The 68,971-nt window shown below is 38.8% G+C and overlaps 10 protein-coding genes across 10 annotated transcripts; all 10 read right to left on the reverse strand.

Annotated features, from left to right (window-relative positions):
* Positions 1-420: 420 nt before the first annotated feature.
* Positions 421-3,154, reverse strand: LOC115821547 (trypsinogen-like protein 3). The gene is made up of 5 exons (XM_030785361.1): positions 3,115-3,154; positions 2,871-2,997; positions 1,750-2,012; positions 1,144-1,265; positions 421-624 (listed from the first exon to the last, which is right to left on the reverse strand). The coding sequence occupies exons 1-5, from the start codon at positions 3,152-3,154 to the stop codon at positions 421-423; spliced, it is 756 nt and encodes a 251-aa protein (XP_030641221.1).
* Positions 3,155-5,041: 1,887 nt separating this feature from the next.
* apoc2 (apolipoprotein C-II) lies at positions 5,042-7,520 on the reverse strand. Its single transcript, XM_030783784.1, has 4 exons — positions 7,476-7,520; positions 6,880-6,942; positions 6,111-6,273; positions 5,042-5,767 (listed from the first exon to the last, which is right to left on the reverse strand). The coding sequence occupies exons 2-4, from the start codon at positions 6,926-6,928 to the stop codon at positions 5,671-5,673; spliced, it is 309 nt and encodes a 102-aa protein (XP_030639644.1). The 5' UTR covers positions 6,929-6,942; positions 7,476-7,520; the 3' UTR covers positions 5,042-5,670.
* Positions 7,521-16,333: 8,813 nt separating this feature from the next.
* apoc1 (apolipoprotein C-I) lies at positions 16,334-18,170 on the reverse strand. Its single transcript, XM_030783785.1, has 4 exons — positions 18,090-18,170; positions 17,188-17,256; positions 16,839-16,977; positions 16,334-16,688 (listed from the first exon to the last, which is right to left on the reverse strand). Exons 2-4 carry the CDS (start codon positions 17,240-17,242, stop codon positions 16,625-16,627), a joined length of 258 nt encoding a protein of 85 aa, XP_030639645.1. The 5' UTR covers positions 17,243-17,256; positions 18,090-18,170; the 3' UTR covers positions 16,334-16,624.
* Positions 18,171-23,028: 4,858 nt separating this feature from the next.
* On the reverse strand, positions 23,029-26,339 carry apoeb (apolipoprotein Eb). Its single transcript, XM_030783469.1, has 5 exons — positions 26,250-26,339; positions 25,620-25,684; positions 25,149-25,299; positions 24,389-24,676; positions 23,029-24,162 (listed from the first exon to the last, which is right to left on the reverse strand). The coding sequence occupies exons 2-5, from the start codon at positions 25,660-25,662 to the stop codon at positions 23,802-23,804; spliced, it is 843 nt and encodes a 280-aa protein (XP_030639329.1). The 5' UTR covers positions 25,663-25,684; positions 26,250-26,339; the 3' UTR covers positions 23,029-23,801.
* Positions 26,340-35,299: 8,960 nt separating this feature from the next.
* LOC115820747 (apolipoprotein A-I-like) lies at positions 35,300-36,363 on the reverse strand. The gene is made up of 3 exons (XM_030784405.1): positions 36,324-36,363; positions 35,988-36,138; positions 35,300-35,876 (listed from the first exon to the last, which is right to left on the reverse strand). The coding sequence occupies exons 1-3, from the start codon at positions 36,361-36,363 to the stop codon at positions 35,300-35,302; spliced, it is 768 nt and encodes a 255-aa protein (XP_030640265.1).
* Positions 36,364-39,467: 3,104 nt separating this feature from the next.
* LOC115820918 (apolipoprotein A-I-like) lies at positions 39,468-40,518 on the reverse strand. Its single transcript, XM_030784629.1, has 3 exons — positions 40,476-40,518; positions 40,122-40,272; positions 39,468-40,041 (listed from the first exon to the last, which is right to left on the reverse strand). Exons 1-3 carry the CDS (start codon positions 40,513-40,515, stop codon positions 39,468-39,470), a joined length of 765 nt encoding a protein of 254 aa, XP_030640489.1. The 5' UTR covers positions 40,516-40,518.
* A 1,842-nt stretch (positions 40,519-42,360) lies between these two features.
* Positions 42,361-44,782, reverse strand: LOC115821103 (apolipoprotein A-IV). The gene is made up of 4 exons (XM_030784864.1): positions 44,715-44,782; positions 44,511-44,564; positions 43,995-44,145; positions 42,361-43,827 (listed from the first exon to the last, which is right to left on the reverse strand). The coding sequence occupies exons 2-4, from the start codon at positions 44,548-44,550 to the stop codon at positions 43,251-43,253; spliced, it is 768 nt and encodes a 255-aa protein (XP_030640724.1). The 5' UTR covers positions 44,551-44,564; positions 44,715-44,782; the 3' UTR covers positions 42,361-43,250.
* A 1,887-nt stretch (positions 44,783-46,669) lies between these two features.
* Positions 46,670-47,658, reverse strand: LOC115821105 (apolipoprotein A-IV-like). The gene is made up of 3 exons (XM_030784865.1): positions 47,619-47,658; positions 47,318-47,468; positions 46,670-47,222 (listed from the first exon to the last, which is right to left on the reverse strand). Exons 1-3 carry the CDS (start codon positions 47,656-47,658, stop codon positions 46,670-46,672), a joined length of 744 nt encoding a protein of 247 aa, XP_030640725.1.
* A 3,618-nt stretch (positions 47,659-51,276) lies between these two features.
* LOC115821102 (apolipoprotein A-IV) lies at positions 51,277-53,136 on the reverse strand. The gene is made up of 4 exons (XM_030784863.1): positions 53,068-53,136; positions 52,903-52,956; positions 52,328-52,478; positions 51,277-52,184 (listed from the first exon to the last, which is right to left on the reverse strand). Exons 2-4 carry the CDS (start codon positions 52,940-52,942, stop codon positions 51,608-51,610), a joined length of 768 nt encoding a protein of 255 aa, XP_030640723.1. The 5' UTR covers positions 52,943-52,956; positions 53,068-53,136; the 3' UTR covers positions 51,277-51,607.
* A 4,482-nt stretch (positions 53,137-57,618) lies between these two features.
* LOC115821851 (HLA class I histocompatibility antigen, alpha chain G-like) lies at positions 57,619-58,966 on the reverse strand. Its single transcript, XM_030785637.1, has 3 exons — positions 58,922-58,966; positions 57,927-58,211; positions 57,619-57,823 (listed from the first exon to the last, which is right to left on the reverse strand). The coding sequence occupies exons 2-3, from the start codon at positions 58,195-58,197 to the stop codon at positions 57,645-57,647; spliced, it is 450 nt and encodes a 149-aa protein (XP_030641497.1). The 5' UTR covers positions 58,198-58,211; positions 58,922-58,966; the 3' UTR covers positions 57,619-57,644.
* Positions 58,967-68,971: the final 10,005 nt, after the last annotated feature.

The raw sequence follows: 68,971 nt of genomic DNA on the forward strand, positions 1-68,971 counted from the left end.
ACACAAAGTCTCATCATAGCTCTTTTATTAACAGGAAGATAAAGATGACATTTTACTGGCATTTAGAAACTGATCCCGCAAGATGAAACATAGGACGGAGCTTTAGCTGGCAAAGAATGAGGATGTTGCAAAAATGAATAAAAGTCTCTAATTCTATTTCTCTATTTCTTCTACTCTCTTTCACGTTAGTATGTACTTGGTGTATTAAAATAGCTTGCAGTAACCAGTACAGCAAAGAAAAGAAAAGAAAACAAAGCAGAAAAACATATTTTAGTACTTCATACTTCATTTACGAAAATTCATCAGTGAAATGAAGAATGTGTTTTCCTTTTCTAAATTTATTTTGTGGTGTTTATTCTCCTTTGTTTGAATCTACTTGGAAAATGCATTGTGTGTGTGTGTGTGTGTGTGTGTGTGTGTTCACACAGCGACAAATCGAGTGGTGTCCGTCCGGGGGGCGGCAGTTGTGGTCGACACGTGGCTTCTCATGACTTTGTCTATCCAGTCATGGTAGTGACAGACACAAGAATAGCTCTTTTCAACTTCATAAGTTTCAAGACACCACTGTCCCCACGACACCAAGCCTTGCAAGTACCCCCCACAGGTCATCGGACTCCCCTCAGCCTTCAGAAGAAAAAAGAGAAGGGGAGAAAGAGAGGATTTGATGGAGAGAAGCAAAAAGGAGGAGGAATCTGATCTGATACAAAACCCAAAAGAAACTTTCATAGCATATTTTTCAGCACTGAAACGTCTCTAAAGCAAATATTTACCTGAGACTACACGCTGGAAGTTACAAGTTATGACATATAACAGATTATTGCCTTGAACTGCTTGTATATAATACTTAAGAAGAAGAAGTACTTTATTGTCCCCATGGTGAAATTTGTCCTCTGCATTTAACTAATCCTATATGTACACTAGGAGTAGTGGGCAGCTGCGTGCAGAGCCCGGGGAATATAATACTTATTACGTTTTAAATACACAAATCATTTAAAAGAAATTACACTGTAATGTACTCTTAAGTATTACCATGTCTGTTGTGTTACATGTTACATGGTACTTGGAGGCAATAGAAAGGATGAGTCATGGTGCTGGAAGTTTCTCTGGTGGAAACCTTTTAACAAAAGCAGGCACATCACTCACCAGATGGGAGCCAGTTATATTGTGCACATACTCAGTGCAGAACTCATCTGGAGGACCAAACATCTCAAATTGGCAAGCCCTTTTGTCTGGGATTGGCTGAACTACACACTGCATTGAAGACTCTATTGACAGAGAGAGAAAGAGAGCAGAGAGAGGTAGTTGAGTTAATCTGCAGAAACACTCAAACACACACACACACACACACACACACACACACACACACACACACACAGGCACAATCAAACAACAGGCAGAACAGACAAATACTCTTATATCAACTTGTTGGTATGTCTTAACTGTCTAATATGTTGGCTATATCCACAACTGCATGAAATTGCATTGCTTGCTGTCAGTGGTCACATGCAATTTTTTTCTGTTGTTTTCAAAATCAGATTTAGGAGACCAACAGTGTGATTCGTTTGTAAAATAGAGTTTGCTGACATTGCCACATTTTGTAAACAAGGTCAAATGTTTATACAAGACAAAGACTGTAAACTAGGTATTTTATTATTTATGTTTCTGAAGTATTAGAATGTTACTTGTTTTCACTGAGAACCCAGATTCTCATTTGCTCTGTAACACACACAAACGTCTCCGGTTCCTTACGTTGGCGTGTTTCCCAGCCAGACACGACGCAGTCATCCTCAGGGAGTGGACATCTTGTGGACAGAGACACAGGTTGAACGTAACTGTTGAGTTTGGCTGGCGTGGCTAGCCTAACCATCTGGATATTGTGAAGGGGGCTCCTGCGACGTCTCTTCCTCATGTAGGGGTCGTGAACGATCCCTACGTCCACAAAAATTCGTTGTTCGGAGTTTTCTTCGACGTTTAAGTTGTTCTTCCCCAAGTAGGCCACTGTTACCTGCGGGCTAGCACAGCAAGACACGCAATTGTAAGGGACAAGAAACTGTGTGTCTAAGTGTATTAGAGTTGTGCATCTCTCCTTTATAAGACGATCCGAAATGTATCTAGATGCAAGGGCTACGATACGATTCAGGGACGATGCATTTTAATACTGAACGATTCGGTGCGATGCGTTACGATGCAATCTGACATAGCCTAGTTCTTAACATATTCTATTAAAGCGGCATATATTGCTTACCCTCAAATAAATATATTTCATAAAAGACCAATCCAAAGTATGTTTGTTACTTTCTGGCACGGGAAAAAATGGATGACAAATGTATCATTTCAGAATTACATGTGTATTACTTTTCTAATAGACACAGACAAAAAAGACGTTATGAACAAACAGACCTTACAAATGACCAGACTTCTGTCTAATTTTCCTTCCTTCTTGTAAAATCCGTATGTTTCTGAAACTTTAGATTTTAGATTTGATGGTGCACTGTAAACCGTGTCGGCGTTGTTGGACATGTTGCTTTTGTTTGTACCTCGCAAGCCACCCTAGTTACTCTTGTAAAAGCTCAGCACGAGACGCTGTTTAGATTTATTTGCAAATGAGAGGCGGTCATTATTATTTTGAAAATAACATGACTTGTAACGTAAGATCAGTAAGTTCCGCGGCAGTTTAGTTAATACTGAAGTAGAATTAGCAGCAAAGCTTCAGTCAACCGATTCACAACTTTAGAATCGGGCCATCGACTGGTTTCATTTAAATCGATTCATATCGATGTAGTCGCATCTTTGAAGTTAAAACCCATGCACCGCGGTGAATCTCACCATCCCTAGTGTGTATATGTGTGTGTGTGTGTGTAATTACGTACGTGACATAGCAGTCCATGACGGTCAGCACCCACTGCTCATTGATTAGAGCTCCACTGCATCCTGATGAGAAATGGACAACCCAGGGTCTAGACTGGGGCTCGCATTCTGTGCCAGCCCAGATAGTCACTGAGGGAGAAAAAAATAGAGAAAGTTGGAGAGAAAATAACAAAACGTTCTCTGATGTCTCTCTAATATTAATAATGGATTCGCTGGATTGAGACTGCTCAATTCTTCATGTCTTACCTGCACACTCCAGTAAGAAAGCCAACAGTACAAGCTTCATGTCTGCGTCTGTTATTTTGTCCGCCTTGAGGTGTTCATTTTATATACAAGTCCTGTTACGCACCTGTTTACAGCTTGTATCCTGGATCTGCCACTGTGACGGGAATTCTAACCCTTATCTTTATGGCTTCCTGTGTTTCTTTATGCATTTGATCGTTTTATTGGTATTGGAAGCGATCTTAGTATTTCAAAATGAATTGACCTACTGTGCCCATTTGTCAGGTTTTTTCTGTTAACCAGATGTTGAGTTAGTTAATTAGTATTGTAATTGCAGTGTGTTATGAATGATGGATTATTCTGTCATTCCACCACTGATAATCTTTTTTCCAGCTTCCTTCAAATAGACTGATGGAAAAATACTTATTTATGTATTTGTAATGTCTTTGGTTCTTTGATGTTTGAACTATTTGTGGTTAAACCTCTTATGTGTAGCTTGTAAAATATGAAAGAAATTATGCTATTTACATACACGAATGCCTTGCAGATGCCAGTATCTCCTTAATCCTTGTAAAAATCTTAGGCATTTGGTGAAATGAATGCATTTTGTGGTCTAAAGTCAATAGGCAGACATTGATGGGTCCTATAGTCTTATACTGGAAACATTGTTAAGCATGAATTGATGATTATAAAAATTACACACACACACACACACACACACACACACACACACACACACACACACACATATATATATGACCAAAAGCTTTCTTCTTTTCTGTCTTGGAGAAGTGGAGTCCTCCTTGGTCGGCATCCATGGAGACCACCAGCCTTGTACAGTGTCCGCTGGAGTGTCTGCCTTGAGATGTTGGTACCAGAATTGCTCAGATTCATCAGGATGGCCTTGGTGGTGATCCTTGGATTCTGCTTGCCCTCTTGCACTGCCATTCTTACCAGCGCAGGGGTCACTTTTGCTTCCCTACCCCGCGCTTTGAGATTTTTTCACAGTGTAGAACACAGTGTAGCACTGTGGCCACTGGCACTTGAAAACACTTGGACATGGCCTTATAGCCTTTCCCTGTCTTGTAAGCAGCCACAGTGTGCAACTGGAGGTCCCCACTAAGCTCTTTGGTTTTAGCCATGACTTGCAATTGACTAGTAACTGCCTAGAGAACTATTACATGAACTGTTCTCAATTTGAAGTTGATCAGAATACTCTAGAACACAGTAAAAATGACCAGGGCCATTTGGAATAGAAGCTTGCATTTTCTCAAAAATATGCGACAATTTGAAGGGGTATCAACATGAATTTTGGATATGGCATTTTTAGTAAAAATGTAAAAAACATAGAAATAGTTAAAATTTATCATTAACATCTCTGTCACATGGTCTTACTGTCTTTTGTCACTTGTTTATGTCATTTCCATTAAGATGAAACCTATTGGTCAAATAAAAATTCACTATAAATGCAAATTTGGCATTGGTATGAGTAAGTTTGGGCTTAACTGTACACACATATATATATATATATATATATATGTGTGTGTGTGTGTGTGTGTACCCACATACACACACACACACGTATATACATATATATATATATATTTTTTAAACCGTTCACTTGATTCTGTGTAAAGAACTTCAACCTAAACCTCTGGTTTTCAAAATGATCTTAGAAGCATTTATCTCATTTTTGTAAAAGAGACCTAATATTAAAAAAAGCTGGGACTCTTTTCTCTGTCAGGATCCTGATTTGAACAGTTGTCCTTATAAATTTGGTTCTTTGGTGTTTATTGATTGATTGCTAGATAGTCAAATCTTTTGAATTTGCATTGGTACAATTCTGTTTCTAATGCTGTTAATCTGATTTAAAACAGCTGTACATCATATTTATGTTTATTTCACGTTTAACTCATATGACAGGACAACATCACAAGAAGTGCACAAAACATTTTGTATAAATTACTGATTTTATTGCAAGATATTAGTGCATTGTTTTTTGTTTTTTTTTTTGTTTGTTTGAAGTAACCAAATGCTGACATAAAATAAGTTTTTTTTAACAACGTTTTAAACATTCTAGTATGATTTTTGGCAGCGGTACCAAAAGACATTGGAGCTACTGTCATACATTGAACAACATGTTTCATACCATTTGCATTGAAAGACTTGCTTATGTGGTTAAACAGCTGAGGGGCCAATCGCAGTTGTTCAGCAAATGGACCACAAATCTTTATTCCCTAAACCGAGGTATTTTCCCGGTTCACCATCTCAAATTCTAGTTCAACAGCTCAATATCCGTCTCTCTTTGAAGTCAGCTGAAGAGCGTTGGGCTACTGTAGTATGTTGTCAGTTGTACGTAAAGAAGATTGAGAATAAAGCGTGCTCAACATGTGTTGATAGGTCTTTGGTGCCCTAACAGAGGTGTTGTTTTGATCCCAGATTGCCTGATCTTCCTTTGAATGTGAAGCACTGAGTGTAGTGCTTGGAAAGAATGAGAGAGAGAGAGAGAGAGAGAGAGAGAACAGACAGACATAGAGAGGGACAGATATAAGGTCTTCCTGTTGAGGGATGATTCCAGACTTAAGCACTTTCCTGGGGGTAGAAGGTGTGATAGAGTTGATCATGCAGAATTCCAGCATAGGTTTTCACAGCAGAAGTGGTCTCATGGTAAAGGTTCCTTTGGGAGAGAGAGAGAAAGAAAGAAAGAAAGAGAAAGAAAGAAAGAAAGAAAGAAAGAAAGAGATTAGACTGATTACAGTCTCTATGGAGCAACACTTGGCATGTTTCCATGGTGATAAAACATAATTCATTAGTTCCGGAATTTACGAATGATGTCATAATAGTTATAGTTGGCCAAAAATTGAAGTTCCAAACCTTGCAAGGTCTTGTGCTGTAAATACTACACAAGTCTATGGAAGCTTCAAAGACTACACAGTCTCTTATAGAATTATATGCTCTGTGTTAATACTCTGGGTGGCATCAGGAGATCAGATTATGTTAACAATGAGGTGAAGTCTTACGCTGCTTTCTCCTCAAGTTTGTAGCCCTTGAGGGTCTCCAGGTATTCATTGGCCATGTTAACAGTCTTGTCATAATAAGACCTTAGTCCGTCCATCATTGTGGAAGCAGTGCCTGTCTCCTCCCCTTCTTCAGCCTGCCTGGGCATGCGGAAACTCTCCGCTCCTGTAGTGGGTGACAGAGTGTTACAGCGGTTAGGGCGAAGACAGGTTATAACAAAACATGTAAATTACTGTTGATTCATTTTGCTCTTCAATGGTAATTAGGTAACTTTCAATGTGCCTAAGATGTTTCAAAATGTTTCAAACAATTTTCACCTTGTGCTTTGAGAAATGACATATAGATGGATGTTATTGTAGGCATGGATGTCATTTTATTTGGTCAGTATTCTTCTCCACATTATACAGCACACTTGTCAGTGTTAAACTAATACAGAGTGTATTCCCAGCTTGGGTCCGGAATGAGATAACACAAACACCGGCCATTTAACTTAATTAAACATTGGTAAGTTTGCAGTGTATGAACATACATGATTGTTCACATTAAATAGTGAATCACTGTAACACTAATACAGGCTGGCTGCTAAGTGATATAAACCTGTTCCTATCCAAACCAATCATGAGTCATCCCCAAAACTGACAGGTGGTATGAAATGGAGAGAAATCTGTGAATTTAATACTGAATTAAGTCAAACTGCTTGAATCTAAAGGGTTAGCAAATTAAAGTCGGTGACATGCCTGAGTATTTCCTGGGTGAGTGGACCTAACTTACCAAGAGCAAGGGCAGCAATGAGGACAGTGACAACGAGCAGCTTGTTCATGGTGACTGTGTCTTCTGAGCAGAGAGAGAGAGAGAGAGAGAGAGAGAGAGAGAGAGTTGCATTCTCATACAATTATACCAAGGACCCTCAGTTCACCTAGCTGTAACTTTGGTTTTGTGTGCTTTTTCAGACAAAACCGAACAAGACAGTTTCCATAACAACCCAGACGATGAGATGCGCTACACATACCTCGCAAGTAGATAAATGCTTACATATGTCATTCTTTCCTTTTAAACACGATTGTGCATCTGCCCTCAGCTTAAAATAACTCAGTGTGTGCTGACAGTTACAATAAGAACTTGAAATAAAACATATTGTGATCTAGGTCATTGTACAAACATTTCATGTGGATTATATAAATCCTAAAAATATTCATTTCAATAGACCCAAACAGCCTGGAAGTAAGTCGGAAGAGGAAATAAAAGCAGACAACTGAAAATGGAAAAAACCAGTACTGAATGAGCAATACTGAGCGTCTGTTCCGGTAGTTTCCATACATGATTTCTTGGTTTTAGTACAAAATGAAAAGGAGAATGGCAGTACTCACTCTGTTTCCTGAGCAGAAAGTGTGAGATTGGGTTAACAGGTCTAGCCTGGCTTATATATATATGAACAAAAACTTGTTGACCCGACAGATCTCATGCCAAAGGGCAGTGCGCCTAGATAAATCCTAGTGAGAGTACTGTGTGTGTGTTTGTGTGTTTGTGTGCCTGTGTTAAAATAGGATAGTGGGTGAGACTTGAGATAACGTTTCACTTGCCCTCGCTTTTTCTGCCTCAGTTTCAAGAATCTGCGAAACGAATTTACAGTGGAAAAATTAGTGTACATATCAAAAATGAATGCGCACGTGAAAGATCATGATTCCTCTTCCGTGGTTTGATTTCTGATGATGCTTTAAAGCATCTACTTTAAAGTAATAACGGATTTCGGCCAACTGTATTGTTAAAAAATGCACAGATACACTCTAATAACACTTTTGAATCATTCTTGACCCCCCCTCCCCCCCCCCCCCCCCCCCCCCGCCCCCGCAGACCCCTCCCCTCCAGATTAGTACGCAAACTTCTCTCTTGCACAACTGGACACATGTACGCCTCCAGAACGTAGAGTCCTAAGTCTATGTTACCACAGACACGTCAGCCGATCCAATCTCAGGTCAATCACACAGTGCAGCAGTGCAAAGGCAATTCATAAGGGCTTCTTTTTTTTTTTTGTTTGTTTTTTTTTTTTTTTCAAAAGTTTTACTGCATTTTTCTTCTTGTGCAGAACTTTGCATAGTTCATTGGTTTGAACCTTCGTTCCAAAAGTGTTCTAACAGATGGCAAATTGTGATGTGTCAACTAATTGGAAGACAAACCTGCATCTGTCACAGAGTGAAAAGCCAGTTTTGACTGATCATTACATGGGTGCTGATTTTTTTTTTTTTTTTTTTTTTTTTACATTTTTTTAATAATGACTTTGATCTATCTCTTTATTTTTTGCAACCAATGACTGAGTTTTAAGCAGAGGAGGTTATTATAAATTGCTTTGTCAAAGCAAAGTTCAAATGTGTCAATGTAATTGGTGACCAGTCACAAAGGCCTTGTTACAGTATCTTAATTAGTCTTAGACTTAGTTCTGACCCATTTCTTGATCCAATCACTTCTCCACAGTGCTCCATAACACACACTGTGGGACTTTAATCAAAGAGTAATTCAGAAAGTTCAAGATCTGTGTAATGTCACAGTTTCACGATAGTAACAGTTTCATGATTGTATCACATGACTATTGTTATCAAAGCAATAAACATGTGTGCGTGTGTGTGTGTGTGTGTGTGTGTGTGTGTGTAGTGTATGAATCATATATAATGGGTGTGTGTGTTTTCATACACAACAGGATGAAAACAGTCCTTTCTCTGTCTGTGTTTGTCTGTGTGTGTGTGTGTGTGTGTGTGTGTGTGTGTGTGGTGTTTGTGGTATCCTGTTCCCTGTTGAGCCTCATAAGATCCAATGAGAAACCTGAGTTTAATATTCATGCCTTCACACACAAATGTTTCTGGTAGCAAATTCATTCTGCCAGCTATGTAGACCTAATGGCTGAATTGTTATTATCATACAGTGTCACTGAGTCGGAATCCAGACAAAGATGAGTGTGCTGTGGATATACTCAGCCTCTATATTTAAACTGAGGGCAACAATAACATATTGCAAATAGTTCCAAGCAGTACATGTTTCAGTTTTTTGTCACTTCATCTGAACGTCATTTTAAGAATCTGTGTTGTTTTTTTTTTCTTTAAGAAATACAGTTCAGTGACTTTCAATGACTGCTGTAAACGTGGAATGATTGGTTTATCTCCAACCTGTGTAAGACAAGACAAAATATGTTGAGAAATGGTATTGCCGTAAAGGTTGGCTCAGACTAACATTACAATCAAATATATGTCATCTTTTTGTATGACACTCTCACCACGTCAGACTTTACAGCCAAATAAAACAGCGGTCATATCAAAACATGTTGGGAGTAAAAAAGGTAATGTTTTACAAGTTTTCCCACATTGAACAGTTTAGCTGCAGGCAAACAGCAATCAAACAGCGGAAACATATTTGGTATTCATACTCTTTATTCATGCAGAACAAACACAGACACATTACCCCTCTTGTTTAAAACAAAACAGAGGGATAAATATTTACATCTAGAAAATTCCGTTTGTGATCTGGAGCGAGGCTATTTCTAGTATTTGGGTCTTACGATTATGACGTTTTTTTTTTTCTTTTCGATTTTCAGATTTGTGTCCGGTCTAGAAGCAGTAACGATGCATTGTGTATTCTGCATCCCAGTCAGATGCTATGGTATCTAATGCCATTTCTCAGCAGGCTGCTTGTGTGCTTAGCGTAGATTAACAATTCCTCCACCAGGGGGAAACCTTTAGAAGGCATGCACTTAAGGATAGATGCTGGAGCTCTCTTAATCCTCAGCAGGGAGGACTCTGTCCAGGACAGGTTTGATTTCGTTGATGCCCTGGTCCAGGTATTCGCCAACGTGAGGGCGCAGGTATTTACCATAAATGCCTAAGAGAGCAGTGCGGGCTCTGTCCACGAGGGGGGTGAGCTCTGAAGCCACACCGCTGTAAGAACCATAACAAACACACACAATGGTATTACTGAACAGCAGCTGTAGATGAATGCAATGATGGATGCACAGATGGATGGATGGATGGATGGATGAATGGATGAATGAATGGATGGGTGGATGGGTGGATGGATGGAAGGCTGGATGGATTACAAACTAACTAAAAAATGAATGGGAAAGGTTGCATATTAAGGTTGCAGTGATACTACTCGTTAAGATTATGTGAACTCTGTTAGACTTTTTCTTTTTTGTTATTTGTAATTGTTTAAAGTGGTTTGACAGATAAAAAAAAAGTGAGGTAGGTAGCAAGAGACAAAAAGAGGAAGATACAAGCTGCCTAAGTAGGAGATAGGGAAACACAGGGAGATGCAGAGAGAGAGAGAGAGAGAGAGAGAGAGAGAGTGAGTGTAGAGTGGGCCAGATCTGAGCTTAAGCGTGGTATGTTATACTTACGTGACGACTTTTATGGCAGCCTGAACTCTAGGATGGGCCTGCAGCTCTTCAGCGTACTCCTTGGCTTTGTCTCCCGTGCTGGAGCCCTCCATTAGTGGGGTGAGAGCAGCCTGGGCTTTGGCGAGAGCATTCACTATCCTCTTAGTGAACACTGCCTTCAGCCCCTCATACTTCTCCACCAGCTCCTTGTCGGGTTCAGGAATGTCGCACAGGCAGACAGACACTGTGTGTGTGTGTGTGTGTGTGTGTGAGAGAGAGAGAGAGAGAGAGAGAGAGAGAAATGGGAGATAAAAGGGAGAGTTGATAAACCTTTGAAGTTTTTGCTTTTCATTTTACACTAAAGTCGCACTCAGTGACTGAGTCTATAAATGAATGCTATGTGTCTAATTAAATGCTTGCATGAATGCTTGAACATGTTTGTGAATTTGAGCATGTTTGTGTGCATTTGGGTGTAGTTGGTGTGTGTGTACATGTCTGTACGTGTGCGTGTGTGACTGGCCAGTTGCAATCATAAAATGTTACGTGTTACGGGTGCAATGTTAAGTTAGAACAAAATTAGCTGAGAAATGACTGACTAAGCATGTGCCTGAATAACCCTCTGAATAACCAGATTCTCCAGGCCTTTAGCATCCCTTAAAAGACTGAGTGAGCAGTCACACAAAGGAATTTAGTGCAGAAGATAAATCAGAATGATTATTCCTGAGCTGCAAATAAATGTGGTTATCTTTAGAAAATCGTCATTTTTTTTTTTCTTGTTCTCTGTGGTCTGTTGTTGCTATTCATTTGTAAATCAGACATTTTGCAGACTTCAGGTCTTACCTTGGAGTGCAACAATTAGGACTAGTGCCAGCTTCATCTGTAAGAAAGAAAACAAAAATGAAGGTTTAGAATATGAATGATAAATTAAAGAGAAAAAAAAAACACTGAATAAGCTTTAATGTCAATGCTCCAAACTGTGCAGTCTTTTTTTCATGTTTTGATTCAAGTCACAACATGCAAGAACAAAATAATTAAAATTCTGAAGCCAGGATGTATACAGTCACAGGTGCAACTAGAAATCACATATGCAGAGTAAAATAAATGCAGTTATTGTTAGTTATATGAAGTGTCATTTATAAAATAAAAGACCTGCATTTAAATGCACTATGTAGTGCTAAAGAGTAAAGTTATAGTTGAGTTGCAGTAAGTTTTAGAAGAATAGTGTTTTACCTTGAGGTCCTCAGGTGTATGCAGCTGTCTAGCGAACTGTAGGACTGCAGATATAGCCCACGCTGACTCTTCAGATATACTGTCTGACCGCGACCCCTATATGCCCCCTGCCATTTGACCAAACAAACGTCATCTAAAACCCACACACATTCTCTCTCTCTCTCTCTCTCTCTCTCTCTCTCACACACACACACACACACACCCACACTCATACACTCTCTCTCACACACACACACACACAGACACACACACACATACATACTTACACCCACGTTGTTGGAACCCTCTGTTCTTGCAAGACAAACACTCAAAATTTCGTTTACTCACACAAAGTCCATTTTAACCCATGCATAAGTGTAATATGACTGCAAGTGTGTATCTAAACATAGAATCCACTGTGAGCATGCATATCTCTGTCAGTGCAATAATATTAATTACACTCTAAGTACACGTACACACACTGTCCAAGTAAACTAGGCCTTTTGGATGTTAGCTGTCTTGAGGTCTCTTCAGTTGTTTCAAAAGCAAAATAGTGAATATGAATTTTCAGTGTTTCTCTGGAGAGCAGAGCATCTAGCATACAGTGCAATGAGTGATTCTTTTCCCTGTTGAAAATTTTCCAGAATCAATATTTTTGGCCTTCATGTGCAGAGAGATCCCACTGACATGTCAAGAGGACTGTCCAAAGGTTGTCTGGATGTTTCCACATAATAGTAACACACACACACACACACACACAAACACAGAGTTATGGACTGAATGAACTTTCCCCCAGGCAACGCAACGTGTCTGGTCAGCGACCTCTGAACCTTCACCTTTTCTCCTATATTCTTCTGGTTTTAGTTCAATCAACAACCCTGGCTTTCTATCACTTTCTCTCTCTCTCTGTCTCTTTCACACCAAACACTCTTATTTTGAGTTTCATAATACATTTGCAATCGAGTGCTTATCATCTTTAACATGTTTTTCATTCATTTAATGCCTTTTTAGATTTTGCCTTTTTTTCTTGTGGTTTCCCGTCACATTTGAAATCAAACACTAATCATTTTAATACATGTATCATTTATTTAGTATTTTTAGTTTTGTTTAAACAAGTAGGACAGAGCTGTGCAAGAAATATTGGGAAATCAGAATCCAAGAAAATCAATATGCAAGCAATGCCGTGAGACTTATTTAATGGTATATGTTGTTTCTGTATTTTCATTTTTTTTTAGACACAATCAGTGTATAGATTTTGCCATGAGCGGTTGTAGAAAATGATGAAATCAACTCAGTTTGAAACATCTGTAAAAGCGCAGGTCATCTCATATTTACGGTTTATGGTATGATGTGCATGGCAAACTTTGGGGTTCTGGGGTTCTTTTATGTTTCAGATGTACCAGAAAGAATGGATTTGAACCTGAGTAAGTATGGGGCTGTTGTTGTTGTTAGCTTCAAGCTTTCACATGTAAAAAGAAGAACACGCTGATTCAACGAGGATCTTCAGGTGGCTTTGTTTGAGTTAGCACGTGTCCAGCGGTGGCCAATTTTTTTTTTTTTTTTTTTCATGAGGACAGCCTATTTTTCACATTCTCCCAGAAACTTCCTGCTGTGTCCCTTAGCCCTCCCGCTTTGTCTTTGGCCCATGTGACGTACGGGTCAGTGACCGGCTTTATGTGGTCTTCGTAGTACATAGCAGCAAAGTCAGACATCATTGCAGTCACATATTTTGCTTTGTCCTTAGCTGCCCTGTGAGGTACACACACACACACACACACACAGACACACACACACATAGGCAGGCAGACAGACAGAGAGAAAGACAGACAGATGCACACATGCACGTGCGCGCACACACACACACACACACACACACACATTAACGTCTGACATAAATATCTACCACCAGTGACATTTGCACTGGTTCAGAAAAGAGCATTCTGTGTTGTTCTTCATGCACTACGTATGTTAATAATCTATATTCCTCTATGGGACAATTATAAAGAGTAATGTTCTCTCTTTTAAATAAAAAAAATGGTTATGGACAAATTTACAGATAAATATTGAAAAACACTGAGAAGGCAGATAGATGTCTAGCTGAGTGTGCAGCGAGAATGGGAAATCATTTAATAGTCTAATGTATGCTTAATGTGTTTAAGCGTACTGGTATGTATCTCGTGCCCGTTCCAGAATCCCCCGTGACTCTTCTTCAGGGCCATCAGTGGGCTGTAAGTCCGCCTTCATCGCACATACTAAAAGAGCAATAGGCAGATGTTTTGATAAAGGAAAAGAAGGAGAGAGATATAAACTTTGGGTGTTCGATTTTTGTCAGATCGTTTTTAAAAATACATTTTATTTCAGCTGATGCTATGCTCAGCATTTGACTGAACTACAGGCGATTGAACAGATGTAGTTATGTAGAATATTCCTTACCTTGCAGCACCACGATTAGCCCAAGAAGTGCCAACTTTGACATCTAGAAAACCCAAGAAATCCCATGTAAGGACTTAATAGCAGATAAACTACACATGAAATAAATACAAAAACTTAACTTGATAATACTAATAAGGAAAAGTTGGATGATACATGCATGCGAATAATTACCTTTATGCTCTCTTGTACTGTATTGTGAGGAATGTAGTCTTTTCTGTATGGATTGATTATCTAACTAGTTGCAAGTAAATAAGGCTTTGAGACTCAAGTTCTTTCGTCCGTTTAACTAGTCGATTTCCTTTTTTTTTATCAAATAAGAGGGTTTTGATTGGGTTCTAACTGTGAGTGATTGGATGATTACGAGAACAGTGGCAGTGCCGAGATCAATTCACATTCTGCGAAATAGGTTACCTATTATTCTGAGTAATGACTGCTTCAGGTGACGCATTTATTCAGTGCTGCTAACTTCATTCAGTAAATGTATTGGAACAAAGTACATAGCGCACATCAAACTTTCATTCAAAATTCTTAGCTTTATTAATGTGTTTTGACATTCTTATTGAACAGACGGTGACAAGCCCCACACGGACAGACGGAAAGGCAGTGAACAATTTTACGAACCGACATAAGCTTGCTTTGGCAGAAATGCCCTGCGCAGGGCACGCGCGTCCGGGGAGTGAAGGTAAGCCAACCAACAGTCAACGGTTCCTTTATTGACAGTTGAAGTCAATGGACAAATATTTCAGTTGAGTTCATCTGCAGATTAAACGAACAAAGTCCGTGACAAATTAGGGCATGTCGACTTATCACTTCGTTTCTTCCTCTGTGTTTAATCAGAGCCTCGACAGCACGAAACTGCTTACGTCTTATCTAGTTATAATTCAACGATACAGTCCTAGAATCACCATGGAAACAATTAAATATTTGACATTTTCCCCGTTGCATTAGAGGAGGTGTCAGAACCCATTTGATGAATATGATGAACATTTGTGCAGCTTGTGTACAGTGATTTTGGCAAGGGACATTTATATTTATACCAACAGATAGTCTTATCCAAAGCAGCTGGCAAAGAGTGCAATGGTAGATTCAGACTAGACCTTTTAAATTTCATAAATTTAAATGTATCCATTCATTCATTTATTTATCTGAATGAAGAGGTTACTCTTAGTGTTATTTGAACCTGCATTTTAAAAAGGCAGCTACCCTAACAGGAGTGAGTTTAAATATTAAGTTATTTGGTCAAAATCAAAATGTACACGAGGACCTAGCATACTTCATGTAGCATACCACTGACCTACTAATAAATAAACACACCTTTTAATTCACAAATGCAATAACAGATGCTTTGGGGTGCTGAAATATCTGAGTGTCTGTTTAACTTTATTTACTGTCTGTTTGGACTTTGCTTCTAACTGGACAGACAGAGGGGATCAATGACTCAACATGTGAGTTAAATTCAAAGAAAACCAGTTGTACGGGTCAGTCTGTTTCGGTCAAACGAGAAAGCTGCTTTGCAGGACAGGACTGTAGCTGAGATTCCATCTTCGGCAGGAGCAAAAAGTGATTATTAACATAGTGTAAACAATGACTTTAGACAGTGTCCTTGTGAAATATATAAATATGTGGCCTGATGTTTTTTTTACCTGTTGACCTCAGTGCTGAAGAGAGTTTGATTCTGATATAATGTGTTTAGTTAGTGGTAGGTTCTTGTTACTCTCAAGTTTATCACAATTTTAAATTTTATAATGATTTATATTTTAAATTCTGTGTTTTCAAATGTCAACATCGCAGCGGATGCTCTCTCTCTTTCTCAATCTCTCTCTCTCTCTTTGTCTCACGCAGACACGGGCGCACACATGCGCGCACACATGTAAAACTGAAGTCTTTCAAAATGGCACAATTATTGGTAAAGACGAAAAGTAATCTACATGTTTGTCACTGAAATGCTTGAACTGAAGAAGAATAAGATGATGATGATGATGATGATGATGATGATGAAATTCCACATTCCACATTCCAACACTTTTTAACGGGGTGATTGTTTTTCTTTTTTATCTTTTTTGCATTTAAATGGTAGTTACCATGTTTCCAATTCAAATTTATTTCAACACTAACTCTGTAAACTACCTCTCTCTTTGAAGAATGTTGATTAGTGCACGTGCTACCAAATTACCTATGACAGAAGGAAAACGCGTAAAGGTTATAAAAGTAAGTCACAGACGAGTCTCAAATAAATTATTGTTTTTATTACCATTTCGTGCTCTGACAATTTCACAGTATTTGTGTCACAATTTCCAGGAATTATATTTCAGTTAGTCCTGACATGGCAGGCAATTGCATGTACAAATTTCATTAACTGTCTACAGACCAACACTGTAGCAGCGGTTGTAACAGTTGCTGCGTCCGCTGGTGCAACAAATTTCAGCAGCGTCATATTAACGATTACTGCGTCAGAATGATGCTGCGTTGGGTAAAATAAAGATTTGTCGATTGGTGTCGAAGCCGGGGATCTCTAAATTACTTGCTGAAGGTCTCCTCCATCTTCTGCTTCACCTTCTCAATCTGCTCTGTGAACCAGTCCCTACACAGGTGCAGAGAAGAAAATCAATAGGAGATAACGTCGCAGGAATAGAATATGACCATTAGGAGGAACTAGAACATCACTGTGTCTTGCTGATCGTATTGCGTCATGTTGTGTGTGTGCGCCCATAGTGACATAGCGTATGGATACCTGGTTTTTGTGGCGAACTCGCTCTGATGAAATTTCTCAAAGGCGTCCTTTGTTTTAGTAGCCAGGTCACCTGTAATCTCCTTCATTTGGTTTCCGAAGCTAGTGAAACGCTCCTCCAGTGTTGGCTCCTCCTCAGCCTCTGAAATACATCATTTAATGTATGATCAACACAGTACAACTCGGTTACATTTGTGGTCATTTGTGAGTGTGTGTTTGTGTCTGGTGGAGGAGATGGTGGTGGTGGTGGTGTTGGTGGGGGGGGGGGGGGGGGGGGGGGGGGGGTTCAGAGGTATCTTTAAGAAATAAAGGATAGAGGAAAAAAAAGAGATGTGACAGAATTTGTTTTTACCTGTGTTTGCGACCAACACCAGCATCAGTACTGCGATGGCAATGGGCAGTTTCATCTTTGCAGTGTACTCTGAAGGACACAGCACAAGTTTTATAGAAATGTCTTTTTTGTGATTTTACGATGCACTAAAACTACTTTGAATCGAAAGAAACTGTCTGGAGCGGTGGTAAGTGGCAGTGCAGAGCCCTCGTGTGTGAGTGCGTGCGTCAGCACCAGTAAACTTGGACAGCTCTGTTTACTTTAAATGTTCGCGTTAGAGAACTCTTATTTTGTTTACAGAATACCACCACAAAAGAAAATATGTTCTCCTTGATTCATGGCTAAACCTGCGTATTTATATATATATATATAAGCCCATTCACTAACTTCTTAAGGCATTCGAGACGAACGACAGACAAGACGGAAAAGTCTCATTAAAAACAACAGCAACCAAAAAACAGAAAAACAAACAAACAAACAAAAAAATTCAAAGTGTCATTTCATATTTTTGCATTTCAGAAGAGCCAACTTCACTGGAAAATAACCAACACTGAACAAATTGTGAAAAAGATGTTTTGCTTTATTTTAGTAGATTTGTAGTTCAGCAAACCAATTTCGCCTTTGGTTTTTCATGGTTTGACAGAGACGTCAAACGCTGACGACTAGATGTCGCCAAAATACCGCTGATTTGACTCTGTAACTCCACGGCTTTATTTATTTTTCTTTTTTATGGTTTTAATCTTACAATGTTTTTTCTTCGTGTCAGAGACAAATACGATCAATTAAAATAATAAATAACCCATTTTTTTTTCAATAAAGCTATGCCGCCGACGATTCAAAAATTTCCTCAAATTCAAATTTAAATGTAGCTAAAAATCCGAGAATGAATGCTGTCTAAAATATGATCAAAAGCAATTCCATACCTGTGTGCTCTTTCTGCAGAAAATGAAGTTGTCTGTGTAAAGACTGTGTGATGGTTTGGCTCTATATAGCCCTGAAAAACATGCTGACGTAACAGTTTACAACACCTCTGACCTATTGAGACCTCCTGCACTGCACTTGTTGATTCCCCGTCGCCCTTCAAGTTTCTCTTTGGTTGGACCTGCAGTCTCTGTTCCATCAAATTTCAAACCTCAGTTAAATGCGTTCATGGTTGTAATGATGCAGCATGATAATAATAATACTCATGATTCAACTATTTGCTGAAAATAGTAAGAATTATTTAAGCAGCTCACAGTATCAGTGACCTTTGAGACTGCTATCTCGGTCATATATGTGGAGCTTAGCTGTAACAGTCTGTGTAGTAGAACACGTACAGTGACAAAGTGAATAGTTTGAAGTCCACTTATTATCAGAATAACAAAGGGTAGATATTAGCTTGTGTGGTCATCACAAAATTTCCCCTCCTTATCGAGAAAAATCTCCTAAGACATGCAAATACACACGCACACACACAGCCACACACAAACACACACAAATAGAGAGAGAGAGGGAAAGAGAGAGAGAGAGAGAGAGAGAGAGAGAGAGAGAGAGAAATTAAACTGCTGCAGCCAAAGTTATGGTTGTTTGTGTCACATTGGTGATTTCATTGGGGATTGATGATTTCATTGAAACAAAAACCTGTCAAATTTGGATTTACTTTAAAACCACATTGGCCTTATGTCATTAATCAGCTAAGGCAGCTCTCTGATTTGCTCCATAAACTAGGTCTATCACTGCCTAAGATACCAAAGGCTGTTATCTGGTCACTGAGATGTCAGCGTCGGCTTGCAAGGCACACGCAGCAGCGTGTACTTATATAAAAGTTGAACTGGGTCAGCTGCACAGTGTCAGCACAGTACTATCTCTGTGTCTTATGGAGAGAATGGGTCGGGACAGTCAACTTGTATGGATCCAGTTCACTGTACTAAACTAAGTCAGTCAGATGACGAGAACACTGAGCTATATGCGTAAACGTGTGCTGTCCAGCTAAAAAGTAACGGTTCCGAGACCAAAAACACAGCTTGTCCTGTCTTCCATTTATGTATTTATTTATTTACTCATTCATTCATTTATTTGTTTACCTCTATAGCCGCTTCCAGGTAGTTCTCTTTGTAAAACAGTTATGTGAGCTCAAAATAAATCACACGCTAACTAGGCAGACATCTCTGGCGATGCTCTGATTTCCGATTTTGAGCTTTTGTTGTTTTTGCTTTTTTTTTTTTTTTTTTTTTCGTTTCTGAACTGAACTTCTGACTGTCTAGACGGAGCAGAAGAGGAAGTGGAAAAAAGTTTTTGGGTGAATGGTCGTTAACAATATGGAGTCATGCAGAGAGGCCATGAACTATGGTTACCTCTTAATGTAAATGAGAAAGGAGTTAACAGAGGGGAATGAACCAAGTTCTATTGAATTTGGGCTATGGGACATTCTTTACTAATGATTTGATGTCAAAGTCTCAGGAGGTGGCTGCAACTGTATGGGATGCATTAATCACAGATTCATTTTCTGTTACATTTGGCATTGTTTAGCGTTTGGCACTGAACTTTTGCCCCCTCCCATCCATCTCCAACTTTTTCCTCTATTTTGTTCTGTGGGTGAAGATTTAATCTTTGCTCTGCAAGTGTATGCATGCTTTAGAGTGTGTGTGTGTGTGTGCGCGCGTGTGTATTTTTGTCATGGTCTGCTTCTTTACAGAAGTATCTAATCTTTTATATCATCTTTTGGACATGAAGATACATGTTCCGTTTTGCTCTGAGTAAAAACATCATACTTGACTTAAAAAAAAACCAAATAGTTTGTATGGCAGAACTGGGAATTCCCAAGTATAACTTCCGTTAAAATTTCTATGATAAACACCTATTGTCTCTGTACTCAAATAATAAGTGTCAAATAATATATCTAATTTTCCTTCTATTTCTGTATATTTTCCCTAGATTTTTGCACCCAAAAATACATCGATGTCATCATCGTCATCAACAACAACAACAACAACAACAACAACATCTATGTCTAATGACCCAGTGCCAACCAAAGGGTGATTTGGATCTTCTGTCAAGTCTTGACCCATCTTAAAATTTCCTACTGTTTTAGCCAAGGGCAGGTTACCTCAGGCTATTTCGACCTCAGGCTTTTATTACGTCCACTTTCAGACTGTGTCTTTTGTAAAACCATCATGCAAAACATCATTTAATCGCACTGATTTGAACAGGTCTTTAATAAGAATGGGGAGCACAGCAAGCTCTTTGGCTTTCTGCCACGTCTGGAGGTTACTGCAGGGCAGTTTCCTTGAGAGATGTTTGCTTGTTTCTTTTTAGTGTGGGTAAAATGGAGGCATGCGGTCGATGCTTGAGTAACAGTGCCGGTTGACCAACAGAATCTTTGTGGTTTTCCTGTTTTTTCCATCTCCAAATCAGCAAACAGCTTAGACCTGCAGGAAACCAATCTTTTCTTCTTAAAAAAGGAGGGTGGGGGGGGGGGGGGTGGTTCAAAGATCTCTATTATCCGAGAAAAAACAACCTAATACTCTCTCTCCCTCTCTCTCTCTCCACTCATTACTGTAAAAACTCCACAGATGACACCTATATGTGAAACTGGCAGTTACAATCCATACTAGTAGCAATCAATCCATATGGGTAGTAATTAACTTATTAGTTTATGGATTTTTGTATGTATGTGCTTTCAACAGGCATTTCGGTCATTTTAAATGATGCTTCTTCATTTTAAGGACTACTTGAGATGTCACCCATATTTGTGTCTAATAGATTTGGTAGATTTGCACTGAATCTATTATGAGTGTAGTTTTGAATTATATATCAAGCACAGACTGTTGTTTGGGTATTTTATACTGTGTTATACAGAATAATCTTTATAATTATTCTGAAGTGACAAGGAACATCTCCTGGCAGCATGAAATCTGCATATCACCATGCATACAGCAGGTAAAACTCTGTGTGTGTGTGTGTGTGTGTGTGTGCACGTGCGTGCGTGTGTGTGTGTTTGTGTGTGTGTGTGTGTGTATGTTTTTGCAATGCTTTTATCTTAAATATTTACTAGAAATGTTGCTACATTCGTGTTTATTGAATGAGCATTTGTTTGCATTTGATGAAATCTTGTGTGCTTTCTTGTGTGCGTGCGTGCATGCGTGCGTGCGTGCCTGTGTGTGTGTGTGTGTGTGTGTGTGTGTGTGCGCGTGCGCGCGTGTGTGTGTGCATGCACCTATGCGTGAATGTGTGTGTGTACAAATACAAATATCTGTGAAGGGGACAGAGTTGAGAGTAAAATTTCCCAAAACAGGACCAGAGAACACAAACAGGGACACAGCATGTTCCCAACTTTGTCTGCAGGGAATCTGAACAATGGAATGCATATACAGCTCCCAACATGTCTGAATTAGGGAGGGAGAGAGGGAGAGAGAGAGAGGGAGAGAGGGAGAGAGGAACGAGGATAAAAGGCTCTGAACAGGGATCAAGAAGGTGCATGTACCAATTATCCATTCAGGCGAATGTAAAATATCTGAGAGGGTGAAAACTTCCGTGTGAGCGGGGATCGCTAATGCACAGTGCTGGTAAAAAAAACAAGAGGAGAAAAGGTCTGACAGAGTTTCATGCTGAGGAAATTGAGTGGTGGTGGTGCTGGTGCTGGTGGTTGGTTGGGGGGGGGGGTTCTAACTGTGGGATTGGGATTGGTTGGGGGCAAAATAACAGGATGAATGGTTCATTGTTGGTAAGGGTGAGGTGCTGTAAGTATGGAGGTGTTGGTAACTTGAACATTACAGCAGGTAGAAAAAGTAATGAGTGTCCTGAAAGATTAGTTCTCTGCCCATACAAGTCTGATTGTATAACCGCACGCACACACAGACACACACACACACACACTCACACACACATACACACACACACACAAAACCTTGAAAAGGTGGCGTGACAGTGGATTGCTGAAAGAAGGAGACGAAAGGTGAGGGGCGTCTGTGTAGGAAATGTCAGAGCACGATCCCCATTGGACATGAAGAGAAAAAATGATCACTTGGAGAATGAATAGAAAGGAAGCAAAAATGATGTCATTGTATAATGCTCAGTTAGCCATTTGGAAAAAAAAACAACAGCCATTTACTGTACTTGGAGTATGTAATGCTTGGGTTCTATGTGTTGTTTGAATAGTTTGAACAGTGTTTTTCCTGTTATGCCTAGTGATTGCATTTGATACAAACTTAAACTGGTCAAATGTCTGTAAATGCAAATAAAACATTTTATTATCCTTTTACTTCCACTTTACTTTGATGCATACAGTCAAAGGAAAAGAATGAGAAAATGTGATGCAGAGCCTGAATGTACTTCTTTTCTAGGCAAATAACATCTCACTAAGAGGGTCGAGTAAACACAAGAAACCTGTGCAGTGAGTTTGAACTGATATCACCCTCTCTCTCTCTCTCTCTCTCTCTCTCTCACATACACACACTATCCCTCTCTCTTTTTGGTACCTTAATCTTTTAGCACTTTAAGGTGACAGACATTACATGTCAGACAGGAGGATGGTGGATAATCTCTATCAACAAAACAGTTGGTTTGCTCTTATAAAAACATAATAATTTAAACACACACACACACACACACATGTATCTACTGTATGTATATATTGTTCTGCTGGATAAAAATAATTTTATGATCAAGTACACTTAAAATACATTCATATATGACTTTCAGGAAGCTTGTTTCATGTGTAACCAAATCCAGCCTGCTTAAAGGAGGTTAACTTCTTTTTAGGAACCATACTTTATGTATTTTTCATAAATTCAAGATTTCTGTATAGCCAGTTCGTTTTTGTTTATTGTTCGATATCGGTCACGCCACAAAATATTTAATTTAATCAGATAACAGAAACAAAACTACTGTGTCTAAAAGTCTTTATTGATCAGTTGAGTACTGTATACACTTTTGTGTAGATGACAGATCATCAGTGGGTTCAGCAGAGCAGCATGATGGGATATTTTGACATGGCTCTACTGTCATAGAGATACACACAGAATATGACCTTGTGGAGTGTTTCTAATCATAAACAACAGGGCATCTCCACTGTGGACAAACAAGGACACAGGTACACAGGTACAGATATTAGAAATTGCACACCCTAATGCAAACAGGTGTTCATATAACAATGCGCCAGGAGAATGTCATTAAAAATGAATCCATTTTGTGGGTCTATACTGAAATGAAGGACACCATCTGTACAGATTACCCTTTAAAAGTAGTAGGAAAGGATTTCAAAAAATGGTGCCAATTTGGCCCATGGTTGAAAAAAATGCCCTTCACAAAGGCCAAGAAACCTGAGGAGAATGTAAAAAGACTGATCTAGGACATCTAAAATCTTTGATTACTCATAACTCAACAGGTAGAATAGCAAAGCTGGGTTACAACAAGGTCCTACTGTGCAATAACGAAAGATGCGGGTTAATACTGAAAGAGTAAGACATAGTGGTTGGACAGCTAATTCTTTTTTCATCCAGTGCAGTTCTCACCTTCACACTCTCCTATTAACCTCCCCCACAACATGGAAACAGCATGACAGAACATCAGTAACACTAAACTTCCCTCCCTTTTCTGTCTTTCTCTCTCTCTCTCCTGCTGGAAAATGAAAGATAACGCCACGCGACAGGGTTTTTTTAGGCCTGGGCCGGGAGAGCAGCGGTGGCCTCCTTGATCTTCTCCATGACGGCCTGCAGCTGATCGCGGATCTTGTCGGTGTAGGGTGACACGAGCTCGGTCAGCTCCTCGATCTTGCCCTCCAGGGAGGTGCGCAGCTCCTCGGCCGTCTGCTCCAGCTGCTCCTTGAGGCCCCCGGCCTGGCTCTCCAGCTGGGTGCTCAGGCCCTGGGCCTGGCTCTTCAGCACCTCCACCAGACTGCCCAGCTTTTCGGAAGCGCCATCGCGCACCTGGCTCACGTAGGGCTCGAAACGGTCCTTCACAGCCTCGACGTTCTGGGAAGTGCGGGACTGCAGTTCACCTAAGTAGGTGCTGACGGTGCTGTGGGAACAGGGGATCAGATATGTGGATGAGACGTTAGGAAAGATCAGACCAAAGATCTGACTTTATTAGAAGTTTGTCCACGAAAGACTCCCCCTGCTCAGGTACTAGGGAAAACATTACGAAATAGTTCAGTCTTCATATGACCACTCTAAACCCCTTTGTAGTCCACAGACAACCAATAGCATCCACCCATAGCATCACCCATCACCTTTTGTCCACTTACTTGCGGATGGCGTCGGTGTCTTTGCCCAGACGCTTCCTCATCTTGTTGATGTAGGTGTTGACGCGGCCCCTGACGTCGTCGGCGTTCTGCTGCATCATGGTCGTGAGTTCCTGGGCGTATTGGGTGGAACGGTCCTTGGCATCGTTCATGTCATTCAGCAGCTTGTTGACCAGCAGGTCCATGTCCTGGCTGAACTGGCTGACAGCATCTTGGGTGTAGGGGGTCAGTCTGGTCTCAACATCATCTTTGTAGCGATTCAACTCATCCATGGTGTCAGAGATGAGGGTTCTGAAGCAAAGAAGAACAACGCATGGTCAGACATATGATAATACGAAAAAATGCACTTTTTTTTTCACTGATACAGTATTTTTGCAACATGATTGAATCGATCATTCATTGACTGTTAAGCATATATTGGAGTTTAAATAAAGTTTACAGAGAGGAATTAGAGGTGAAATCGAAGTTGTGGGGGGCAATTGTAATAAAAGGACAGAGAATAATCAAAGCCATCTCTGACATTAGGGAAAAGAATAACATAGGTGAGATAATAACGTACTGCCAAACTGTCTTTCTTTTGAAGTATTAATGGAGACATTGCTCTCTTTTTATTTAGAGATGAAGGAACAACATTAGCTTTTTTTTTTTTTTTTTGACTGACTACTGAGTTATCTTTGGTGCTTTGGCTATAAGAAAAGCACATTATGAGCAATTCTCATCATTATTTCTATTATGTCTGGACTAATGAGGTTTGATGACTCACTCCAGTTCTCTGCTGATTTGGGAGCTCTTCACATTCTCCACCAAACCCTCAGCATGGCTGCTGAGCTGAGAGACATACTGGGAGAAGCGATCCACCATCTCCTCCCATTTAAACACTGGGGCATCTTGAGGTACAGCTCGTGCATGGCAGCCTGTAGAGGGCACATGTGAATCACTTTAACATCACAAGACCATGGTGAGGTGCTGGAGGGGTTACCTTGATAATAAAACTGAAGTTTATTTTGAAGTACAGTTATAGCATAACTGTTTTTCCCCCACATATTTAATACACATATTTTAAGTGTTAGATATTATACAAGTACACAAACATTAAATTGGACCGCATCTGTGCATAATTGTGATTTGCATTACAATAGTACAGCACAGTACATGATTGATTTTACTGGAAAAGTAGCACATTGCATGACCTGGTGGTAGCATGTATTATATGGAAGAATGTCTTATTTCTTACCAGTAATGACTGCAAGAGCAAGAATTACTGCTACAGCTTTCATGTTGATTGGCAGACTAGTACACCTACAGAAATGATAGACAAAAATATGGTCAGTGGCCTACACTCAGCAAATGCATTTCATAAGCATCATAAAATGACTAAAAAAATAAAAAGACACTGACTGTGTCCCAAAAGTGGATTAACCAATTGTAAGACTTAAATCCTATATCTGTGACGGATGGCCAGACAAAAGAAATTGCGCCAAGAAAGCAGGATAAAGCATTCTAGACAACTGCAAAGCAACAACTTAAACAGTGAAAAAACGGAGCAGAAACATCAACGTAATAAACATGTGCATGCTGCAAAAGATCTACATTAAAAAAGATTATTGATGGATTGTAAAATCGCTCTCACAGAAATTTACATTGCTAAAATCGTAAACTAATACGAAACTATGCAAATCCCAAATTGTAGTTGAAATGATGATTAGCTTGTTCAAATTAAGATTGATGCAACCAAAATTTAAAAAACTGTTGTAAAATTGAGCAGTCACTAAACAACAACTCACAATTCAACATTCTAACGGACAAACGTGCAATAAATAGCGGACTACTTTCCTATCAGTTCATCCGACCACCCTTCACTCACCTGAGAAGTCCGAGTTTCTCCGTACCTTCGAAGCCGGGTATGAGGTCTTTTATACTGTTCCAGGACGACTCCTCTCTTGTGAAAATCACTGCTCACGTGACTTGTCTTTGTTCACACCTCGTTCATCATGCCACTGTGACTACCCCGCGTTTGAAATCCTGAACTGTTGCGTAACTTTCCGCGCGCTTAAGAGATATGTATCTCTATGTATGTAAGTCTCAATATAATTTGAAAATTATGATGTAAACTGTGCTATATATACACATAATATGCTGCAGAGAGGAGTGAGTAGGGCATTTAAGCTTCCACGTACAGCTGAGGTTCTGTTCCACAATGTCAAGAAAAAAAAATAAATAAAAGAATCAGAAAAACAAATTTGCACGTGTTGTTATATTTCGGGTAGAGTCACACAACGCATCGGACAGAATGTGTGTAAGAGCGGTAAATATTCCAAAACACCATCATGCTCGCTTACTGCACACGGCGTGCGCAAGAATGTGAAACTTAAAACATATTTAAGTTTTTTCTGTATACTCTAGAATGCAAGACATAGAATACGTTGTCACACGCGTATGTTTACAAGAATACGAAATTTGAGCATAGCTCATTCTTTTGGAGTTTTGGAGCAGAAATTTGCTTAAAAAGAAAAAATCCTCCAGTGGGTTAAATTTCACTTGAATACTTTAACTTAAACACACACACACACACAGACAATCACGTGTGAAATTCCTAAGATGAAAAAAGAGCTAGAACTGTAATGCAGATGAGATGACACCATCATCCACCCTGGCGCCAGTAACATTCTGTCTAAAAGTAGGCTTTGCTTTTTGCTTTGTCCACAAGAGACGGCGATTGCGCCATCTGCTTGAATCGCGCTATTTCCATCACTCTTAGAGTCAATCACTCTTCGTTTGTTCGTCTGAATTCACATTTTTGAATTGGTACTTGACATTTGGCCAGGCAAGCGATATGTATGGGGTGATTTATAGTGACAGATTTCCGCTGAACGGAACTCAAATAAATATGATGAATTGTAATAGTAAATTTCACATATTGTGTGGCTTTGGCATTAGGCCCCTGCTCTTTGCATCAGCTCTAACCAAGTAAAAGAGCAGTATTATCTTGTTTTACCGCACATTTTTGTGCTCTCTCTCTCTCTCTCTCTCCCTCTCTCTCTCCCTCGCACACACACACACACACACACACACACACACACACGCACACACACACACACACACTTTTCCACTTGGAGGAAAGGGAGTTGCTATGCATTGTGACAAATGGTCAATTAGGCCAAGTTGGCAGGTAAAGTCCTGCTGGTTACAGACGCATATCCAAGATTACACATCAGCCTCGTGTGATCATAGTGCTCTTCCACGTCTTTGTTGCTGTTTGTTTGTTTGCCTGTCTGAGATAAGGCTTCAGTCCATTGAGGTACATTCAGTTCTGATTATAGATTTGACCTAGTGACTGTGACAGCATCAAATGCCTATTTGCCCATTACTGTCTCAACTTCAGTGTATGGAATATGTAATGTACTGATTGCTTAAAGCTTAAATAGAATGCAGATTTTGCCTAGAGCTCAGATAACCGATATTTATTGTCAGAGCAATGTATATACATTATTATGAGCAATGAAGTTTAAGAGTCAATATCTTTTCAACAACATGGATTCCAACTATACAAAGATTTTTAGCTTTTAGCCCTAATACAGACTTCTACATTATCAAGTGAGTTCCCTCAGTTATCACCCCAGTAAAACCCATATTTTCTAGCTAAGGTCAAGATAGTAAGACTTGACCTTGAAAAATAAAGAAAGTTTAACATGTGCCCTCAACAAAGATATCTGATGAAATATTGTTGGGAAATATTCTCAGTGGAGTCTTTGAAACACTGCAGTGTTTCGTTTAAAACAGTGAAAACTCACAGCAGGTTGATTCTAGAGCTTATCTAGGATCAATGACAGTGGCTTCCAACAATGTACATTTGTAATATCCTGTCAAAATTTTATACTTTATCATTAACTCATTTTCCATAACAACAGAAACGCATTCTATCCTCCCAGTCCAAATACACCTTCACCCACATTTGTCATTCAGTAAGTGTATTGCGACACTGTATACAGAAAAGGGAGCGTCTCTAAAGTTAAGATGTTAATGCAAAGTATAACATGCAGTGGAACATGTCAGTTCATGCTCAGATTAGCTGTTTAGCAAACATTCAAGAGGAGGTGGGTGTTATTGTGGTACAGCTAAATCATAATGTGGTTGGTAGGTATGAGGCAAAGTTCAGTGGTGTCGGCACGAATAAGTATTACAGGTAAGTATTATAGACATACATGAACAGATACAATGCTCAAACAGGCTTGAATTAAAAGCAGTTATGAAAGAGTCTTCTTTCATTTCTACAAGGTACTGTTTTGCTAGTAATGACAAAGTGCTCTTCTAAACACAGAGGTTCTTTAATGAAAGCTTATGCAGATAGTAACTGCTTCTCGTTAGATTAAGAAAAAAAAGTGGATTCATGCAAAAAGTAATCAGTGCAAACAATTCAAGTGTTTTGTGATGAATGGTATTATGCTCATCATCCCCACAGCAGCACAGATACGCCAGTTAGGGCCATTAACATCATCTATCCCTTTTAACAAAAGAAAATGTAAGTTTGGGAGTGAAAATATTACATTTTTATACAATTCATCTGATAATCTGCTTTAAACTTTACTGCCGGAAAGTTTTTGCTGCATTAGTCTTTTAACATCAGCCCATTATGTAGCTGGTTTATACGTTGTATTGACTTGTCTAAGATCGTCCTTCTTTATCATGAACTCTTGAAAAGGTACATTATGAATTCATGTGCCATTTATCGTTCTCAGTTATTCTGACATCAGTATTATTTTTTGCCGTAATTCATGAGACAAGCTCATTAACGACATGCAAAGTTTGGACTCAGCAAACATATAAACGTCAGTCTACCACATGATAGTTTGACTTGATGTAATGTCTGGATGAGGTTAAAATGCTGATACAGCACTCACTGTACTGAAAGACATTTTTTTTTGCATTTTTTGGCATTTAAACATAAATATTCATCAGTACAAGACATAAAATATTATTATGTCTGTAGTGTCACTAATTAGTATCTAATGAAAAACAGACAAAAACTGGATTTGAGAATGCTGGTAAAGCATAACCCTACAATAAAATTATATAATATACCTTATCTTTCATTTTGTGAATATGTGACACAAACAATAATTACAGAGATACCTTTGGTTGCTTCAGCTGGACAAAGCTTTGACCTTTAAATGATACTGAAAAAGACAATATGCTGTTCTTTGCAGAATAGCTCCTAAAACATGATATCATCATGACCTTTGCCAATGTAACTTCACCTTTAAAAAAAAAAAGGAAAAAAAAAAAAAAACCGAAAAACCCAACAGCAGTGATTAAATACCATTGTACGTTTCACAAGTGTCACTTTCGTAAGGAGGCAGGTTACACTTCCTTTTTCCATTTTTAAGAAAACTGTAGCTAAGGGCAACAGTTCCAGATCGCATGTTGGAGTATGGACAGGTGAAAGGTCAGATTTCCTCAGTGAACAAATGTAACCCTGATCAGCTCATTGGCTAATGGGACAAAGGTCTACGGTCACTCCGCGGTCCAGCCCACTGTGTCGGAGTCTGACCTCGGTTCGTTCTTCCCTTCCCAAGACACTTTTTTATCCACAGATTTGAGCCAACCTAGATAATTCAAATGATAATTGAAATAATACTCCTAGTCCCATCTAGATAACTAGACAGGGTACTAGGTGATGAAAAGCTTTACTGTGTGGTAGGAATTTTAAATGTTACTACTCAAAGCTCTCACTCCACTTGTCTACATGTTTCAGAGAGGGGTTTTTTTCTGTTTTGCATGGGGAGAAGTGAACTTCAGTAACCCCTGTAACCATCAGTGTGCTAATTGGGCAGAGTTGTGGTCTATGAGTCACGGTTGAAATGTGTCAAGTTGTGCTGTTAAGTGACACCCCCCCCCCCCCCCCCCGCCCCAACTACATTACTCACTGTTTTCACATTGGTTAAATGTTCTAGGTCAAAGGGCTCTCAGCTGTTTTGTGTTTTGAGGGAGCAGTCATGTGAATTTATTTTCCTCCTGTATTTTTTGATGATGAGTGTGTGCTTGTTTCATTTGTTTTGATGGGCGCTGAACTATGGTGCTTGTAACCCCCGCAGACCTTTTCTGAGATGAGGCCATTACACATGGTTTAGAGCCATGATACAATGAAACTCCCTAGGCATACAATTTCTTTTTTTATGGCAACACTGCATAAAATGATTTTACATGAACAACAAGAAATATTTGCTGATGTTTGCTAAACTTTAGGTGATTAGCCGATGTTAGCCAACCATCAGAAAGTTACTGTATGATAGGAACACTGAATTATACATGCAGTGGACATAACTGTTTTCTTTGCATAGAGGACAATTATAGTAATATAATTGCAGAAAACAAAATTAGGACCTTGCACATTCCATATATTTTGGGCCTAGCCCCTGAATAGGGAAGGTTCACAATTTTCCTTTGGAACATTTGTTGAAACACAAGGCTATGTTAGCCCTGTTTTGCACAGAATTTGGAATTAAGTTCAAATGCAACCAAATGTATTTTATCCTCATTCAAGCCAAGGAAGGCTGCAAAAGGGTCATTTCAACCAAGTATAGGTCCAAGGAATAGTGCTTAAATGTTAATAGAGCAGAATATGGGTTGCATTTCCCCTTCCATTGCAGCATTCTTCAGTTAGTTCAGTGACTTCTTCAGTGAGTGATCTGTCCTCTTCAGCACATTTCTTTATTAAGCACTCATCTTGCTGAGGTATCAAAATGAATTTGACCTGGATAAACCCTGGCATCCACTGCTCCATGTTCCAATTCGATATTGCATTGAAATCAGCTGAACAAATCAGTTGGGATCTTGACAGAATGGTGTTGACAAGAGAAAGCACACAAACAGAAGTGAACTTGAATAACTGTCACAAGGTATTGAGTTTAACTCAAAGTAAGTCGCAAGAGATATTTCGCTCTGATTACACAACTGTCGATGGATGAAAGACAAAAAAAAAAAAAAGGTTATCAGGAAAAATCCCCTGACTTTGACCTCAATGTAAATTCTGGATCTCTTTTTTCAGGAAATGGTGGTTTAGCTGCTTTTGGTGCCAGTTGGAAGTTGTTTGTGTCTTGACGAGAAAGCGTGGGAGAGATCTGCTCAGGAAAAAAGGGGAGGACAAATATATCAGCGGACCTGCATAAACAACTCCTAACATGTCCTCACTGACAGCTCTGTGGTGTCAGCACGTACAACAATATGCACCTTTATCTGATTGTGTTAGTCTATGCAGTTTGGAGAATACCTCGGATTGTGTCTTATTCATGTTTGGTTATTCTAATTTTGTTAAACGTTAATGTTAAAAGTTTGACTGGCCAAAACTCAACAATGTATTCAGTTCATTTAGAGGGTCCCCACTAGGTGGCAGGCCGTGCTTTTGCATGTTTGTTAATCATTGTGTATGTCCACCCCGTTCCAAATGCATGAACAATTCATAGTAATCCCCTCATTAGAGGGCTATTGTGTGCAAGCAGTTTCAAGTTTTGGGGGGCAGGATTGCGGGTCTTTAGTTCATTCATGGCTATCTGAAACGGTGTCTACCAGTAGCTGTGTAGATTTAAACGGGAGTTCTTGGTGGTAGAAATTTCATTTGTGTGCTGAATGAAGAACACAATATGATATTTTTTTTTGAATGGCATAGTAATGGACATCAGTTTTAACAGAATATATCGATCTAATACTAAAAATTCAAATTCATATTACAGATGTTATCTGACACTTTATGATGATACATTGAGGATACAGACAAGGTAGGAAATCAAACCATGATAAAAAAAAAAAATGTGGGTTTTTAGCTCCTGGATGTAGGGCTCAAGTTTTTCCCTGAGATCTTCAGCTAAGCCTGGAGGTCTTTAAACTTCTGCAGGAGGTCTTTCACGTGCTGGTCCACTGCATGTCTTATTTTCTCTGCATAGGGTCTCAGTGACTCGGCATAAGGGGCTATGGCAACTGCCAACTCTTCCATTTTTGGCCGGAGTTGGGTAAGCAGGTATTCAGCATAGTGCTCTTTTGCGTTGTCCAGATGTGTAAACAGGATTTCAGCATGATCGCTGATTATTTTCCAGAGGTCCTTGCCCACAGACGGCATCTGTCTTTCGAGCATGACCGCATATTGGCTTACTGCATCAGCTACTTCAACAAATCTAGTTCTGTAATAAATGAGGTGACAAGAGTGTCTCATGACAGATAAATTTGACAATGACCCACCGATTTTGCTCTAACATATTAATTAACACTTATAACTTACTCAGCTCTTCTTCCCAGCTCAGAGGTCTGGATCGTCCACACAATATTATGAATTACTCTTGTTGCATGTGCAGCATAGTCCAGGACTGATTCAGTCATCTCTTCCAACTGTGTCTTTGATTCATCAGCATGGACTATGCTGGCCTGACAGCCTGTTGACATTAGTAACACATTTTCATGAAATGTTTCCTCTCAAAATTTAGCCTTTGTATCTACGGTAACCTAACAGCAAAACATTAAATAGAAAAAAGGCAAAAGAAAGCAAAACCAAGCAAATTAGAATGATGACCGTGTTATTGATAACAGCTATAACAAATGATGAAAGTATCTATATATTGCAGTCTACATTACAGTAACAATAATTACAGTAATTTAAAAAATTAGAAAATGTTAGGTTTCATACCAATGAATACAACCAGTATAAGAACTACAAGTATCTTCATGGCTTTTGGTCTGAGTCTGCAAAACAATAATACAAACTCTTACACATTCATAAGCATTAAACAGCATTATACCCAGAAAATAACAGAGGCAGTCCAGGCAGTGAAATGGTATTCAAGCCCTTCTCTTTTTGTACTACCACGTTACTGTTTATATGAGTTTTGAAGCAGTTCTATTTTCATACCTGTACAAAAATGTGTATATGAATCTCTTTGTCTGTTCTGAAGAATATGCAGGAGTTCATTTCCCCCCATACTTATTTATATGCTGCAGAAAGGTGAATGTTGTACAGAGAACCCAAAGTCCAGGAGACAGTTCTCTGATTTCAGCCTTAATCCACATCATAACTTCCTACTAGACCTTAAACAAACACCCCTGGACGTTGCAGCTCAGGCCTTGCAAAATCATTGTTTAATACCACGGCCTAGTTTAGTAGGTCAATAAGAACCAAGGTCGTTTCAGCAGAACTAAGCATGAGAGAACTGCACAAGTTTACTATCTAAACGCTAATTGATAAATGAAATTTCATGACATGTTACAGCAATCAAAACATCTTTCTCAAAACTTGTTTGGTACTTAGATATGTGACATAGGCATTAGGCTCTGATTTCTCCTGTAATTATGGATCGTTTGTTGTCATTTGATGTGAACTGATATTCCCGCAGAGACGTCAATACGCAGGTTAAACATGCATTTAGGAAGGGTTTGTAGTTCTCCTTTCTTGTTCAACAATGAACATATGAAAGTAACATTCTGCTTGGAACAAGTATCACATTTTTAATGAAATCATATAATTTGCCTTACTTTTGAAAGTATTTGATGATATGCTCAAAATACACATTTCTCATCCATTCCTGTAGGCTTCCCCAAAAATAAAACATTAAATGTCACCGTTAAGTCAAATTCATTCCACATTTCGTGGGCAAAAGTGTCAACAATGAGGAAACAGACATTGTATATTTAGAAGTTTAGAAGTTACGTTATACTTTTTGTGGAGTGACTAAAGATTTTGATGGAATCACATTATTCATACTATTGTTATGAATATTATTATGTGAATGAATAATTTTTTATGTTTATGATTGTTTCCATTGTCTTTAAAGTTTTCAGTGATGAGGGCAGTTCATCTGAGATAAAAGTGTAGAGATTGTTAAGTCCAACTAATGACTGTCATGACAACTCGGTATGAAACTTTGACCTAATAACTCTGTTGAGTAATATCAAATTGGAACAGTGGATGCCAGGGTTTATCCAGGTCAAAATCATATCGATACCTCTACAAGATGAGTGCTTAACAAAGAAATGTGCTGAAAAGGACAGACCACTCACTAAAGAAGTCACTGAACTCACTGAAGAGTGCTGCAATGGAAGGGGAAATGCAACCTACATTCCTATAAGCACTATTCCTTGGACCTATACTTGGCTGAAATGACCCTTTTGCAGCCTCACTTGGCTTGAATGAGGATAAAATACATTTGGTTGCATTTGAACTTAATTCCAAATTCTGTGCAAAACAGCAGACTTTGAGCCACCCAAGATTGGTTTTGATGTATACACTCAACGACATTCATCAAGGAACTCGGATTTGTTAGTAACTGGTTTCAGATTTCGAGTGTCTGTTTTGAAAAATTGTACATTGATGATATTTTTTTTTTTTTAAATTTACTTTTTACACTGAAACTGTCAACTTCCAGACCCCTTTGCATGTCAGAGATTAGTGTGTATCGTTTTTCTGTTGTACATCCTTGAGTCTGCTGGGTCAGTGGACTGGCAACCTGTCTGGGGTGTTTCCCCACCTTTTGCCCAATGAATGTTGGGATAGGCTCCAGCACCCCCTGCAACCCTAATTACGATAAGCAGCTAGGACAATGAGTGAGTGATTTGCTCATTTTATTTCCTTTATTTTTGTGACCTTTGTAGTACAAAATTTGATAAATGCAATTATTAAATGCAACACTGTATTAGCTAAAAGTCAAACCGAAAGATTAAGTGGGCAAAAAAGAAAAACAATTGCATGTTTAACTGAATATTTTTATTTTATTTTATTTTTATTTTACCATCAGTTCAAAGAAACTTTGCATTTTAACTGTAAAAATTGAAATAGGTCATTACATCTGTTAGCTGTATTTGGTTGAGTTCACGTTGAGTTTGTTGCTAACATTGTGAACACTGCGCTCCAAGTATTTGAAGAGGTACTACGGAAACTTAGCTGGTCTTGGTGAAGGACTCATAGAGGGTGGTGAGTCTTTCCTTCAGATCCTGGGCGTAGGGATCCAGCTTTTCCTTCAGATCCTCAGCATAGGGTGCCAGGCTCTGCTGAACCATTTTAGCTCTCTCTGACAATTTGATCTGGAGGTCTTCTGTCAAGGGCACTACTCTTTCCTGAAAGTCCCTCAGCCTCTGGTCCACTTTCTGCCTCAGCTCCTCTGTGTAGGGACTCAGCTGGGATTGTACATCCTGCAGTCTCTTCTCCAGGTTCTCCTTTAGCTCTTCACTCTTCTGAACAATGGTGGCCTTCAGTGTTTCAAAATCCTGTGACTCAGCAAAGGGGGCCACAGCAGCCCTGAGCTCCTCCACCCTCTGCTGGAGTTGGGTTTTTAGGTCCTCAGCATAAGGCTCCAGTTTACCCTTCACGCTGGCCAGATCCTGATCCAAGCGCTCCCTCAGTGACTCAGCCTCCTTGGTGATTTTGTCCAAGAGTTCCTGAGCCATAGGTGGCACCTGCTTTTGAAGTGTGACAGCATACTGGTTGACCATATCAGTTCCCTGTGTGATTCTGGCACTGAAGGAGACAAAGAGAAGCTGTTAGGAGCCAGATCACTTCAAGTCAGTCATCTGTTAGGAATCAATCTATCATAACGTGCTTTCCACTAAGTACAAACAGAAGACTTACTTGACTTCCTGACCCAGTTGAGATTCCCTTATCATTTTAAGAGTATCCTCAGCAGTGCGCGTTGCCTTAGCAACATAATCCCAGAACACATCAGTTAGCTGTTCTAGTTGTGGTTTGGGCTCATCAGCATAGAAAAGGTTAGCATGACAGCCTAGTAAAGAGATAAAGATATTTTTAAAAAGATTTTAGACTATCTGTCCAGTTGTTTGAACCATTTATTTAATTTTTAACACTATGCCACTACTGTCTTTGGTTGCAAAAATGTTTTAGTAAATCTGTATCAGTCATCCATTTACATATCAAAGTTGTGTTTGCACACTGTTTCAAGATACTTACTAGAGACAGCAACAAGTGCAAGTATCACAGCAATTTTCATGGTTACAAGTTCCTATTAAAAAAAAGAAAAACTAATTGAATCCTCCTTTAGTATTGCACAGGTCTTTTAGCCACACAAGATAACTGAACATTAAATTAGGAGCGAAACTATAGGTATGCTTTATTTTTTTGACTTACCTCTTTGCTAGTGAACCTGTGGAACTCTTTAGTCAACTTGAGGTGTCTGTCTCAATCTTGCTGTATGATAGGTGTATATATACTGTCTGAGCTGTAGTGTAGCATGCTGAAACCCAAAGTCCAGGAGGCTATATTGTTGTGTCAGCGCTCCACATCATAGCCTTGCTGACCTACTAAGACTCAGATGAATTATAATATAATTTAAATTAAAGCCTGGGTGAACAGACAGACTTGTATTTATTACTGGTAAAATTTCTTTTAAGAGGGATTCCTCTCTACTGTTATAGGCTACTCTCTATTAAAATCTATCGTGGTATCTATTACAAAAACTACTGAGCAAGTTTAAAAATTGTTTGAATACCAGATCTTATTCAGCATCTTTATGGTTTTTGAGGGATGAACAGGTGGAATTAGCAGAATTCCTTTAATAGTTAAACATCAAATTTCAACTAGAACCTGGCCCTAGAGCAGAGCTGTCAGGAGATAAAAATTTGCCTTTTGGTCAGTACGTTAACCACAAAAATGAAGATCTCATTTCATTGAGATCTCTGATCATAGAATTGGACTACTATGTTGTTCACAAATTATTTAATTATTCCTCCTCTGGAAAAGACTTTGTGATAAAGCATGTGCATGTCACACATACAGCTAGGTATTATTTATTTATTTTTGCTGAGCATTCCTCCTTTAATGTTACATAAATGGAACCTGGAGAGCTTTCATTCTGTCAAGCAGTCTATCCCCATCATTAGAGGGATTAAAGTGCTTTGACAAGACATAAAAAAACTATATAACCTTTGTGCCAGGCACTGATTAGATATCGTATTATGTATCATTTTATGTGCTGTACGTGCAAAGGTGCACCAACAGCATCCTGCAACATTGAATGATGAATGATCACAGTGATATCGATGTTAGAGTCCAGCGTGGCTGATTATCACTTCACCTTTAACTGTAAATTCTATCAATTGGGATCATGATCACTGAACATTCCGTGAAATTCTTTGGTTGACAGTTGTCAGAATTGAAAATGAAGTCATACACATATATATACTACATGAGAAAACCTAACAAATCTTACATTCCAAGTTATTAGACTATTGGAATATTTCAAATTAAAATTATGATCCATGGATGAAGCTTCTCTTGATATATTTAGAATGTCTTACAATGTTTTTCTAAATTGCCTTTTGGGTACTCAGAAACAAACAGTGCATGAAGTCTAAGTCTCTTAAGTATTGTTAATATGAACCTAGGTTTTCATTGAAGGGTGGTGGGTTTAGCATGTTTAGTTATTGTTTTGACTGTTACATATTTAAGCACTGAATATTTAGGCTATAGGATAGGATAGAACCCAGTTTAAAAATAAAAATTTCTGAATATAGCTGATCACTCTGGGTCATCTAAAATGAGCTCAACTTGCAACTATCCAAACAGGCAACCAATAGCTCAGAAAAACATTTATAAAGTTACAGAATCTATTGCTGAAACATGTGCCCCAAGTTAAATGTCAAAAGCCAAATTTCCCCTTTAAACTATATTTGATACACATATATCATTTTAGAAAGGAATAAAATTTCAGATGGGATCTTAAATCTCACACTATCAATCACACAATCACATTATACTTGAATATCTCAAGTGAAGGGGAGAAAGTATGGTGATTTGTGTTCACAGAGTGATCCAAATTTTTAACTGCCTAATAAATTGTGATGAATTTTGTCTAATTTGTGTAGTTATAAGAATTTTGTTGTTTTTAATATGTATTTAGTTGAGCATTGAAAAATCTGAGTTGACTTTTATAACAAAAGCCTCTGCAGTAGTGTTGTTATCAAAACTATTCATAAGAAATTACATGGATGATGACACTACAGTAGGGCTGGTCGGAATACCGGTTTTGGTAGTAATCACCAGCGAATATTTGGGGCGGGGGGGGGGGGGGGGGGGGCACATTACTTCTTATGTTTTATCTTACCTTTTCGGATCAGTTGCAACTATTTTCCAAGCAAACTAAACACACGTCACGTTCCTCTTATGCACGCACCATAGGCGTTTTCATTAATGCGATCTTTCATGTCAGCATTTACACCAAAATTTTTACTGCTGAAAATTTAATGACTGAAAACTTTCTCCTGCAGTGTGTGCAGAATGCAACTTTTTTGTGGCTGGCTACTTCACAAAGAAACGGGTAAGCCTTCTAGAGGTCTTTAGTCAAGACTGACTTTCTCTTCGGCATGATGTTAACCGTTAGCGTACTGACAGATTCTGTCAGACAGAGTCACAAGCGTCTTAGCAACACCCTTGACAATGACACATTGATTGATTGACACACAAACAGACAAATCAGTGTTGAATGCAGATGCATGGTGCACTGTTTGTGTTTTTTGATTGGGTTAGATAATAATAAGTGGGACAGAACATGATGAATGTCTGTGTAAGTGCTGAAAACAAGTATAATGTTATTATTTTAACTGTGGTGAAAACCAGGACAATTTGGTAGTGACTGCTGAAAACCGGGACATTTTAGTGTTTTTTCCAGATTTTTGTTGGGACTTGGGACACCCAGTTTGAAACTGGGACAATCCCAGACAAACCATATGTGTAACATCACTGCTTAAACAGTATAATATCAATCAAGTAAAAATATAGTACACGAATGTGCTGACAAAATGTATTTTGAAATCAGTAATGCAGGGAGAAGTACATGACACATTAGACATAAACACTAACAATAATATTAACATTACTCAGTTTAATATTAATGTTCTCAAATACATTTTCGGTTGTCATGCAACAGGCACCTCAATGCAAACCCATAGTAAACACTGGCAAGTTGCTTATTAGAATATTTCTTGAAAAATATTGGTTGAAACAAAGGACATATACCCCAAGATAGTTTGGATTCAGGTGTTACATTATCTACTAATGAAAAAGTTGTTGATAAGGTTGATAAGGTTGTGGGGATAATTAGTGGGTCTCAGTGACAGATTCGTAGAGAGAGGTGACTTTAGCACTCATTTCCTCTGCATATGGATCCAGCTTTTCCCTCATATCCTCAGCATAGGATGCCAGACTCTGCTGTACTATCTGGGCCCTCTGTGTTAACTGTGACTGGAGATCCTCAGCCAGGGGAGCCACCTTCTCCTGGAAGTCCTTCAGGTGCTGGTCTATTGCTTGCTTAAGCTCTTCTGTGTATGGACTGAGCTGGGACTGCAGATCTTTCACACTTTCCTCCAAGCTTTCCCTCAATTCTGTACTCTTCTGAAGCATGGTTTTCAGTTTTTCTGAGTCCAGAGACTCAGCATATGAGGCCATAGCAGTCCTGAGATGCTCCACTCTTTGCTGGAGTTGAGCCTTCAGATCTTCAGAATATGGCTGCAGTTTGTCTCTCACACCGATCAGTTCCTGCTTCAGGCGCTCCCTCATGACGTCAGCATCCTTAACGATTTTGCCCATGAGGTCCTGGGCCAAAGGTGACATCTGATTCTGGACAGTGGCAGCATATTTGCTTGCCATGTCAGCACCCTCTGTGAGTCTTGAACTAAAGGGGAGGAAAATCAAGAGTGGATTACAAAATAATTTTACTGCTATTTCTGTTGAACTGGACTGAGCTGAACTCACTTGACTTCCTGCCCTAGCTGAGATTCTCTTAACATCTTAAGAGTGTCTTCAGCAGTGCGAGTTGCCTCGCCAACAAAATTCCAGAGTGCATCTCTTAGCTGCTCCAGTTGTGGCTTGGGTTCATCAGCATATAACAGGTTGGCATGACATCCTGCAGAGAAGAGTAGAATACCCTTGACTAGTTTCTACATAGACAAGTGGACTCATCCATTACTGAATGTTTGGAATTTGTCATTGTCAGAGACAGGAATTGATAACTCTTATTAATGTATTATTTTTAAGATATTAAAAATATGCCATTTATTGAATAAATATTTGGATGAAACAGAAGCTAAGTGGTTCCGATTCACTTACCAGTAAAAACAGCAAGTACAAGCACCAAATGGACCCTCATTCTCAGAGATCTATCTAAAGAAGAGAAGTCAGTTCCATATAACATATATCACAAATCTATTTATAATTAATATAACATTTCCTCAAGGTAGCTTACCAAGAAGATTTTCTGTGAAATGTTGCTAACTTTCTGAGTCTGAGAATCTCTTGGTCTAGTCTGAGTGTCTTAGTCTTGTGTGTGTTGCAGTCTTGTTTCAATTCTATTTATATGAAGCATGTCATGAATGTTCCATGATGAAATCCAAAGTCCAAAAGGCAACACTTTGATGCCAACTCCATCCCACATGATTATCCTTCTGCTATCTCACATTATGTACCGTAGATCTCAGCATTTAACAGCTGAAATTATGGCACAAGTACGATGACTAATGAATGTCATGTATTTTAGTGTCAGACATAGAGGGTGAAGTGAAAGATGTGTGTCTGAGGATGTTAGAGTTTGGTACATAGCCACTCTAAGACAGATGCAGGACACTTTCATAACAGTTTATCATATGTCTTGCATGAACAAACTATTGTAGTCATGTTACCTAACACAAAACAAAACAAAAAAACCTTTGTTAACCCCAGAATATGCTGGTTGTACAAGACACATTCACAATGATGCAAAAAGCAGACTCTATTAACTTAGCTGCTATACTGCAAAATATATCCCCCATTACGTACATTAAAATTTGTTATCTTGTTATGGTGACTATCAAAAGGGGTGTGGCAGTACCACCAGCTACTTCAGGCAACTGGATGCAAGTGATGTGTAAGTAATAGGGGTATGCATCTCTCCCTTAAAAGATGATCCGATACATTTCTAGATACATGGGCTGTGATACGATTCAGAGATGATACATTTTAATGCGGAATGATTCTGCGCAATACAATGCAACGCAATATGATGCAATCTGATGCAGTTCCCAACATTTGTTTAACGTGGACATTCATTTTCCATTATAAATTAAAATAAGCCAATTCTGTAAAAGTGGCACTGCTTACCTTCAGATGGATATATTTCATAAGAGACCAGGGAATCTCAAGTATTTTTGTTACTTTATGGCACGGGGAAAAAAAGGAAGACAAATGTATCATTTCAGAATTACATGTCATTGTGTTTAATACTTTTCCAATGGACACAGTTAGACAAAAAAGACTTTCTGTATCAACAAACATTTTGACATTATGAATACAAACTGAAGTCTGTCAATCGCCGTTCTACAAATCTTACAAATGGCAAGACTTTTGTCCAATTTTCCTTCCTTCTTATAAAATCCAAATGTCTCCCAAGCTTGATATTTTAGATTTGATGGTGCACTGTAAACCGTGTCAGCGTTGTCAGACATGTTGTTGTTTTTACCTCGCAAGGAATGCTAACATTACTCTTGTAAAAGGTAAAAGGTCAATGCGAGACGCTGTGCAGATTTATTAGTGAATGAGAGGTGTCATTATTATTTTGAAAGTAACATGATTTGTAACATTAGATCAGTGAATCCTCCACTGCAGTTTAGTTTAAACGAAAATAGAATTAGCAGCAAAGCCTCGGTCAACTGATTGGTAGCTTTAGAATCAGGCCATTGACTGGTTCATGGTACATTGGTACATTGGTACATTCGGTGAATACTAACACCCCTATTGTTTTTTTTTTAGCTCGCTGATAATTTACTTCAGATAATAAGAAACTTGACTTGCTAGGTAGTTACTTAGCAGAACACCTTTTCTTCTTATCTTCAGTACTTGTTATCTGATTAACTTTTTTTAAAGTTTAGCAATCTAAATTCTATGCCAAGTAGCCAAATTAACCAACCTTGATAGGTAGCTAAGACAGTAACACATAGGAATTTCTATCGAGAAGCTATGTTATGCTAATACCACTGTCAGCGTTTTTGTTATTTTTATCTTTATTCTTGAAAAGATTGCCCCTCATCAAAATGAAACACTGGATGTAGTATTTTATCAAGGAGACATGTATTTCTGCTTTCAAACACGCCCCAAAATAAAGACACCTTATAGAAATTTACATATATGAGGATACATTTGAAACCAGACCTGTCTTACTAAAAATGCTGCCTTCAAGTGCTACCTCAAAATGCAGCAGTCCCTGAAATTGGTCACCGCTCAGCAGGTTACTGGTCAAATTATTTTGAATTTCATGAAAATAAGTTCAACTCTGTGTACTACCCATTCTATCCCAATTCTGTTTCTTCACTGTTTTTTTCCACGTCAAATGTAATGCCACCTTCTAAGTTTGATATAATTTCAAAAGACAGACCTGAATTTGCAAGGGATTGTAAAGGTTCTTACAAGAGGAAGAGCTCAAAAAGAACATAAGCTCTGTCATTGCCACTTGCTATTGATCACTACTTGTTTGTTTCAGACCAATAATGACAGCAAAATTTTGCAGGATAAACATTTTATTTTTTCATAAATTAATAATTAGTTAAAACAACCTATCTAGCAGTGCACAATAAACATGGCTATGTATACAGATTTTGGAAATCTGCTTGTTTTTAAAGATGAGAAGTTTTTGATTTTAACACTTTGCACAACATATGTACTTTCTAGGAAAGACATACCGACTTTATCCCCTTAGGTAAAACTTAATGTTGATTTCTTACTCTTGGCTATTTGCATTACTGTAGGAATCTGAAATCAGGAATTGTCTGGTCGAGTGTGAGAATGATGCGACAGATTGTCACATTGTTATTTAGCAGGAAAGCAGTCTGTTGAGTGGCACTGAACTGAAAATATTTAGCTGGTCTTGGTGAAGGACTCATAGAGGGTGGTGAGTCGATCCTTCAGATCCTGGGCGTAGGGGTCAAGCTTTTCCCTCAGATCCTCAGCATATGGTGCCAAGCTCTGCTGTACCATCTGAGCCCTCTGTGTCAGCTGTGACTGGAGATCCTCAGCCAGGGGAGCCATCTTCTCCTGGAAGTCCTTCAGACGCTGGTCCACTGTCTGCTTGAGTTCTTCTGTGTAGGGACCGAGCTGGGACTGCAGGTCTTTCACACTCTTCTCCAGGTTCTCCCTGAGCTCCTCGCTCTTCTGGAGCAGGGTGGCCTTCAGGGTTTCTGAGTCGAGGGAGTCAGCATAGGGGGCCACAGCAGCCCTGAGCTCCTCCACCCTCTGCTGGAGTTGGGTTTTTAGGTCCTCGGCATAAGGCTCCAGTTTACCCTTCACGCTGGCCAGATCCTGATCCAAGCGCTCCCTCAGTGACTCAGCCTCCTTGGTGATTTTGTCCAAGAGTTCCTGAGCCATAGGTGGCACCTGCTTTTGAAGTGTGACAGCATACTGGTTGACCATGTCAGTTCCCTCTGTGATTCTAGCACTGTAAGATAGAGAGGGAGGATCATTTGATTTTTAGGTAAAAATTGGTGAAAGAAAAACTGGCACAATACTGTGATTTTTTGATAAAGGATATGATAATTTGATATTTTATTGTGATTGTTATTTTAACAAAATATTCACTCCATTTAGTATCATCAGAGAACTTACTTCATTTCCTGTCCCAGCTGAGATTCCCTTATCATCTTAAGGGTGTCCTCAGCTGTACGGGTTGCCTGACCGACATAATCCCAGAATGCATCGGTCAGCTGTTCCAGCTGTGGCTTGGGCTCATCAGCGTAGAAAAGGTTGGCATGGCAACCTTGTAGAAAAGACAAACTATTTGTAATACTACATTTGCAAACTCCACCGCTTTGAGTATGATATGAGATACCTGGCAACTTTTGCATTATCTTACAACAGCCAACTCTCTGAATGGCTTTTAAAATAATAAATCAGTGTAGAACTCTGATTGTAATTTAATTCAGCTGAATCTGATATTGTTTTTTGTGTACTTGTTACATTTAAAGTTGCATTTCAAGCTGGTAAATCATGTAAAAGAATTCAAGTGTGTCCTCATGGTTTTTCTTTCTTTCTTTGATATATTATGAAGGATGTATCAAAACTGAAATCCACTCAGCTCTAATTTATGAAATTTAACCACATTTATACTACAAATGTATTTACCTGTGAAAACAGCAATAGCAAGGACCAGGAACACCTTCATCTTTGTGTCTTTTTCTACAAAAACAAATTAAGATCTAATCAAGCACATGTCAAAATTCAATATGTTTTACTTTTTTTCTTTGTAAAACATACTGAAATGCCATTCCTTTTCTAAGTCTCCAAGTCTTCAAATGCCAAGTCTTTAAATCAAAACTTCAAACCTACCTTTTGTTCGTATGTATCAGGGAGTGCTGCTACAGTCCTGTGAGTCTTGAACTGCATGTCAGTCCAGATGGCATGTGGCTATATATATAGGAAGGCATGCTGTTCATCGAAAAACCCAAAGTCCGGTTTTCAGTGCCATGTTGTCAGTGCCGCTCCCTCTCCTGCTACTTTCACTCTACTGTCACGTCATTTCTCGTCACATCGTGCTTTGGACCTCCAGTTCACATGCTGAGCCCTCAAATGAACCTTGACAGTGTTTGTGTCTGCACTCAGAGTCTGAAGTTACACATTAATGACCTCAGGTTTCCATTTACCTTCTTAGCCAAACTCACAAGGACCAGTATAATCTTTGCTCTTTGATGACTGATAATGACAAGTTTGAAGCTTGCACACGTTGCTAAAAATGTCTTTTTATAACTGATGTAGTGGTTGAGTAGCCTCTGTTACTTATAATTGTATGACTTTGTACTGCTATAAAAAATTATGTTCAAACAGTACATCATTCTTTGCCCTAATGGATAATCAGAGGGTTTAGATGGTCTTAAAAGAACTGTGTATTCTCAATGTTTGTGAGTAGCCCCATGCAAGTCCTGTAGTGTGAAAGACTTGGGTGTCATTTTCACCATTCACATGCAAAAGACAACAGAATATCAACATTTAGACCGTCAGAATTATTATTATCATCTCTGTGCTCTGTCACTGAAATTTGATGATATTTTCCTCAAAAATTTAAGACTCCTTTTTTTCAGCTGATACTGATGTGCTTTCATTATTTGATCTGACATTGTTTTACATCATACAAAATCTGCTTTAACAGCAAGAAAACTATATTTTAACTATTGTTTAGATCTAAAATCATGATGTAATGAAAGTTGAGAACATTATGAATATGCAAATAATCTATGCTATTATGGCAAATGTGGAACTATGCTTTGAAATACAGAAACTTGGGGCTGACCTTCTATTTTAACACACTTTGTGAAGCTGAGACTTTCCACTGGTAAGGCTTCTTATATAGATATTTGTGTCATCATTAATGAGGTTTTAGAGTGCAAAACAGGCAGCAAATTTTAGGTTTTAAACTTGTTTAATAAGTATTGTATCCATGTGTGAATTTGTGGAGAAGATCTACATGCGGGAAGGTATTGGTTATTTTGTGTGTTAGATTTGGAGTGTGAATGTAAGGTTAGGAAAGAGCTGTGAACAGATAAGATGTAAATGGGTCAGCTTACCTCTGTTAAACATTGAGCAGAGCTAGTCTGGTCCTCCCTATCTATTCTTGGCTCTTAGCTATGTTTGCAGCACCCACCTTCAATCTCACATGCACAAAATAACCCGCGCTTTCTTGAGTGCAGTGTGTATTCTTCTGAGTTAACTACTGAGTAAGATGCTCCAATTAGCTTGAATACATAGTTTACACACACACACACCATCTCTTTTAAAAATCTCTTGAAACTTTTGTGGGACTTGAGTGATTGCATACCTGGGATTGATTCACAAATATTAAATATACTATGAGCAACTCCCCTAACCTACCACATTGATATGAGTTATTACCAGGTTTACAAGTGATGGGGGTGAGAATTTTCAAAGGGATGAAAGATTTATTTTTCTTATTAATTATATGAAACACAATACATGACACATTAATCATAAAAATTAACAACGCATTCATGTCCCAAGCTAAACCAGTTTAAAACCTAATACCAAGCTAAAGTGGTTCAAAATTTAAACAAAGATCGCATATTTTTATTATTGCACAGCATAAATATGAAATGCATTTTCAGTAGTCCTGCAGTATAATGTCTGACACAAAGTTAGTTAATAGAATATTCCCTGGAAAATATAAAGAGGAATACAAGTTTGTCCCTATAAGAAGAGTTAAGTTACAATGGATTCAAGCTTTAAATAAAGAACTAATGGAAGACTTTTGTCATAATAAGGTTCGGGAATATTTAAATGGTCTCAGTGAAGGACTCATAGAGGGAGATGAGTCTGGCTCTCAAGTCCTCTGCATATGGATCCAACTTTTCCTTCAGATCCTCAGCATAGGGTGCCAGGCTCTGCTGTACCATCTGGAGGTCCTCAGCCAGGGGAGCTACACTATGTTGGATGTCCTTCAGGTGCTGGTCCACTGTGTGCTTGAACTCCTCTGTGTATGGACTGAGCTGGGACTGCAGATCTTCCACACCCTTCTCCAAGCTTCCCCTCAGTTCCTTGCTCTTCTGGAGCACGGTGGCTTTCAGTTTTTCTGAGTCCAGGGACTCAGAATATGGGGCCACAGCAGTCCTGAGTTCCTCCACTATCTGCTGGAGTTGAGCCTTCAGATCTTCAGAATAGGGCTGCAGTTTATCTCTCATGCTGATCAGTTCCTGCTTCAGACGCTCCCTCATGCGATCAGCCTCTTTAGTGACTGTTGTCATGAAGTCCTGGGCCAAAGGTGACAGGTGATTCTGGACAGTCACAGCATATCGGTTGGCCATGCCCGCACCTTCTGTGATCCTGGCACTGTCAGGGAAAAAAAATCCAATTTTACTACTTGTAATCGCTTATCCTCTTGATGAGCTGCCCTGATGTTCCCTGGTTCAAATCAAAGGGCTTACTTGACTTCCTGTCCCAGCTGAGATTCCCTTATCGTCTTAAGGCCGTCCTCAGCTGTACGGGTAGCCTGGCCGACATAATCCCAGAATGCATCAGTTACCTGTTCCAGCTGTGGCTTGGGCTCATCAGCATAAAATAGGTTGGCATGGCAGCCTGTGGATAAACACAAAATAGCTTAATGCTTTAACATGGTATTAAGTCATTTTAGAAATGCACCAATTTTTTGACTCAGTGTGAACAGATAACTGAAAATAATCCATCTAACATAGAAAAAAAAGAATGTGGTGGTCATAATTCACATACCAGTAAATAAAGCCACAACAAGTACCAGAAGAACCCTCATGGCTCAGAAACTGAACCTATTAGAAAGAGCAGAGGTTAATTCCATTGAACATAAATCATGAATCGGCTATAAACGCATACAAAATACCGCCAAGGTACAGTGTTTAGCTTACCTTCCCTTCAGAGTTTCGAAAAGTGTTTTAGTTAAGTCTGAGTTGTGTGATCCTGTTTCATATCTGCTTATATGCTGTTGGACATGAGTGTTGCATGAGGAAACTCAAAGTCCAGGAGGCACAACCTTGATTACAACATTGCTCCACATCATAATCTTCTGCCCTGACTTGCATAGATCTATAGCAGCATAACAAAAGTCCCACTTAGTCTTAACATTTAATGACTTTAGTTGACCCTGTTGAACACATGAATCTGAGACTTGAGATAGTGATATATTTAGGTCTGTTCGTAGTATGAATCAATCCATTAAAATCAGCATTTCATTTATGCATATGCTAACTCAGAAAGTTTGTGTGTCAGAGGTCTTTCATTACATCTTTTACTATTAGCTCTGAGTGTGATGTATTTTAGTTACGGATGCAGAAGTTGAAGCAGAACTAGATATGACATTGCAAAACATGACAGTTCAACTAAGCGCACTAATCGAAGAACATGAGAAAGCCACTGACAGACACCAAAAGTAGACCCTACTTTACTGGTATTCGCTTCACTTATTTTACCACATATATTTTAAATGTGAATGTTATTTATTGATATATATATATATATATAATCAGTGCATGGCTTCTCTAGCTTCTCTAGCATAACATACTAAAGAACATTTGTTGTAGAAATGAACTGTACAGGTTTTATCAATTTACAAGAGTTTTTTTTTCCATCCTTTTCTGCTCTGACTTAAAGTCAACACATTTTGAAGATTACCACAAAAACTCTGTACTACGTCAGGGAGGTTTCCCTGTAATGCGTTTTTCAAGCAAGCTTCTCCAGATATGTGCGATGTAAAGTTTAGTGTCAATTAAAAAAATAACCTCATTAATTTTCCCCTTTGGTTAGGCAGGGTGCAGAAAGACACAAGAGAGGCACTTTCAAGACAGGAAAGACAGTAGAAAACCATGAGACAGAAAATTGTACCATATTGGGCAGACTACAAATTCCAGAGAGCAGTATGGTTATGCTGCATGGCCATAAAACAGCATGTTTGATTTTAATTTTCAACTCTTTTGGCTGTTTCTGTAACGGACCACTTCAGGCACCATGTGTGTGGATATCTGTGCGTTGGGGGGTGTCCTGACTTCTGCTTGCCGAAGTGAAAAACCCACTTCTTGGACAATTGCCTGAGGCATCTACTTAAATGCCAATAGCGCCCTTCCTCCCAGTATACAGAATTCCAGTCTTCACACTGCCTTAACATCTGCATGTTTATATTTCAACCGGGTCCTACATTTCTGCAGAGCTGATCTTGGCCCCCATTTCAGGATATCCAATTGCAGGTAGCAGTGTTGATGGTCAGCCTGCCTCTGCTGCCCCAGCTGTTGTGTTTGACTCACTTGGTTTCCTTGGGATTGGCCAAGAAAACCAGTCAGCATGATGATCGTTACCTTGTTTGTCACCTTTAGACCATTTCTTTTCCTGCTGACCTTACCTGTTCCACGAACTAGACTGTTGTGAACAAAATTTGCTGCACTGATGTATCTCTAGTTCCTCTGCCTCCAGTGGTAGAATGGCATCCCCTGTTATGATGACTGTCTGTCTTCTACTAGAAACTTCCAGCTCTTTACCAATGCTGCACATTCCATTGGTTATGGCAACTGCTTCCGAGGCCTCTGGTCTGCAACCCCACTGGCTTTTGAGCTATTTTCTATGTCTCATGATTTCACATTACAAGCCCAATATGAGATGTTGTTCATGATGGTCACCGCCTTCTTTTGAAGATGAATTGACACTCCAGATCCTCCGAATTACAGACATTAAACCTGTATGATTAACAAATAACTGCAGGTGTAACTCACCCATGGTTAGGTCCCTCCTCAGGCCTCTCACCCGGATGTCTGCATGCAAACAAAAATTATGACATGGTATTGCATTCCTATTTACCAATTTAACTGCCAGTTCTCTGTTTCTTTTTTTTTATTTTTTGACATGAGAAAAGCTTGGCACCAGAGTTGAACCACATGCTCACCTCAGTGTATATATATTCAGAACTCAACTTCCCGTCCACCATTCTCTGAAATATCTTCAATCCCAAACTGATTCCAAGGAATCAGTTATGCTGAACAAGATCTACATTTCAAACATACTCTCTCAAAGCCTCAACTTTCCAGCTTGATCTCATGATTACAATTCCATTAATCATCCATGCCCACACAAGACAGCAGATCAAAAAGTCTTTTTCTAAGTGTCACTTTGATGTATAATTTACTCAGTTGAATCAGACTGCCAAACCCATAACAAACTGCCAAACACCAACCCCATGGAAATAAAATGCAAATTCATTTGCATTTACATTCATTTACATTTGTTTACATTAGCAAGTCACAGTTGAAATCCCAGCAGTTTACCTTGCCACTTTACACATGTTTAATTTGCCCACTCATAAATAAAATTCTTGATGAAATGTTTCTGCTTGCCTCCTTTTGATTCCTATGCAACAAAGAACACACTATTCCATGTACAACATACAAATACTGGAATCGGAAACCCGATGCTACACTCTGAAATACAATATGGTTGAATGGCATGGAAAGGGGCATGTAGGATTCCTTCAGCCTACCTCCTCCAAATCCAACCCCAGTCAACTCTAGCTACTTACATGGTCTATCGTGGTCCTCCATTTCTACAACTTCATTTAGTCACCCACTGATTATTTCTTGTAATGCAGAGATGAAAATATCCAAGGGGAAGAAAATCCAAGAGGTTATATATATTCATCCAATTTGCAACATGGTTACTCTCTCTATCAAGATTATCTTTCCAGAATCAACAGTCAAACTTCCCTGAGGATGAGAAGCATACCAAAGTCATACCAGCTCCAGTATATAACATCTTATAACCTCACTTAATTAGACCAGTCTTGTGTTATGTGCTTATGAAAATCTTTGGTCTAAATCACTGCCCCTGATGGACGGTACATGTAATCTCCCAGTTCATTTCATGGGCTTTCACTGGCCTTGAAGAGTTGGACTACATTATTCTGCATCATTCATCATAATTGTTATTATATCAGAATTATTATAAAGTAACATCCCAGTCAAAACATGTTCAAGTAGATTTGACAAAGAATAAATAAAAAATTATTTGATGTGAATTTTAAAAACCATGGACAAAAAATACAATAGGTCTTTAAATTTATTGTTGCCAGAAGTGTTTGTTTATCCATGACAATGTACATTCTAGCATGAAGAATTTAAGATATGTTTAGGATCACTTCAGATCCAGTGAGGAGTGCTTTTGTCTCACTGTAGACTTCTACATGCCTGATCTTATTGCTGTATGAATGGCACATGTCCTGCTGTATGTATTGCTGTATGAATGGCATATTTGCATGTCCTTGCATATTTGCATGAAAGCGATTCAGAAAAAGCTAAAAGAGTATTTCAGCCACATTGGTGGTGGTGCTTACTAATGAATGGTAATTGTTTATTTCAAAGAAATGAGGGTAACGTGGTTTTGTATAATAAAAGATTTATTTATTTTTCATAAGTTAGTAGTTTGTTAAAAACACATCTTGCAGTACGTGATAAAAATGACTACATAAACACATTTCAGAGCTAAATTCATTCTTAAAGATGAGCAGCTTCTCATTTTAACCCATCTCACATAAATACTTCCACTGACAGACATATCAAATTCCACAGAGCTAATTTCTGATTTGTTACTTGGTTATTGCCATTAACATTTGAATACGGTGAGTGTTTGGTAGTGTGTGAGAGATGTGACAGCTTGTCACATTGTTATTTAGTGAGCAAACAGTCATTTTTATGAAGCATTGAGATCATTTAGCTGGTCTTGGTGAAGGACTCGTAGAGGGTGGTGAGTCGTTCCTTCAGATCCTGGGCGTAGGGGTCAAGCTTTTCCCTCAGATCCTCAGCATATGGTGCCAAGCTCTGCTGTACCATCTGAGCCCTCTGTGTCAGCTGTGACTGGAGATCCTCAGCCAGGGGAGCCATCTTCTCCTGGAAGTCCTTCAGACGCTGGTCCACTGTCTGCTTGAGTTCTTCTGTGTAGGGACCGAGCTGGGACTGCAGGTCTTTCACACTCTTCTCCAGGTTCCCCCTGAGCTCCTCGCTCTTCTGGAGCAGGTTGGCCTTCAGGGTTTCTGAGTCGAGGGATTCAGCATAGGGGGCCACAGCAGCTCTGAGCTCCTCCACCCTTTGCTGGAGTTGTGTTTTCAGGTCCTCGGCATAAGGCTCCAGTTTACCCTTCACGCTGGCCAGATCCTGATCCAAGCGCTCCCTCAGTGACTCAGCCTCCTTGGTGATTTTGTCCAAGAGTTCCTGAGCCATAGGTGGCACCTGCTTTTGAAGTGTGACAGCATACTGGTTGACCATATCAGTTCCCTCTGTGATTCTGGCACTGTAAGATAGAGAGGGAGGATCATTTGAGTTCAGATTTAACTGGTGAAGTGCATGGTGAAATACTGATTATGATGAGAGACATAATGTAATTGTAATTTTAACAAAGTATTCCTTTTTTGTCAATACTATCAGAGAACTTACTTCATTTCCTGTCCCAGCTGAGATTCCCTTATCATCTTCAGTGTATCCTCAGCAGTGCGTGTTGCCTGACCGACGTAATCCCAGAATGCATCAGTCAGCTGTTCCAGCTGTGGTTTTGGCTCATCAGCGTAGAAAAGGTTGGCATGGCAACCTTGTAGAAAAGACAAAAGAGTTTGTAATACAATATTTGCAAAATTTACCTCTGTAGGTGAGGTGTAAAGAACGTCTTAGACTTTCTGTCTTAGAATAGAAGTTTTTGGAAGGCAGTATAGCATAATGTGGAAACAATTAACCGTGATTTCATTCTTCAAATATCCCCTTAATTCATCAGATATTCCTTCCATTCATTATAAATTCCTTTTTGTGAAATTGGTGTTTTCTATTTTTTTCTTGGTGTTCATACATGTTTTTTTTAAAAAATAAATCTGCACATTAATGTTAAATGATCTGTCCAAATATGATTCATTTTGTTCTTTGATCCATCACATATAACACCTGCTCCATAGACTCATCCACCATGCTTTAAATTAAGAAGCCTTTAGCATGGTTACACAGTACAGAGAAATGTAATTTACCTGTGAATACAGCAATAGCAAGTACCAGGAACACCTTCATCTTTGTGTCTTTTTCTAAAAAATAAAACGAAATCTGATCAAACACGTGTCAAAATTTTACACACTGTATTCTGAAAAGGGTCCATGAAATTCTTTTCCTCTCACTAAGTCAAATTTCAAACCTACCTTTTTGGCTGATCTCTGCCAGGGAGTGCTATATCAGTCCAGTAAGCGTATGTCTGCCTGCAGGGTCTGTGGCTATATATATAGGAAAGAAAGTAGTGTGGTGAAAAACTCAAAGTCCAGGATTCAGTGCCATGTTGTCAGTGCCACTCCCTCTCCTGATGATGTTACTTTAGCCTCACGTCACATGACGTTGTGCTTCAGATCTGCAGTTAATACACCAAGCCCTCAAATGAACCCTGAATATTATAGATGATGACTCTCTGTAAATTTCATGTCTCAGACGAGTTTAGAACTTCTCTTTTAAGATTTCATGTTTATGTTTGTCTGTGCAACTATTGGTTTCCGTTTTTTTTTATTTTTAATTATATTTTTCAATCTCAGTCCTAGAGACCCACTGAACAGAAAATTTTAGTTGAACACTTCTGATTTTGCCAATTACCAAATTCATGACTGGCAGACATACTGCTGGAGTGGGTTTAAGTTAACAGAAATGTGATGCCAAGTAAATCCTCAAGACAAAAATTCAGAAAAGTGCTGTTTTTTTTTTTTTTTTTGGCTCTGTCAGTGTTTTCAGCCTATTGTTCTTTTGTCCATATACAAACTTCAGTAAAGTAAACTTTTTCATGTTCAGGTCAGTTTTGGCGTCACAAATTAGTTTTGTTTTTCTGGATGACCACATAATGGAGCTAGGACGTACACACACTTTAAAGTTCAAGGGGCGTTTTGGGTTGCACGAATCAATTTCAGTTTATCAACTGCGCTGTGTTACAACTGGGTTCTGAACTTAACAGTTGCACCCAACAAATCATCAAATGACCTTTGTCTTCTCTATATGTGTATACACACACAGAGTTCACATGAGGTTGAAAAAGCAGTTGAAAAGATTTCAAAAACAGTCTGAATGGGCCAAGCACTCATGTAATAATACACTTTTCCTCACTCTTTTGAAGTCTATGAATTTAAACACAATGGAGGGAAAATGTAGCTGATCTGAGAAATGGCTTCATGCTGAGTTATTGTTAAACACCCATGTCTACATTACCTACATACCTAGATTATCATGTTACCTAGATCCTGAATTAAGAATGCAGAAACTGGTGGAATTCTTGGTCTGTGACATTCAGTATTTGCAGTGTTTAGATTTTACTTGAAACTAAGAAAGTCTGAAACTTATTTGAAAACATTTTGGTGTCTAAACTGTAGTTTTACTTTCAGTTCTTTCACAGAGATTTAAGAGAACAAGCAATGGTTGTCTTTGAAACCTGTATCTTAAGTCCACTTGTTAGGACATGCCTAAGAACTATATGTGAGTTTCGTCAACTTGTTTACTTTAATCAGAGAGAATTCATTTCCAGTGTTAAACTTTAACCTCTTTACATGTTAATACTTGTGATCCCCTTATGAGAGTTTTGGTAGTAGCATATGGGCATCTTTGTTGACACAGAAGATCATTGTATTTATATATTCTTTATACCAAAGCATTTGTAGTTTTCCTTGCAAACAACTTGATTAGAAGCTTAGAAAGACGTAAAATCATTCTGAAAAAAGGAAAAAAAAATAATTCAGGGCAACCTACTCTTCAAATTTTAAAATTCTTTCTGTCAAGTGGTTTCATTATATCTTCCTTTGTTTAACATTCTCTGGACTCATGCTGACATTTTAAGAATAGTTGAATTTGAAGATTTCTTCATAAATTTTACAGGAGAGGCAGAAGCACGGAAAGACAATTATCAGTCAAGCTACAGTAGGGGAGACACACTGAGTACATAAGCCTTTTCTGAATGAACATTATTCTCTTAAAGATTTTACCAACGGCCATTCCTATCATTCCCCACTCCTCAAAACTCTGTGTTGTCATCCTCACGTTTCCCTCCCATTCCTCCTCCCTCGTTACTACAGTAAGCCAGCGTGGAGGGTCAGAGTCCAATGACAACTCGACACCGAAACTTTTAGACTTCCCCTTATACTGAAAAACATGCACAAACAACCAGCAAAATCCCAAACATATAGCAGAGACAGACACAGCAAACATAGGCACCCTGATCCCAACCACTCAGCTCCCGCCCCAGTCACACCCCAAAAACACACCACACACACACACACACACACACACACACACACACACACACACGCACGCACACACAGAAAGAAAGGAGAGAGAGAGGGAGGGAGAGAGAGAGAGAGAGAGAGAGAGAGAGAGAGAGAGAGAGAGAGAGAACCACTTTGGTTTAAGGAGATAAAGGTTATAGACAAAGATTGGTTTCATCACAGTTTATAATTATGAAATAATAGATATAATAATAGTGTCTTGTCCATTGACCATTAAACTGAACCTTTAGTTTCATTTAAAAGCAATGTTTAGCAGAAGGCAGCAATCACACCACTCCCATTAATATATGCTTTAAATTCTTGACAGTTATTCAAAGGGATTATGATTAACTGCAGAAAGAAAAAGTATGATCTAAAAACTATTTGCATAACAGCTTGCGTAAAAAATGTTTGTGAAGGAACGCTTTAGGCACAATTTTCTAAACCGAATCACAACCAGTGCACTCAACATGAGCAGTGCAGTATTTAAATTTACAACAATTTACAGTTTGGCATTTCGCAGACGTTTTTAACCAGAGCAACTTGTAATAAGTGCATCAATCAGATTACATTGCCCCATAAGCAAACATCACAACAAGGCTGTAGATTAATTGCCCTCAGTATCACGCTCCTGAAATTCTGTGACAATTAAACGATAGAAAACAAGACTTGGAAGATGGGGACAAGGTCAGTATGTTTTTTTTTTTTTAAGGTTTGTGGCATAGAAAGAGAGGTTAGGCAGTGGGGGACAGGTGTTTAAAAAAATACTTGAATGTTCAGTGGGTATTTTCAGTCATTCACATCCAAATGTCTCATACTGTTACATGTCTCTTAGGTTACCCAGTTCCCTTTGGGATTCATCTTGCCTTTATCTGATGCCTGTTCACACCCACAATAGCTTATTACCGAGAGGCTCCAAAGTAGTAAAACTTTGTTTGACACCCATTGTGGGGACAGACAGGTCAGACAAATTACAGCATTTGCATGAGAGACAGTGATTCTTCTCACATACACATCAGTTCTCTGCAGAGGTGATCTTACAGAAGGTACAAAGCACCAAGTGAAGACCGTAGTTGTTTTGAACAAACCACGTCATGCTGGGTAGAGATTGTACTGTCTGCCTGGCTAGGCCTTCTGTTCTGAGCTGATAGGAAGATTGGTAGCTGATCTGACGTAGAGATACAGAGAGATTAAAAGATAGTGAGTACAGGCACTGCTTTTGTTTGTGTTTTTTAGTTAGTGTGTATTTATGAGAGGGGGGGGGCGAGAGAGAAAGAGAGAGAGAGAGAGAGAGAGAGAGAGAGAGTTTGTGCGTGCATTAGACAGAGTGCAAGACTGAGACATGATGGAACATATGACATGTGTCCCTGTCAGCTGATAAGACCATACAACAGAATCCAACAAAACAAAGTTTTTATTTATTTATTTTTTGGGCTGAGTAATCACTGTTTAAGTATCTTTGCCATGCTCAGGATTTCTTCAGACTATTGTACCACCTAGTGGTGAGACTCTGATACTTCATATGTGAAAACATCGATATTGGAGTGGATAAAAGCAAGACTGTTCTTGCTAATGTTTGTTACTTTTCCCTTTGCTTTTATTATTTCTGTAAGATGTCAGTTTGAAAAAAGAGACAGTGATGATCAACATGTAACTGATTCTTCTTTGTCATCATATATTGTTTAAAAAATTGACAGATGATACTTTTCCAGTATTAGGCTTAAGACTCCTCAAGCACAGGCATGCAATCATACACACACACACACACATACACATACGCACGCACACACACAATTAGAGTTTCTAACTGAATGGATTCAGCACAGAATTACAAAAATGGAGGTTGTTTTGCCACATAGCGATACATTCGTTGATGAGTAGATCAGAGGGTGTGATAACGTTTAGAACCTGTGTAAACGAACAAACTAAAACAGAAAGATGGATCTGTCCTCAAAAAAGCTCACACAAAGAAACATTAGGACTTCTTCGTAATATACCCATACCCTTCAGAAGATTTTTGACATATTCCAGCTCGACTTACCATATCACACATTTCCTCACACACTGAAAGGTGCTTTAGCTTTGCTCTTAACACGACACAGTCATGGACTATGTTTCACTACTAGAGGCAATGAATATATTTCCACTACGCTGGCTCTGGTATTGCACTGTCACATAAAACTATAGATCCATTTTATTATTGGATGTTCAAATACTGTATTCATCAGGAACAACCTTTTTTTGTTGTTGTTGTTTCATAATTAAATACAGGAATATTGACATGAATATGGAAGGTAATCATTTGGAGCAGACAAAGAGATTTTCCATTGTGTAATGACCTAAAAAATAGAATTCATTAAAACATATATTAATTCCATAATTAAAAAAAAAGCAAAAAATATGTAAACATTTTAAATACATCACATTCATGTTGGAATTTGTGTTTTTGTTTTTTATTTAAGGGTGAGGACCGTGATTTGAAGGTGATTTCACAGTCGCGTGGACAGAAGCTGTCCCTGAGACTGTTCGGTGCTGTCTGGTGGCATGTCAGGTCTTGAAAACTGCCTTGTTTGACATTTCCTCCTCAATACAATAGCCATGGCAATAATGAGAGCAACAGACAAACCAATTGGCAAGCCAATTTTAAGGCCCACAATCCTGCTGGCTTCTGTAAAAACAAATATACAAACAAAACAATTAAAACATAGTTTACTGACTTCACACAATACTCTCTCTCTCTCTCTCTCTCTCTCTCTCTCTTTTGCACCCACCTAGAGACAATCGTTTTATCTTTGGCTCATCCATGCTGCTGTGTTGAATCCTGCAGAAATAATAACTGTGTCCTTCACTAGGACTTAGGAGAAGCGTCAGCCGAATCTGGAAGGTTCCATCTCCATTTGGGACCTCCTCCTCCCTCAGCAGTCTGTGTTCAGGTACTAGCTCCTGGTTGTCCTCTCTAACCCAGCTCAATATCGCCCCCTTCGGGAAGTACCCTGTAGCCATACACAAGGCTTGGTCTTTTCTGGAAAGCACCTGGACCATCACTTCTGGGGATTCTGTGAGTTGAGAGACAAAACACAGGGTTTATTTGAGTCACATTAAGTAGTAAATGTCTCAGATTATACTCGTAATGAGTCAGGAACAATGGAGAAAAAAGTTGAGAACTAGTTCATGATAGTTATGTAAATTTCATACTAAATACTTAATACTAAATCCTGAAATTACATATAGATGAAAAGCTATTGAAAATCTTTAAAAAAAAAAAGGGATACATAAGAATAGGTTTTACACGGTCTGAGATGTATGTAGTGTTCAGTTTGTGTCAATACATGCATCAGATTTATAATAACACAATTTTCACAGACTTATGGCTGAGTGATTTTAGCGTGTTTTATGAATGTTTTATGAATGAGGCACCAGGTGTTAACTATCTAATGCTTTTTGCTCAGAAATCAATCTGAATGGCCATTTTGTAAGATTACACTATTTGTTGTTTTTTTGCCTCCTACTTTAATGATCAGGCAAAGGTTGTCCTGTCTTGCCTGAGAAGTTGGTGTATGTGCCATGGTTATGTTGGTATTTAGGATAAACGTTCAATCAGCTACTAATCAAAGGCCTGAAAAAACGAGTTAAACCACTCTGAAGTCAGGCAATTTCTTCAATAAGCCAATGAACAGCTGACTTGTGGCAAAAGTCTGGCCATACACAATCCTCTCAGTAATCCTTCGGACATTTGTTACTTCAGATATGCTTCTGTGTCCCTTACTCTTTATCTGTTGAGCCCTCTGTAGGAATGACTTGAGCCGTTCAAGACAGATGGTGTCCACATAGTGTCCCACATCCCTAGTCCAAACCTTGTCCCGTTTCCATTGTTGCTCCAGCTGCTTTGCAGCATGCTGGTCAACAGGGGGCGCAACCGCCGACCAATCCTTTGACTCTGAGTCAAATCTCAAAAAATCTTGTCCATTATGGGCATTATAAATCCCACCCCAGGCACCCTTTCCTTCAGTGAATCCACACTCACATTTTGCTTGAAAGATATGCATCTCTCCTGGAAAAAAAAGAGCGAGAGAGAGAGAGAGAGAAAGAAAGAGAGAGAGAAATGTATACCTCCACAGTAATGCCCCACTGATACACATATTGATTTGAAAAAAAAAAAAAAAAATCTGTGTCAGTGTCTTTGTGCAATTTAATCAGTTAATTTTTTTTTTCAGACAATCTACTGTCTCTTGTAATTAATGTTAAAATGACTTAACTACTCATAAATGGTTTGCTTTTATATAAATTTATTTATTTAATTAATTTATTTCTTTTCTGATAAATGCTTGGATATACACGAGCATATAAATACACTGTTACGAATAGGGAGAATTCACTGACCAGTAGGCTATAGCATGTCAGGATGCAACAACAATTAGCCTCAGCTAAAACACTATAAAAATGTCTAAATATATTCCGACGTTTCCAATTATGACTCAGGAAAACACTGTCAGACAAACGGAGTACGGATTCTGCTTAGTACCACATCTACCGAAATATTTAATGAACAAATTTAACAGAACAAAAACAGCTTTACATCAGGTTTCTTAATTCTGAACCCGGTACACACAACGACGGAGATCTTAATCATCAAGTTTAGTCACAGACAAGGTAGAGATAACACACCACTTAATTGTTTAAAGTAGGCTACACACGAAAAAGAAAAACGTTTTAGCCTAGTCACATGTTGTCGCTGTGCATACTGGGAAGAGCCCCAACATCACGGTTACTTTTCCTTGCTGCTCTGGAGAGCGCCGCAACAATGTTATAACCTTCGAGTTTAGACTCGCGATTTATCCGTTTCTGATAAGTCAGCGAGAGTAGTTAAAACTACGTGGAATTAAAACTATGTATAAATTGTGTCTGCTCATCGAAAACAAGCACAACGTCCGTGCACAAAAATTGGTCAGTTTGTGATTGACAGTGCTGCACCCATGAAATTCCTTTGCACCTGTCAGAGTCGATTGGCGTAATTTTTAACGCCGATACAGAGCTCGTGAGGTGAATTAAGAACCGATTTGTACCCCACCTCTACTGTGATTGAAATGTTTTTCCATCATGGAAGAAAAGCGGTCCTGGTCATCCCAGCGGGCTAGTGTCTCTCGTTCCCAGAACTCACTATCCTGCGTCATCCAGTCCACCGTGGGAATATCTTTCTTGCTGTTACTGTCGTAGCGGTCTATTTGAAGTCCGTCCAGGATTCCCACTGACAAAAAGTTTGTTTGACCAAGGCCATCGATGGTCAAAGTGTACAGATAGCTCAAGTAGTGAGATTCTTCAGTGGGGCTGTCTGGAGAAAGATTGAGAAGGGAGAGCATTCAGGAAAACGGGAGAGGAAGAAGCCCAGAACGAGAGAGAGAGAGAGTTTACTAGCATTTATGCATGTCTAGACAACCCATTTTCCTATTTTATAGCCTAACAAGAATACACAGTCGGGACTTCTTAACTCTTCATATCGTCAGTCGTTTTTCAATTACCTGCCAGTGACGATACCAACAGCGTCGATAGGGCATATATAAACAAAGCGGATGCCATGAACGAATGATATTACAGTCAGTGGCTCACTAGCTGTAGAATTCAATACATGGATTCAGAATAAAAGATATTAAATTAAAGCGTTTAAACCGCACGCAGACCAGGAAGGAGCAAAGTCTAAATATGAAGCTATGTACTGTGGTTGCATAACACGCACGGCACTTCCTAGTTCTTCCTTTTTTTTTTTTTGCATTCGTGTGTGTCACTCTTGTTGAGATGGCTAGCCTTCCACACTTACTTCCTGAGATAGATTACTGGGGGAGATTACACTATGTTTTGAGATGAGTCACTGAGATAAGTAAAGGTGTAATACAAATGCAATACAGCTATTGTAAATAAAATATTTAATTGTTATTATCACATCAGGAATGTTATATTGCCCCTGCTGCTTAATGTCTTGTCTTGTTATTCGTGCAGAAATATAATTGTTTTGTTGCAGATAATTTACTCATGGCAGTGTGACACCAAACAGGTGCTCATTGATTGATTATTCATAAATTTTCTAGCACTTTTTGTTGATCTGTTGTTTAACTGTTGTTTCATGGTGTCCCTGCAACCGCTTTTCTTTAGGTATCACAAAATACGCTCCGCCATTAGGCTACTTTTTGTTATTTTAGCAACACACTCTCCAAAAACAAACAAGCAAACTGTGTAAAGAGTGTAAAGAAATGTCTTCTTCTTTGCAGTGCTAAACTAATATTTCAAACCTTTGTGAATTCTCAGTAGGTCCGATATTTAAACAAAACATCTGTGCAATTTGAGTGTGTTGTGGTTTGCCCACCATCTCTTCTCGTAACTTTGTAAAATAACTAAGTCTACCCGTATGTCATTCTGTAACCGAACATAGCTGTGGGTGCAGATTTTCCTGTGTTTACGTTTATTTCCATGGAGATGAGGCGGACAAAGAGTCGTGTTCAAATACACTGTGTTCCTTTCAGGCAAATTCTGTTTGTTTAAAAAATGCAAATACAACACTGTGTTTTACCTCTTTAATTCCTAGGATCATGACCGCTACTCCTGTTTCTTTCCCCTCTTGTCAGACGATGCCAGTGGAACGTTTATGCAAAGACTGTACCCATCATTGTTCCACAGTTCCCTGGAAAACCGATATATGTCAACGTCTGTTGCAGGCACTTTTATAACCGTACTCAACCCTTGCTTTCATCCACTCATTTTTATCACTGAAGTGTATGGATGAAAACCAGTTTCCCAGAAAGCGTTGATGTCATGCGTTTGTGCTATACTTGATTTCAGATACATAATCCTTTCTTTTATCTCCTTGATATAAGTATCAGCAATTTTCTCATATTTCTGGGGACTGTATTTACTGCTGTCAAGCACCTTGCTTTTACCACTATTTTTCAGTTTTGTATCTTTAATGAAGTGTGAGTTGAAACCACTTTTATGCTGTGAATATTTTTTTTAAACATATAAATCAGTATTACTCCTGAAACAGTAAAATAAATAAAACTATTTTTTCTGGGTCAGAAGCTATTTAGTTATTTACTAAATAAGAAGTTTTGCTGCCTATTACTTTCAGAGCAGTTTTCATCCTTTTTGGAATATTGGCACTAATTCAGTAATTGCAGAACTCATCCAAAGGCGGTAGTTCATGCTTTTGTCCATGGAACCACTTTGATCCATCTAAGCAGTCTGTAGTGGTGCTATCAACCTGGAGTACAGGAGCATCTTCAAGGAATTATGTTTATACAGTAGAGTAAGTGTCGTCACCTGTAACCGCGGTGTATTACTTGGTCATAATTCTGTCAAGTTATAAACAGATCGGGTGACTTCACAAAAAGACTGCCCAGACGGACAGGTTCTCAGTTCATTACTGCACTGCACATTGGGCCTCACGCAAGAACCACTCGTACAAACAGATTTGTTCTTAAGTGGCTTGTTCAAGTGATTTAGGAGAAGTTACCACATTCAGCAATCATATCATATTTTGAATTTTCTCTTAGGCACGAACACAATTTACGAGTGGTCCAGACCTGTCGCAGGAGTCATGTGCTGTTAGTTTGCTGTTATCCAAACCTAAGTTTCTCACTAATGGATTGTATATGTCATTTCTTTGAAGCAATTTTGAGTTTGAAAATCTTATATTCATAATTATTTTGACATTATCCTGCCTGACTCTACAATTCGATTAATATAATTCTAAATTTACTCATATAGTCCAACGATATCATCATTAATTTAAACTGGCTATTGGTGCTATTGTATAACTGCACAATATCAATATGAACATTGATATTGCGCTCTAATAGGAGGTTAATTTGTCTCTGTATATAATGAGGTTAACGGGAAGTGTAACCAGTCGCATCATAGCCGACTTTACTCTTTCGGATGCCTTAGCGCATCAGGCCCTTGGAAGACAGCATGTCTTTAGCCTTATATGGTATTATTGGAGCATTAATTATGCTAATTTACAATTCTTATGAACATGTGCTGAATTACAGGGTTATTTACACAGTTATCTGATATTAGGAGCATTTGCTGAATCTGACGTGGCACACTCGTATAAACCCACCGTACGGAAAAAAAAAAGGAGAAGATAAGATAAGAATGTGAAAACATTCTTGCATGAGGCCCATTGATTCTTACATTTGGATTTTACTACAACCAGCTTTCAATGACGGTCTTACTGTTCAAATCAGTGGTGCAGTTCACAGTGCAAAAGTTCACGATGTACAGATATCACGACTCAATCGAAGATTGTGTAGATGCAGTTCTGTGACATTTTCTTTTTGTGACAGTTATTTTGTGTACTCTAGCAGATGGCCTATATGTCTGCCTTGGTTAGAAATTTTTGATCAGTGACAACTTTCCTCCTTTTTGGGTATCCTGTGACCTCACAACTTTCTACAATGTTTACAATGGGATGCCAGTATAAATATATATAAAACATATAAATTTTTGCATGTACTGAAATCAGTGAGAAAATGTTGTAAAAACCCCTTAATATCTTCATTGGAGGTTTGGAATATGTTGTATACAGACGGTATTTGTCAGCTGAAACCTCTTGATGGTATTCAGGAATTCATTTCCATAAACAGAAACACGCTTAAACAAATACACATCTGCAACTGGCACACAGAATATTTCCATGTGGCATAACGCAAAACCAAATTAGGAAGCCAAAGCACCTTAAAAGAAAGAGGTAAAACAGTTAACATTCACACATCACCTGAGGACATTCTCCAGCTGAAGGGTATGTACACTAGAATGATTTTTGCAGTTCTGTTTAATGATACAATCTGTAACAAGAATACTACAAAGAAAAGAAAGAAAAACTACAAAGTTGTGTCTTCATATTCGCATATCAAGCTTATGATAAAATTAGACATTAGTCATCTTTGTAGATAGGTCTTTTCATGCGACTCACACAGTTACATTTGAAAAAAAGGATCATTTGGAGAATTGTAACAGAATATTGCATAGTGCATATGTATGGCAAACTCTTGTCTAGGGTTGTTTGCACATGGTCACAGGGTGTACGATAAAATGAGATCATTTTTCTTGCATCCTTCTTTCCTCCATTAAGGAATTTATGGTCACTCTCCCCTTCCAAAAAGATTTGGCCATGCTATCCAAGATCTGTATTAAGTTATTAATTACTTTGCTCTTTCTACAAACATCAGTGGTAAGCATGATCAGAAATATAACAATGCAGTTATAAATTTAAGACTGACCTCAACCACATCATCAATAAATGTCTTTGTCTTCTTCTTTCCAATATGCACCAAAGCTCAAACGTGAGTTCATATCCAAACATAATTTAATAAATATTCAGTTTTAATTTTAAAACATCTTTAGAGCACTTTTTTTTAATGGACAATATGGTGAAGAGAAATACTCTGTGTCTCTGTTCTTAGATGTTGCTGGACAGAACAACACTCTTGCATGCTCTACAATATCTGTGAACTCAACAGTATCTCCTGGTGAAGACCCTTGTTCAGATCAGTAAGGTTTTGCCAGGGTTTTGGTATCATATGTTACTGTAATCACATTTAAACATTTATTAGTCAAAACATTTTCTTGGCTGAAACAATGCAGATGTTGCTATTAAAAGATTAGATGGCTTGATTCATATTTATCAAGAAATATTAGTCTTTTCTCTCTAGACTGAACTGCCTTGCGTAATAAAAGGAAGCTTAAAGCACGGGTAGCTGATCGTTACAAATTGAGAGAAATTGGGAAAAATACTGATTTGTCAAACAAAGGAAAGGAATATATACCTATAAGAATAAGTGTGTGTGACTTGTACTCTTTATTTGACCGTAAAGGATAAATGCCACTGTTCCATCTGGGGCAATATCAACAGACAGGTAAGAATATACAGATGGAAGGAACTATGTTCACAGTTCACATTGTGAAATACTTTCTTCATTGATTTTGGTATCTGAAATAAACTGTACAATATTTATCCTAAAAATCTCTGTTTTAAACCAGCTCATGTTTATCAAAACAACATTCATTGCTGAATGTTTTTATCTTCAGTTTTACAAAATGCTTCAAAAAGTTCTTTATTAGGCAGTGATTTCCCCAAGATACATGTCAATTTATTTTTCGTTCTGGCTAAAAGTAACTTGTTTTTTTTTTGACAACTGGGTTTTATGTTTCATCTGCAAGGCTACGTATGGCAAAGAACTAAGAAATACACTATGAAATTATTCTTTCCTTCTCTTAAAGATTTTCCTCTTTTTTTTTTTTTTTTTTTACAGCACAGCCACTTTACCCTCAGTCACAAGTAGAACTATTGGGTATGTATGCATTCTTCCCACTACTGACATTAATCACGTCTCTTTACTCTTAAATCATCTGTTAAGGAACTGAACATGAGATGGAAAGACCTAATGAGGTATAGTGTACATACAAACAATGCAGTATCTGTACAAATTTCCTGCTGCGAGCCTTGCAAATCTTTTCCCTGTGCTGAACAAGCTGAACATTTTAAGTACTTCCAAAGTAAAGAATTATGATACCAGCTTATGATGACTTTTATGATTGTTGTAATTTCTTTTTTTTCCTTTTTCTTCTCTGGGAAATTAAATCTAAATACTATAATTTATTATTGCAAAAACTAATTCAATCCAGAAAAGCTCAGATATATTACAACACTTCGTGGTCTTTAAAACTAATTTGATTTTACACTGCTACTGTATACACAAAGCTGAATTCAATGTCCAGGTAAAGTACAAAGAATTTAATAACTGACAAAAATGCTGATAATTGGTACAGCATGTCTAACATCAGACGTTAAAAGTATAACATATATCAAATATATCATTACTGTTTTATTTGGGGACACAAATTCTATTTACAGTTGTCACTTAAAGTGTCACTTTGAGTCAAGTTTACTGTGTGATTTTACATTAAAGAAGTAAACACACAAACAAGCACAATTCATTTAGGAGAATGCTACATCTGAAAAAATGAATACATACAGTCTTTTAGAGAGCATCAGGAAATATATAATTTATTTATGTATTCTTTCAGGGGTTCTAATCTTGTTGTTCCATATTGCAGGTACATGGCCACTTTGCCTTCAGAATCAAACAGGTTTGACTGTACCCATATTTTCAATGAGACATGTTTAAGTCTAATATAATATATATTCTGCTATTGCCAATGGTGATTTTAAAGCAATCAACTCTAATATATTTTTACAAATTTTGCCTTTAACCAGTGCAACTCACTCAACAGTGACATCAATATCTCCAATAACATCAATACAGACAGCAGCATCTGCAACAACACCATCACCAACACGATCTCCAAAATCAACACCACTCACAACAGCATTCTCAACAGCTTCACCACAAAATACATCAACACCAACAACAATATCATCTCAAACAACACCACTAACACCATCCCCAGCAACATCAGCACCACTCACAACAGCATCCTCAACACCACCATCATCACCACATACAACACAACCAGTACCAACAACATCATCTCAAACAATGCCACCAACATCTTCCCCAACATCAGCACCACTCACAACAGCATCCTCAACACCACCATCATCACCACATACAACACAACCAGTACCAACAATATCATCACAAACAACAGCAACAGCACCATCATCTCAAATAACACCAACAACACCAACATCTACTCCAACAACATCAGTACTACCCACAGCAGCGTCCTCAACACCACCACCAAATACATCAAGACCACTTACTACAGTATCTGCAGCAACACCATCACTAAAACCAATGCCATCTCAAACAACACCACCAGCATCAACACAAAATACATCAGGACCAGCAGTAACAACAACATCATCTCAAACAACACCACTAACACCATCCCCAGCAACATCAGCACCACTCACAACAGCATCCTCAACACCACCATCATCACCACATACAACACAACCAGTACCAACAACATCATCTCAAACAATGCCACCAACATCTTCCCCAACATCAGCACCACTCACAACAGCATCCTCAACACCACCATCATCACCACATACAACACAACCAGTACCAACAATATCATCACAAACAACAGCAACAGCACCATCATCTCAAATAACACCAACAACACCAACATCTACTCCAACAACATCAGTACTACCCACAGCAGCGTCCTCAACACCACCACCAAATACATCAAGACCACTTACTACAGTATCTGCAGCAACACCATCACTAAAACCAATGCCATCTCAAACAACACCACCAGCATCAACACAAAATACATCAGGACCAGCAGTAACAACAACATCATCTCAAACAACACCACTAACACCATCCCCAGCAACATCAGCACCACTCACAACAGCATCCTCAACACCACCATCATCACCACATACAACACAACCAGTACCAACAACATCATCTCAAACAATGCCACCAACATCTTCCCCAACATCAGCACCACTCACAACAGCATCCTCAACACCACCATCATCACCACATACAACACAACCAGTACCAACAATATCATCACAAACAACAGCAACAACACCAACAACACCATCATCACAAACAACTGCATCAGCACCATCATCTCAAATAACACCAACAACACCAACATCTACTCCAACAACATCAGTACTACCCACAGCAGCGTCCTCAACACCACCACCAAATACATCAAGACCACTTACTACAGTATCTGCAGCAACACCATCACTAAAACCAATGCCATCTCAAACAACACCACCAGCATCAACACAAAATACATCAGGACCAGCAGTAACAACAACATCATCTCAAACAACACCACTAACACCATCCCCAGCAACATCAGCACCACTCACAACAGCATCCTCAACACCACCATCATCACCACATACAACACAACCAGTACCAACAACATCATCTCAAACAATGCCACCAACATCTTCCCCAACATCAGCACCACTCACAACAGCATCCTCAACACCACCATCATCACCACATACAACACAACCAGTACCAACAATATCATCACAAACAACAGCAACAACACCAACAACACCATCATCACAAACAACTGCATCAGCACCATCATCTCAAATAACACCAACAACACCAACATCTACTCCAACAACATCAGTACTACCCACAGCAGCGTCCTCAACACCACCACCAAATACATCAAGACCACTTACTACAGCATCTGCCACAACCCCATCACTAACACCAGCGACATTTCAAACAATGCCACCAACATCAACACAAAATACATCAGGACCAGCAATAACAACATCATCTCAAACAACACCACTAACACCATCCCCAGCAACATCAGCACCACTCACAATGGCATCTTCAACACCACCATCATCACCACATATGGCAACACAACCACCAACAACACCATCATCACAAACAACACCAACATCTTCCCCAATATCAGCACCACTCACAACAGCATCCTCAACACCACCATCATCACCACATACAACACAACCAGTACCAACAACATCATCTCAAACAATGCCACCAACATCTTCCCCAACATCAGCACCACTCGCAACAGCATCCTCAACACCACCATCATCACCACATACAACACAACCAGTACCAACAACATCATCTCAAACAATGCCACCAACATCTTCCCCAACATCAGCACCACTCACAACAGCATCCTCAACACCACCATCATCACCACATACAACACAACCAGTACCAACAATATCATCACAAACAACAGCAACAACACCAACAACACCATCATCACAAACAACAGCATCAGCACCATCATCTCAAATAACACCAACAAC

Source organism: Chanos chanos, chromosome 9 (assembly GCF_902362185.1).
Source record: "Chanos chanos chromosome 9, fChaCha1.1, whole genome shotgun sequence".
Lineage (NCBI taxonomy): Eukaryota > Metazoa > Chordata > Actinopteri > Gonorynchiformes > Chanidae > Chanos > Chanos chanos.

Excerpts from the sequence above, each read along its gene's own strand:
- LOC115821103 (XM_030784864.1), bottom strand. The coding sequence starts at position 44,550 with ATGAAGGTGTTCCTGGTCCTTGCTATTGCTGTTTTCACAG. Across the intron at positions 44,146-44,510 it reads TGCTATTGCTGTTTTCACAG|GTTGCCATGCCAACCTTTTC; the intron begins GTAAATACATTT and ends CTTTTCTACAAG. Across the intron at positions 43,828-43,994 it reads CAGCTGGGACAGGAAATGAA|TGCTAGAATCACAGAGGGAA; the intron begins GTAAGTTCTCTG and ends TCTATCTTACAG.
- LOC115821102 (XM_030784863.1), bottom strand. The coding sequence starts at position 52,942 with ATGAAGGTGTTCCTGGTACTTGCTATTGCTGTATTCACAG. Across the intron at positions 52,479-52,902 it reads TGCTATTGCTGTATTCACAG|GTTGCCATGCCAACCTTTTC; the intron begins GTAAATTACATT and ends CTTTTCTACAAG. Across the intron at positions 52,185-52,327 it reads CAGCTGGGACAGGAAATGAA|TGCCAGAATCACAGAGGGAA; the intron begins GTAAGTTCTCTG and ends TCTATCTTACAG.
- apoc1 (XM_030783785.1), bottom strand. The coding sequence starts at position 17,242 with ATGAAACTGCCCATTGCCATCGCAGTACTGATGCTGGTGTTGGTCGCA. Across the intron at positions 16,978-17,187 it reads GGTGTTGGTCGCAAACACAG|AGGCTGAGGAGGAGCCAACA; the intron begins GTAAAAACAAAT and ends GATGTATTTCAG. Across the intron at positions 16,689-16,838 it reads GAGTTCGCCACAAAAACCAG|GGACTGGTTCACAGAGCAGA; the intron begins GTATCCATACGC and ends GCACCTGTGTAG.
- LOC115820918 (XM_030784629.1), bottom strand. The coding sequence starts at position 40,515 with ATGAGGGTCCATTTGGTGCTTGTACTTGCTGTTTTTACTG. Across the intron at positions 40,273-40,475 it reads TGTACTTGCTGTTTTTACTG|GATGTCATGCCAACCTGTTA; the intron begins GTAAGTGAATCG and ends TCTTCTCTGCAG. Across the intron at positions 40,042-40,121 it reads CAGCTAGGGCAGGAAGTCAA|TTCAAGACTCACAGAGGGTG; the intron begins GTGAGTTCAGCT and ends CCTCCCCTTTAG.
- LOC115821547 (XM_030785361.1), bottom strand. The coding sequence starts at position 3,154 with ATGAAGCTTGTACTGTTGGCTTTCTTACTGGAGTGTGCAG. Across the intron at positions 2,998-3,114 it reads TTTCTTACTGGAGTGTGCAG|TGACTATCTGGGCTGGCACA; the intron begins GTAAGACATGAA and ends TTTCTCCCTCAG. Across the intron at positions 625-1,143 it reads ATATAACTGGCTCCCATCTG|GCTGAGGGGAGTCCGATGAC; the intron begins GTGAGTGATGTG and ends TTTCTTCTGAAG.
- apoeb (XM_030783469.1), bottom strand. The coding sequence starts at position 25,662 with ATGAAAGCTGTAGCAGTAATTCTTGCTCTTGCAGTCATTACTG. Across the intron at positions 24,677-25,148 it reads CAAATCAGCAGAGAACTGGA|AACCCTCATCTCTGACACCA; the intron begins GTGAGTCATCAA and ends TCTTTGCTTCAG. Across the intron at positions 24,163-24,388 it reads GACACCGACGCCATCCGCAA|CACCGTCAGCACCTACTTAG; the intron begins GTAAGTGGACAA and ends CTGTTCCCACAG.
- LOC115820747 (XM_030784405.1), bottom strand. The coding sequence starts at position 36,363 with ATGAAAATTGCTGTGATACTTGCACTTGTTGCTGTCTCTA. Across the intron at positions 36,139-36,323 it reads TGCACTTGTTGCTGTCTCTA|GCTGTCATGCTAACCTTTTC; the intron begins GTAAGTATCTTG and ends TCTCTTTACTAG. Across the intron at positions 35,877-35,987 it reads CAACTGGGTCAGGAAGTCAA|TGCCAGAATCACACAGGGAA; the intron begins GTAAGTCTTCTG and ends TGTCTCCTTCAG.
- LOC115821105 (XM_030784865.1), bottom strand. The coding sequence starts at position 47,658 with ATGAGGGTTCTTCTGGTACTTGTTGTGGCTTTATTTACTG. Across the intron at positions 47,469-47,618 it reads TGTTGTGGCTTTATTTACTG|GCTGCCATGCCAACCTATTT; the intron begins GTATGTGAATTA and ends GTTTATCCACAG. Across the intron at positions 47,223-47,317 it reads CAGCTGGGACAGGAAGTCAA|TGCCAGGATCACAGAAGGTG; the intron begins GTAAGCCCTTTG and ends TTTCCCTGACAG.
- LOC115821851 (XM_030785637.1), bottom strand. The coding sequence starts at position 58,197 with ATGGTCCAGGTGCTTTCCAGAAAAGACCAAGCCTTGTGTATGGCTACA. Across the intron at positions 57,824-57,926 it reads GATAAAACGATTGTCTCTAG|AAGCCAGCAGGATTGTGGGC; the intron begins GTGGGTGCAAAA and ends TTGTTTTTACAG.
- apoc2 (XM_030783784.1), bottom strand. The coding sequence starts at position 6,928 with ATGAACAAGCTGCTCGTTGTCACTGTCCTCATTGCTGCCCTTGCTCTT. Across the intron at positions 6,274-6,879 it reads CATTGCTGCCCTTGCTCTTG|GAGCGGAGAGTTTCCGCATG; the intron begins GTAAGTTAGGTC and ends CACCCACTACAG. Across the intron at positions 5,768-6,110 it reads AAACTTGAGGAGAAAGCAGC|GAACCTTTACCATGAGACCA; the intron begins GTAAGACTTCAC and ends TCTCTCCCAAAG.